The sequence below is a fragment of the Chiroxiphia lanceolata genome, chromosome 2 (genome assembly GCF_009829145.1).
Source record: "Chiroxiphia lanceolata isolate bChiLan1 chromosome 2, bChiLan1.pri, whole genome shotgun sequence".
In the NCBI taxonomy this organism is placed as follows: Eukaryota; Metazoa; Chordata; class Aves; order Passeriformes; family Pipridae; genus Chiroxiphia; species Chiroxiphia lanceolata.
This window is the reverse complement of record NC_045638.1, coordinates 109,158,274-109,229,543: the sequence shown is the minus strand read 5'-3', so window position 1 is coordinate 109,229,543 and position 71,270 is coordinate 109,158,274. Positions and strand designations below refer to the sequence as shown.

General features: G+C 39.2%; 3 protein-coding genes across 5 annotated transcripts; 1 reads left to right on the top strand and 2 right to left on the bottom strand.

Annotated features, from left to right (window-relative positions):
* Positions 1–1,763: 1,763 nt before the first annotated feature.
* On the bottom strand, positions 1,764–18,455 carry LIPI (lipase I). Its single transcript, XM_032679362.1, has 10 exons — positions 18,253–18,455; positions 14,781–15,157; positions 13,099–13,207; positions 12,325–12,426; positions 11,203–11,292; positions 9,457–9,624; positions 7,797–7,889; positions 6,353–6,464; positions 5,819–5,992; positions 1,764–2,511 (listed from the first exon to the last, which is right to left on the bottom strand). The coding sequence occupies exons 1-10, from the start codon at positions 18,299–18,301 to the stop codon at positions 2,424–2,426; spliced, it is 1,362 nt and encodes a 453-aa protein (XP_032535253.1). The 5' UTR covers positions 18,302–18,455; the 3' UTR covers positions 1,764–2,423.
* A 4,695-nt stretch (positions 18,456–23,150) lies between these two features.
* LOC116783137 (multidrug resistance-associated protein 1-like) lies at positions 23,151–55,600 on the top strand. Of its 3 annotated transcripts, XM_032680434.1 has the most exons (28): positions 23,151–23,278; positions 24,500–24,561; positions 27,089–27,230; positions 28,174–28,331; positions 29,360–29,537; positions 31,034–31,288; positions 32,714–32,779; positions 33,390–33,527; positions 35,345–35,491; positions 36,629–36,713; positions 36,829–36,895; positions 38,534–38,660; positions 39,231–39,407; positions 39,937–40,104; positions 41,199–41,385; positions 42,936–43,005; positions 43,918–43,978; positions 45,164–45,383; positions 45,868–46,022; positions 47,391–47,546; positions 48,464–48,663; positions 49,481–49,607; positions 50,331–50,432; positions 51,311–51,454; positions 52,082–52,240; positions 53,316–53,482; positions 54,489–54,683; positions 55,137–55,600. In XM_032680434.1, the coding sequence occupies exons 1-28, from the start codon at positions 23,216–23,218 to the stop codon at positions 55,246–55,248; spliced, it is 3,888 nt and encodes a 1,295-aa protein (XP_032536325.1). In that variant the 5' UTR covers positions 23,151–23,215; the 3' UTR covers positions 55,249–55,600. The 3 variants fall into 3 exon arrangements, with proteins under 3 accessions (XP_032536325.1, XP_032536328.1, XP_032536326.1); XM_032680435.1 differs by lacking the exon at positions 24,500–24,561 and having other exon boundaries at positions 23,193–23,278; XM_032680437.1 differs by lacking the exons at positions 28,174–28,331; positions 29,360–29,537 and having other exon boundaries at positions 23,153–23,278.
* A 2,181-nt stretch (positions 55,601–57,781) lies between these two features.
* On the bottom strand, positions 57,782–66,512 carry HSPA13 (heat shock protein family A (Hsp70) member 13). Its single transcript, XM_032680515.1, has 5 exons — positions 66,406–66,512; positions 64,665–65,005; positions 62,816–63,029; positions 62,098–62,265; positions 57,782–61,217 (listed from the first exon to the last, which is right to left on the bottom strand). The coding sequence occupies exons 1-5, from the start codon at positions 66,428–66,430 to the stop codon at positions 60,547–60,549; spliced, it is 1,419 nt and encodes a 472-aa protein (XP_032536406.1). The 5' UTR covers positions 66,431–66,512; the 3' UTR covers positions 57,782–60,546.
* Positions 66,513–71,270: the final 4,758 nt, after the last annotated feature.

Here is a 71,270-nt window from a genome sequence, read left to right as displayed (position 1 = left end):
AAACTTTAGAGAATTTGTAGAAAGCAACCTTAAAAGGAAACTTAAGAGCACATCTGATACATTTCTATGCCTGAACATCTATGCCACACATTGAAAGATTCTGCTTCCAGACACTTGAAATTTAGTCTGAGGTCTCTGTCTTTTTTTAAAGGGACATAAGAAATAGGTATTGGGAGGCAAGATGATAAAAGAAAGGAGGCTCAGAGACCTGTTAAGGGAAAACTAGAGTTGACAAGAGCAAGGCTCGACAAAAACTTGCAGAATGAAACAAGCAGAGTAACAGCAGTTTCAAAAAAAATGGAAGGCAGGAGAAATAAAACAAAAAACCACCCCTCCCCTTGTATACATGCATACAAGCAGACAGAAACATCTTTTCCTGTGTATCTCTTAATGACTCTCTCAGAGAAAAGGAACAAAGATGTATACAATACAATGATAAAGCTGAGTAAGACACCACCTGAGAAAACCTATTGTAATACAATTACCATCTCTATAGAATAAATATTCTTTTAAGAAAGTCAGTCCATGAGCATGTCTGTCCATGATTCTGTTCTTTTTTGTTCTGTCTAGACAAGTAAAAGCACATGCAGTGGCTGGTTCAGAGCTCTGCCTGTGCTGACCAGAATGCTGGAGCTTCCTCTTGAAGTGAAAACTTGCTTTCCCTTCCTTGGGACACTATCTTCCAGCTTCCTTATAACCCGCCTGGTGACTTCCAATAAAACTTACAATTCAGAGGTGATCAAGTTTGGAGCTGGTTTCCCACCAAGTCTCCAAAACCCAGTGAAAGCTTTTTCCCTCCTTTCCCCTTTAGGCAAAATAAAAAAAAACTACAGAAGCTGAAAGAAACTAAAACCAATTGAATTATACAAATATATATATATATGTGTATTTACATATATCACAGTTATATACAGTTAAAATATTATGCACATATAAACATGAGAACCCCAAACAGCTCCCCCCCCCCCCCAAAAAAAAAGGGAAGGGGAAGGGAAAAGGGACAAAAAGGGACAAAACCAAAATGGATATGTACAATCAAAACCCTGGAACCAGCAAAACAAAGAACTAGCAAAATGAAATCTCAATACTTCCCTCAAGAAGACAGACTCACGCCACACCACCAGATCACTTCCCAGAAAGAGAAACGACAGCCCTGACCAGGCCTCACTCCCGCACGACCAGAGCCGGCCACAGGGAACCTGCTGGCTCCAGACCTCCCCGGAAGAGAAAAGAACCTTAATCCCTCCTCTCCTCGTATTTATACCTCTGTTTACATAAAAGGATAGAATGGAATACTTCCTTGGTTTTGATCTCGGTTGTCGAGGAAGGCCTAAAAATCCAACTACTACAAGAGGTTTTGGACACCCCCTTCCATTGACGTTCAGATGAAATTGTTTAAAAGGTTCAACCAAGTGTTGCCATCAAGAGCAGGGACAGCAGGGTCACAGGAAAGAAAAGGATGTCATTCCTTTACATGAGAAACCAGTGTTAAATACAACAACCTTACAGAAGAAAAATACAGCTTTCTGTTTTTCAATCAGTTCCATCAGGAAAGGCAATCTGAGATTGGAAAACATTTTTCTGAACTGAAGGAGAAAATCTTTATGTAGCGTTTAGTCCTGTTCACATCCCAATAGGTGAAAAGCTGTCATCAGTCTCAACCTGAGCAGCACCTCTAATTCCAAGAGGCCTAACCAACAATAGAATTAAAATGCATTTATTTCACCTTTAAGTTATTCTATTCAAAACAGACTTTAGAATTACTTCATATCTCAAACAACTCTGCCCTGTCTGTAGCTTTCATAAAAAACATAAAGCTGAATGTTGCAATAACATTCATCTACAATGGGCATAAAGACAACTGATTTAAATAACAAATTTACATATGTGCTCACAAATATTATTGTTGCAGTTCTCAGACTGAGACATTATATAATGAGAAAATGTGAATTCATTTATCCAATGAACACAGCACAGCAAAACTGTTGTGTATTAGATCTATAGATCACATGTGCAGTATATTAAATTCACTTAGTAGACAGATAATTATGTCTCCATGTAAAAGCCATTACAAATAATAAATAATTAAACATACGTAAGACAAATAATGTGCCAGGATTATGCAGATAATTCATATTTAATTCAGTAGTTGCTTCACTGCTAACAAACAATGATGAACAGACCATTGTACATTCTCCACCATGATACATTTACTTTATTCGAATAATTTCCCAAACACATACATGTCCGAACTTCTCAATTAATTTCAGCCTAAGGTACTTAAAGCAAGTAATGCATATTACCAGGTAGACCTGAAAATAAATCTAGCTTATCTCATTTTCTTTCTCATTGCAGTCTTTATCCTGAGGAAGCATCAAAATGTCACTGCTGTAAGAGAAATTAAGTTAGCAGTAGCTCTCTCTTCATGTACCCTTCTCAGAGCAAGGGACAGGTTTGAAGGTCAGTTCAGTGTTCTCCATCAGTACAAAATCATATCTGCACAGCTGCAACCTGCAAAAGTAGAAAAAGAAAAAAAAATTGCATAACAGAAAAAGTTAACATTAACAGAAAAATGTTCCTGTATTTGAATTATTAAATCTCCAGTATTTACCAGCTCTCAGAGATGGTACTCAGAACAAGAAGTGTCTTCTTGTCTGAGTTTACGTCCTATTTTATGCATCCCTAGAGTAGTTTTGCCAGATTGTGAAAAACAACCATACCTCAGCTGGATAGTGCAAAATGGCAGGAGTAAGAAGTGTATCACACTAGTCTTAAATATGAATATGCAACATTTCATCCATTACAGCTATTAATCTGCATGCAGAATAACTCTTGAGCACCATGGCACAAAATCTGCACAATTCATGTTAACTCTGGGCCTGAATAATTTATTTTAAGTTCCCTAGGTAGGAAAGTGTCTCTGCTTCCTTTTCACAGAGGAAAGTAGAAAACTACATCATAGTATTTTCTCTTTCCCTTGCAATGACAGCATGTGTGAGAAAGTTCAATGCAAGAGAGTCATTTGTCTTCTAAACTCCTAGAAAACTCAGAACTGCATAATACTACACAAACATATAAAGTGGTCACAAAGGGAATCAAGGATACACAAAACCTTACTTTTTGAGGTCAAAATAGATGCAATGCCTTTTAGGGCAGAGGCAGGTCACATTTCTGCCCTTCATGCACTGCTATAGATGAATTGTGAGAGATGGTTTGAACAAGCAAGTGATTGCTATACACTCTGATGGCATCTCTAAGGGCATACAAGCTATGATACTTATTTTATTTAAAATTATCTTCTCTGTTGCTCTGAACTCACAGATGTGGTTATACCACACAATACCCAACCTCAGCCTGGGATGTAGCATACAATGAAATAGAATTTCATCCAGTCCTTCACCCACAGTTCATTTTGATTTGAATTTAATGGTTTACTATTGTATTATTTTTATAGTATTATTTTTATCTAGCCACAGGGGACAAAATACCTAGACAAACCATAATGATGAATTACAGAAATAAAAGCATATGATTTCCAACTTATTGTATGTCATTTGAAGTGCAATCTGTCTCAGCTTGTGGTTATTGAGTATCAAGAATGCCTTATAGGAGAGTAGCTCTGAGCAAGGAGCAAAACACTAATAATGTTTTTGTTAGGTGAGGCTTTCAGAATCCCTCACTCCATGTGACTTCTCTGCTGTTTACTAAAACACGTGGGCATTACACACTGTCTTCTTAAAAAGACGTACTAATAAGGCCTTTTTTATTATCACTGTTCTTGTTTTTGTTTAAAAACCCAAAGATCTCTGGGCTAAGCATCTTTGAGACATCACCTTCCCCATCAATTGAGTTGAATTGACTGACAGGATCATAAGCTCTTTGGTATAGCTGACATCTGGACATGCCCAAGTTAGCAAAGCTTTCTGGTTTCATGGGAGAGCAGAAATGATTTATCTCAGAGTCCAGAAGAGTCTGAAAATTATATGTATCTTTTAGCACTTCCAAATTCACACACCATCTGTGTGGATAGTGGATAGTCAGCCTAGCAGACAAACTGGCAATTGTCAGTGATATTCCCCAAACTCCCACAGTTTGCTATTAACCCAGATCTGGGGAGACAGAGAATCCTATTGTCTTTTATCCCTGCACTTGTCCCATGGTTTTTACCTATTACTTTCTTTAGAATAATTTAAATATTTTCAATGTAATTTCTAGTTGATCATCCTGTATTCAAGTAATTGTTGTAATTATATGAAACTAAGGTAAATACAGGTAATTATAATTACAATGAGCAATTATGTAATTATACCAATCAATAGTGTTGTAACATCTGCATTTAAATTCCCTTCACATTCTGATTCAATGCACTATTTTTCATTGCTATCTAAAAGTATCTAACATGTCGATATGAATGCAGTCTGACGAGACTCCATGTGTAGGACTTGAGTGGATCCTGTATTAAAGCATATCAAGTGCATTTTACTTTTAAACTAACAAGAAGAAGACTAACAGGAATGAAAACTCAAACCCAGTGAGGGCTGTTCACTGAAAACCTTTCTTATTTGCTAGATCATTATCTGAAAAGTCCCAAATGCTGACAGGCTTGCATTAAATATATCTTCTGATTTATCACCATCAGGCTGAGAAGTAAAATTGAAATGTGATTTAGAACTTGGACTATCTCTCATCACCAAATGCTTTGAAATAAAATCATGCCAGTTCACTGAGAGCTTTAGACTTATGACCTTCAACAAATTAATAAAGTCAAGTATATGTACATTCTGGAGTACTATTTTGATTACTGAGTGTTTTGTTTCTTCCTAAGGCTCTCCTATCCATCTCCTCTCCTTTCTCCATAAATATAAAATAGATTAATATAACAAGGTTTCATAATTTTTACAAAATATCAATACCCAATTCCTACTAGATTATTATCACACACACCACATCAAAAAGCCTTAAATGTTATATCTCAAGTTAACAAAATATACTGACTTAAGACTTACTTGTATTGTAAAATTATTCTCACTCATTGCTTATTTGATAACCATTTTTAGGTTTTTATTTTAAATTCTGACTTTCTTGAATCTTCCATTCATAAGAAACAAATTAACAACTCTCAAATAAAGTACACTGGATATTTCTTACCTATTCCATGTAATATGCTATTTTCACAAGATGCAAATATAAAATTTAATTGCTAGTGCTACTGTACAAGTGACTCTGGAGGTTTAAAAAATGAACATATGGTAATATTGATGAAGTATTCTAAACAAGAAATAATTAATTCAATTACAAAAAAAAAAGGCAGATTATTTAATTTTAAGTGTAAGCAGATATAGACTGTGTTCTGGTCTTAGAAGGTCTTTACCTTCAGCAACAAGACCAAAAAACCTGTTCCAGTCACTCAGTAACTGAAGTGTTCCATTTCATACCTGAGTGTGAAAAGCTGTGTACAGACACATGAGTAAAACCAGAAAAGTGCTTAATGGGATTTATCTTATGGAGAAGAAGTTAACCATGCAGGTGTGAGTCAGGCTGGTCCTTGAGAGCACGTTGTGAGCAGGCAGCAGCAGCAGCCTGCAGTGACGAGCAGCATGTGGGACATCTCAAGTACAGGGGTGCTGTGCACTAAATGTTAATGTACAGAGCAGCTCTTCCACAGGACAAATTTGATCATCAGTAGGATGACAAGAACATTCATGCACTTAAGAATATACAATTAGAAAAACAATCAATACAGGGAAATGCACATTCCTGAGGATATATCCCAAGCAGTTTAGTGGATACCCAACTTTAATACATGACAAACACTTACCTTTCCGGATTATTAAGAGATTTCAGGGTCATCTGGAGAATCCTAAGTTTGTGTTTTGGGCCCACTAAAGTCTTTGTAGAAAAGGTCAAGGAAATTTTTGATATTTTTTCAATGTCTTGGTAAAATCCAGTTAGTATTTTGACTCTCTTGTATTGCTGAAATGTTGAAGCTTCACTAAAGAAAAAATATTATTTCTAGTCAGATTTTTGTTAGCTGAGTAATATTCATTGTTGCTAAGCATTATTATTTAGATCAGAAATCTTGCAAGATGTATCAGCTTCGAGCATTCAGAACAAGGATAGCTAGAACTGGATTCAAAACAGTTCCATGCAAGGACCTGGGAAAGGACCATTTCAGTATTAGAGGCATTGCCTCTCACACTGAGCTGTATTCAGGAAAAGGTGCCATGGCCAGGTGTTAACAACTTCATGACACTTTTTCAACTGACAAGTTAACAAGTTAAAAGGTTTATGAAACTCAGAAAATTAGTCCTATAAAGTGAGAAAATAGTTTTAAAGACAAAGCACAACATACCTATTCATCTCTGATTCTACTGTGTTTCCAGCATAGTCAATTATTTTAACTTTAATGAAACCTCTCCTAATGCTTTTATTCCAGGTAGTAATGTCCAGTAAGTAGTTGTACACTGCAAAAAGAAATAGAAAACCATGAAAGTCAAAGAATGACCTCAACAAGATACAGTTGTTATTATCACCCTGTTAAAAGTATCCACTGGATGATAATACTTTTAAGCTACCAGTTCAAAGGAGAATAAGAAAGCTATCAACAGAAATTAGCCTCTACCAAATGGCTACTTGGATATCTGTATAATTAGTGTATTGTTTTTGCATGGACAGGATATGCATCAGGAAGCTGTCACCAAAATTATCATGAAGAGTTTGTCCTGCCTAAGGAAAAACTCTAAAATTAAGCCCTAACTAGCACCTTCAGGTTTTGGCAAAGAGGGGATATTTGAGCTGTCAGTGAGCAGCACTCTACCCACAAAAGTGACATATTCAGAAAACAGCTGAGGTACATTGTCAGGGAGAGGGGAAGAACAGCATTGGCAGAAGCTTTATGTATGGGTAAAGTGGGTAGTTAGTTGGGTGAGCTGATTAATCAGCAGGTAAAAGCTGAAGGCATTCCCATGCCTTGCTTGGCAGGACAGGTCCTCCAAGCAGCCTTCCCTCAGAGAAGTCAACCTGCCAAAACCTCTGTGTGGATTCCAGAAAAAATCATGGGGAAGCCTGAGGAAGAGAAGAGGGATCTCGGGTGCTTTCTTACACTCCATCCCTAGATCCCCCTGCTCTGGAAGGACCACAGCCTCAGGAAAACAGACTGGGTACCTGGGCAGAAGATGACCTGCTCTGCTGTGCCCTCAGAAACCTGGCCTGGCCTCCTACCATACTTCTGTAACCATCAAAAATACTGTAACTCTGCTCCCACAGTACACACAATTAAAACTTTTTTTTTTTTTTTTTTTTTTTTTTTTTTGGCCTGTTGCTTTTTAACAATGTCTCCTAAAAGACCAAGCCTCACCTTGTATGGAAAGCTTGTCCTGCTCAGGCTTACTGTTTCACTTCTTTTTAAGATCTCTTGTTTATTCTGTTTCCTCAGGTTACCAGATATCTAAGGTAATTCTTAGGATTTAATTAATTAATACTCTCTTTTTTCAGGCTGGTTTAGTAGCATAATTTACTTCTTGACTTTGCAGATTTTCCCTTATATTTATGCTGTCATTACAATATTTCTCATTCTGTTCCACGTGCCTCCTTCTATGTCTGATAATATTTCTCCCCCTCTTTCCTCTCTTCTATCACCCCCACCCCCAGAATATTTCTTTTCCTTCAGCAACATTTTTTTACGAAGAGGCTAACACTAACTTTCTACTTCTAACACACTTTCACTCCGTATCACCTAACAAACAACAGACATAACTTTTTGTAAAGAGTTTTTATGTGTGTATTCAGTCACTCACTGCAGAATGGGTCTTGGTCCGAGGTATCAAAATAAGCTTTTGTTGGCGAATTATTTGCTATCAACCATTTTTTCCATCTATCAGCATGATAACCTGAAATCCAAAGTTTAAATATTTCATTTCAGACATTTAGCAAAGTCATGATACACATGTAATTACACAAGAGAATATCACTCAAAGTGAAAAATTTGGCTTCAGTTTTCTTATATATTCTCTGAGAAAGAAAATTGACATGGAAAATATGGAAATTGCCAGAGTATAACAGAATGTATTATGCAATTATTTAATTCCTCTAATATATTAGTATCGCCAAAATTGTCATTTTGTAATAGTTTTCTATTTATTCCAGAGCACTAATTCCAAAAAATAGTGCTTACAGAGCACTATTATAAAAACAAATCCAAAAAAAGTAGTGCACATATTTGCAGAGAACAGCTACAGAACAACTCTCCCTTCTCTTTTGAATCATAAAGTAAATATTTTTAAATTATTTAATCTATAACTTTAGATATTATTTCATAAAATGTTACATAGTCTGTAAACCTCCTAAGCTTATGGATTTAATGTAGAAAGAATTTTATACAGTGCTAGGTCATTGTGTTTCTAGCTTGATAACAGTCCTTGTTTCTAGAATGGATGATCGTGTTCTCTCCCTCTTGATTTCTCTACCTCAACTGGACAAGGAGAGCTAGTCCCAGGCTGCAGAGCTGCCACTGCATGGCAGCAAGCAGGAAAGATTGCAATGGAAGGCTGCTGTTTCTCCTCTCAGTTCCCAGATTCAGCTGCCTGCCATTTCTCTGTAGTTTTTTTACAGTGGTTAAAAAAAAAGCCAACCAAACACAAATTTGGCAGCTGACTGGTGAAATATTTCTCCACCTCTAGCTTGGGTATTCCCTGTAAGTGCATCAGGCACAGCTGGTAACCATGCTGGGAAACTCCTGGAGTCTTTCTGCCCTACTATAAGGTCCTGTTATGGTTGGGTTTTATTATGAAATAATATATAGGTCTGTTTATGTTTCTTCTTTGAACCTGATCTAACTAAGGTAGGGTGCACATCCTAGTGTAAGCATGTTAAAAAAGACAAAGTACAAATTGAATTTTAACTTCTAATTAAGTATTTTTGAAATTTCATTCTTAAGAAAACCCTGCCAACTAGAAAATGCTCACACTATTGTAGACTAGATCTTTTCAAACTGTCCCCAGATCCTCTCTAAGAGCAATAAAACCCCAAACAACTAAAATCCCTTCCAAATCAAAACTTGATTCCAAAAGAAGAGTCACAGGATCTCTAAGGTTGCTATAAACATCATTATTCCTGAATAAAACCCACAAGTACTCTAGGGATGATAACACACTTTGGAAGCCTGACGTGATGGACTAAGTAGCAGCAGTCTCTCTGTAGAGAGGGGGAAACACTCTGAACCCATGTCAGTCTGGAAAGCATAATGATCAAAGATTTGGAACATTCAGCACTTGTGCCTAACAGACACAACTATAAAGTAGACAAAGCCATGAACTTTAAACTACTTTAACTGTTGGCAGCTCTGGATTTGATCAGGCTCTACATGATCCTACAGATCACCGGAATAACCCCAGGAAGAGCAAGTCTGGATTTCCAAAAAAATCTCATCCAGCCCAGAGCAGATATTGTAAGACTTACCCAGTACTGGACAGGACATCGGCTGGAAAGCATCACAGTCAACACATTTTCCTCTCTTGTAATCCAAGTAAGACTCACAAGGATATGTTATTATGTCACACTTTCTTTTCAAAGATGATAAGAAGAGGAAAACAGCTCTTTGATGGTCACACTTAAAATACTGAATTCCTTTAGGAAAGAAAAAAAAAAAAGAAAAGAATATGTAATCATTTTTATTAATGAAGAAAAAGTGTTGTAAAAGTAGAATGATAGAATGGCTTGTGTTGGAAGGGACCTTAAAAATCACCTTGTTCCAACGGCCCTGTCTTGGGCAGGGACACCTTCCATTAGTCTAGGTTGCTCCGAGCCCCATCCAACCTGTCCTTGGACACTTCCAGGGATGGGGCACCCGCAACTTCTCTGGCCAACCTGTGCCAGTGCTTTACCAGCCTCTGAGTGAAGAATTTCTTCCTAATATCTAATCTAAACCTTTCCTCTTTCAGTTTGAAACCATTGCCCCTTGTCCCGACACTAGCACAGCTTGTGAGAGCTGCTGGAACCTGGCCAGTTCCTGAAAGGTCTCTTAGCTGTTATTTGGGTTTTTCTGACTCCAGCAATCCCCTGCTCAGCCTGACTGGTGCTCAGCCCACCAGAACTTGCTGTATCCACTGCTGCTGTTGTCACTCACCTTTCCTACTTAAGCAGTCCCCTTTCCCAAAATCATTCTTAATTCAGCCCGCTTTTTATTCCCTGGTTAGTTGAACACCAAGTGTAAAGAGAGGATGCACACATGCAAGTAGAAGAAACTGGAGACTACTTTGAATTATAGACACGGACAAAAAGCTACAGGGTTTTATTTGTAAGAAATAGTCTGCTAAATCCTATCCAACTTACAAAGTTTTTTTGTTATAAAGCACGAGTCTGAGTTAAAATTTGCCTTGTTGCATTCAGTGCGGGCAGTTTTGGCACAAAAATTACCATGAGGAACACTTCAGGGATTCTTCTCTCTAGTTGTCTGGGGTAATAAATTCCTTCCTCTCCTAACAAAACAAACCATGAGAATTATACAGATGAAGATGATGCCGAGTCTTAAGGGATTCTCCCATGCTCACAGACACATAAGGGGAAGCCCTGTGCCTTTGCAGCCAGTCTAATTGGTAGCAGCACTGTGCAGATTAGCGATAAGAAACGTATACAGAAACAAACATATCCAAAAAGAGTAAACAAAAATGATGGGCAGCAACCTTGCCTAAGATTTATGGAGCTTGAAATGAGCAAAATTCTGCAGCAAAAGATCTTTTCTTAAAACGCTTTCCATCCTAGAGCCTAAAGGACCTGTCCAAAGCCTTGTTCATCACTAGGAACCTAAGACAGAGTGAAGACTTGGAAACCTTCCCTTCCATGTCATATGAAGTGATCCAGACCAAACCACTTGGATACAAATATGTTCACTCATGCCTAGCCATATATAACCACAGAAAAATAATGATCACTACATGCAGATTGTGTATATAATATAACAACATAATTCCACCATACCAATATTAATGATACGGTGGAATATGTGTGCCCATAGGAAGATTCGTATTTCAAAAACCAATGTAAAATGTCTTTGTTATTTCTCATTTGCTGAGTTGGGATGAAAGGAAAGAGTACAATTGTTTCAGCTCCCCTATTCCCAATATGTGCAGTGTACATTCAATTCAATTTAACCTTTTTTAATCTGACCTCAAGCACTTCTCATTAATTAAACACATTTTTACTTACCACTGAAAACTGTTTTTGGACAACCAGGCTGATCTGTTCCTCCATTTGCGTAGAAATCAATGGTTCCTAAAGGTTTCTTGAAACCTAGTGCTAAAGTAAGAACATCATGAATCAGAAAACCATAAACAGAATTATGAAGTCAATTAATTGTCATAACATTCACTACAAAATAACATGGAGGTCTTAAAGAAAACTTTTTTGATTATACCATTCTTTATTTCTGTAAATCAAAGTCATATTATGAGTTAAATCTGAGGAGTCTTTTCTTTTTAAGAAAAATTATACATAAGTAAAAATGCTATACACAAATGTATACAAATTTGTGTAAGATTCCTACTGCCACAAAAGAGAAAGAACAGAAGCAGCTATAGCTGAGACATTATTCACACAAAGAAATTTATGAAATTCATGTTCTCTCCAGCAACCAAAATTCTTTCACAATGAAATTTTCATTAGAGTAAGATTTTCCATTTTTGGCATATTGTATTCCAAAGTACACTAATATAAGCAGTATATCAGAGTAGAAAAATCTGTCTGTGTCCTATAAAAGTAAGTAAGATTCCATGAGTAAGATTTAATTCAATCTGACTTACCTTCCTTTTTACCACACATTATCCTTATTCACGAAATCGGAACATTACAAAAATTGGTATTTTGCAGTTTCATGTATAAATTTGTGTAGTAAAATGCTTAATTTTTAATATTATTAAAGAAACTGATGTGAAACTATGCAAATAATGCAACAAGTGTGGTAGGTTTGAAAGGTTTACTTACGGTTTTGAGGAAAAAATTAAACCAGATTAAAGCACAGCTAAAGCAGACTTTACAATGTTCTTCATTTTAACCTTACAGTAACATGATTTAGAATTTTAAGCAGTGGCTCTGTAGCGTACTGACATGATACAGCTGAGACTGGCTGTCTCAGAAGTGATTAATTCAGTGATAATCACGTGCTTACAGCCTCTGTGTTCACACACATTACAACAGCAAAAGAATGTTACTGATAACACAAAATACACTTCTGCAGCACTTTTTGGCTGTTATTGAAAAAGCTTATCCCTTCTCTTTGGCTTTCCTGCCTTTCCTCAAGCTGAAAAAGGAAAGTTAAGGCTGTGTCATTACCATCAGTATCTGAATGAATTACATCAACAAACTGTGCATCAGTACGATCCAGTCTCCCCTCTGGCGGCTCGTGAGTGAATGAAGGGCCTGCTGGATCAAGACCTAAATGAAAGCAACACTAACATTATAAATTCTGGCCTCTGTTCCTGTACAGATATATAAAATACTTACATTTGAGCATTATTTATCAATGACTTGATTTTCCTGGCATAAAAACGAAAATAAAACCCAGCACAATTCTTCTCTTCAGCTTGCTAAGCAAAGCAAAGGTTTCTATGACAAGACTGATCAACCCATATCTTAATTTCTCTCTCTTCCTAATTAGTTGTGCTCATCTCCCATTTTATCCAGATTAGTATAAGCCAACAGCATGAGGAACCAAATCAGGACAATTAATTTTGTCATTTTCCCCAGAAACAAACATACCTATTATGCACTTCATAAAAATGAAATGCACTCTATAACTGCTCTCACCACCAGAATACAACTATTCAGAAACTCACATAGCATAGCATTTAAGTTGTGTCATTTAGATGCAGCACTCAATTTTCATTTGAGAGACTAAACAGGTTGGAAAATTTAATCTGTAATTTATGTCCTGAAGGCAGACTTCCACAATTTCTTGAACTTCTACCAGGGATACTTTTTTCCACATGTATGTTAATAAATAGTCAGTTCTAATTTGTCAATATTTCAGTGCTAGCATCTATGTGATTGGCAGCTATGGCAATATAAGGTACAATAGAATACGTGTATGGGATTAAAAAAACTTACCTGTAATTCTCCCAAGTTTGCCATTATACTTCTGGCCAACAAAACCAGCCACATGAGCCCCAAGACTGACTCCAATCATATATATAGAGTCAAGAGAAGCTCCATGCACCTATCATGGGAAAAAAACACCAAAGCCACAATCACACACAGAGTTAACTGAACAGAAATCAGTAGACTGATTTAGTTTTCACTTTTTGTCGCTACTCTCAGTTATATTTCTAACTTTCTAACAGTAAAAAAAATGGAAATTACAAAGTTCTTTTCAGTATGCAATGCTGTATTAGTTAAAGTGTAGTAATTGTGAAATTCTTTAACTAGTAAAATGCAAAAAGGAAGCTTGAGTCACATTTCTCCTGAAATGTCACAGTAGTTAAAAGGGGAGCAGGGGAGGGAAGAGGAAGACGTTTATCAGATTTAAGAAAGATGAACCAAAACTATGAACTAGGTAAACAAACTTCCCCTACTTTATCCTTCCAATAATATAAGTTACAAACACAATACCATTAACAAATACTTATATTGCACAACTGCTGAATGATGGTGCCAAACACACACCTGCTGAGAAACCTTATAATGCCTGTTCTACAAACCAGGCAGTATTAAAAAAAAAAAAAAAAAACAAAAAAACAAAACCTATTGAAGAATTCTGGAACAGTATCATCATACCTGTTGGAATCCCTGTAAAATGATGGGATGACACACAGCATCTGACATATTAATATGTCTTAAAATGAATTAAGAAAGGCCTCCCAGTAGCTTGTAAGTGTGAAAGTCATGACAACTCATACATGCTGTCATTGTTTTGCCAGGCAAATCTACAGCCAGCAACTAACCAAATAGTTGTATCAAGAAGTTTGCAAAATACACCTTTTTAACCAACTCTGGATTGGAGTTCTTATAGTCCTTTTTTTTTTTTTAATTCCATATCAATAAATTTACTGGCATAATTACAAGTTGTTATCACTCTATCTAGCCCCAGAGGACAGATTCTGATAGGTTTTCTCTTCTTTCACTTCAGCCTTTCTCAAAATGTTAGGTTTTCTTACTCAAATTCTATGTGAATCTTTTCTTATTGCACAGCAATGAAAATTTCTGAGAATGGCTGAGAAAAGAAGTGGTGAGAATGGAAGAAAGCAAGTAATAAACAGCACAAACAAGATGATAATGTTTCACTCATTTGATCAAGCAAAAAATCAAAAGCCCAGTTAAGACCACTGGCATCAACTATTGTTTTCAGCAATTCCCTCTAGAGTCAAGAAGTTTATATAATTTTGGAATTAATATTTCTACCTCTCTTAATGTTTTCTTTTTCATTTAAATGAAATTTAACTATATTAGATTAACAGCAACAGGACTAGTGCAAAACCTTTGTAAAATTTGAATGCTCTCTCTCCCTTCACCTCCCCACTGGTGCATTAATTCTTCCAGAAGACCTAAAACTTCCAACTGGCTAAAGAAATCAGATGCACTCTCAGGCACACTTCAATGAAAGAGAAATAAGAACTCAGATGAAGTTAGAGATATGCAGTAATAACTGCATGTAAATTCAGTAAATATTTCTATAAAGAAATGCCATTTGATATTGTTTTCTGGGTTTCTTTTTAGACATACTTTAAATATACAGTCCCACCTAAACTGGTCTCTTGAAACTTATTCAGAATAGATGCAACGCTCTGCCTTACCAGCATCTGGTCAACATAGTTCTTCAGTATTTCTGCAACTTTTCTGCAGTTTTCAACTGCAGTCAGGTAATTCACAGTTGTAGCACCACGATTCCAGTCAACTATAATGAGATTAATATCCTCTGATGACAGTAAAAGCTCTTTCATGTCACCTAGCCATGCTGGAGGAGACCCAGTCGGTCTGAAGCCATGAATAACAAAGACAGTTTTCTTGGCTGTATTAAGGTACTCAGATGCAGTAACATTGTGCTCAATGAGTCTCTCAGAACAGTCTGGATTGTCCGTGGTGTATAGGAGTAGCTGCACTTGGAGTTTCGTTCCAGACAAAGCATTGCCTATATTAAGATCTGTAAATTCAGGACATTTTTTCTCCTCATCTGAAAAATATGGAAATGTTATAGTCATTTGGTGAGTGAGAACAGCTGAAATACCATCTCTTCACTTCTCTTTTCATATTTTTCTGCTGAAAGTGGAGAACTTCCATCTTCTGCACTCCGGACGTTTGGAATGAGGTGACAAAAAGTGCACTGGACAACAATGAGCCACAGTTTAACTAATGACTCTGCAGATACCACTATGCTCCTCTCAACCCTTCAAATACAAAATTATTTCAGTTATTCCTGAACAATATATTTTCTCCATATAGATACAAATTAGTAGTCAGTGTTGATAAGATCATTTACTTCACCATCAAATTTAGGTTCTCAGAATTTTTTCACAACGGGTGTGTTGTATAAACAGGAAGACTGGTGTGGTTATTTCTTCCTCTTTGGGTCAGACTGGCAGAGCTGCCAACCTTTAGACCTTAATTGTTTGACCTATCAATAAGAAACAGCTGTCTGACAACATGGGAATGAACCAGAACCCTTTCCTAGTTTTGGATCACTATAAGGGCACCATTACCAAGAAACAAGAAAACAAGAACCAAAGGATCTTGTTCCGAGTTTGAAAAAATAAGACTCTAAGGTCAGTGTACATAATGGCACAAGCCAAACTGCAGTATTTAGCATTTCTGTCTGTACTCAAATAATTAGATTGTATAAGCTTAAGCTGTAGATCAGTCTACAAGCAGAGGAAGATTTTCAAGAAAGTCTAAAAAGGCTTAATTTTTCCCCTGTCTGGTGATCAACAACAAAAGTTGACCCTTTAAAAATTATCCTTCGACTGCTGAGGTCACATTGTGTGGATAAACTACCTTCAGGTCTTGGCACAACATTGACTCCTGTCACAGTTCTTCTCTAAGGTCTCTTCATCTTCACTGTGGTGTCACCTGGTTTTTGGCCAAAGAAATTTGGGGCAATCTCTTGGCTTCGAGTGGGCTACGTTACTTTACACAAAGCTTTTGTCCATCCGATTCTTGATGGCACCTTTCCCAATTCTTCTGTCATTAAAATACTCCTGAAACAAGTCAACTTTTTAAAAGCAAAAGTCAGAAGAGAAATAGTGCCTACTCAGTTCCTTAAAAAATAATTTAAAAAATAACCTGAATTTCTCAGAATTTTTGAGTCACAAGTTCTAGCTCTTCTCCTTTTCCCAGCTCTTCTCCTTTTCCCAGCTCTTCTCCTTTTCCCAGCAAGCACATAGCAGGCAGAACAAAATCCACCACATCTGAGAAGGACAGTGAGCCTGCACCAGTCTATAAAGCCGTGAAGGGCAAGTGCAGGTGGCTTACAAGGTATCTGAAAAATGTGGTCAGTACTATAGTTCAGATCTCAGCAAAGCTAAACAATGTGAATTATGGCACTTAAAGTGCAGTAAAGACACTAAACGCACTAATACACTAATTTAGGGAACTAGACCAATCACCTCTAATGCCAGACCAGGTATCTACAATGACTAGATTGGTCACCTCTGGACTGGACATCACAAAAGCAGAGCAGACCTGAAGTTACAGAGTGTTAAAAATAGCCTCAAACTACCTACCTCAAATCAACCAAACAAAAGTTTCATGCCTATTATCACCTTATGACAATAAGTGCAGTTATTAGGTGTGAGAAAAGGTGCAATTACTTATATTTCAAAATAAATATCACTGTTCTCCTCATTTAGACACTGAAAAATTTAGGTAACTTTTACTGAAATTACTGGACAGGTTATTAACTAACTAGTGATACAGGAAGCCAATTAATTTCATTGCTGGAACTTATCTAAAAGATGTTTGGAAACTGAGAGCTGTTCAGCTACAGTGGCCTTGAATTTCATGGAAAAAATAATCAAGAACCTGGTAAAATGTCATACACGGGACATGATAGGTTAATACAATGTGTCACATTTTATCTCTGGTTTTCATATAATTATTTATGATAATAAAACTGAAATATAAATTCTGTCACTCTAATGTCATCTACAAAGCTAAAATAAAAACCAGTCACTTGACTAGAGTTTTGCTACTTGGATTCAAAGGTAAAACATGAAACTCTTTCAATTTTGCCTAGTGTTGTCCTTAAATAAATGTTTAATCACTGATCCTTATAATTTACCCCTTTGTATCTAATGTATAAAAGATTCATGCTAAAATATTGTTCTATATCCATTTAAATATTTTGATTTTTTTATCACTTGGTTGGTAGAAATAAAAATTACTTCTTCTAAAGCCAGTGAAATGACAGTGAGATAAACCAGACACAGTCTGGTCCACAGGAGTGAAAAATCTATCACAAGGAAATTATTTTAACTGACAAAACCTATTTATTAGCTGGAAAAAATCACAGGGAAGAAGGTTATTTACTTATGGTGGAGAAATGACAGAAGTTATTTGAAAAGTAAATAGGAAAAAAAAGAAAAGATCTTTACTGTGGAATTAGATAAGTACTAGATTTACATATTTAGTACTTTAAATTGTTTAGCAGGGAGTCATTGGGGAAGGCTTTTCAAACTCTTATTCCTGGAAGGAATACCCAGGTGCCCTTTGAGAACACTCGTTGGAGTAGTCACTGTATCTGTACAATCAGAACATCCACGCAGGCACTGGGCTGTCACACATGCAGTTTAAGTTAATAGATAATTTTGATACTCTTGCGTACTCTTTTAAGCAATTTAAGTATCTTCTGTGGTTGAAAAGGGGAAAATCTCAAGTGTCCACTCTCTTTTTTGTGACTAAATTTTTCCATTTGAAAGCATAACACATAACTTAAAAACCTGTTCACCTATCAAACCAACAACAAACAATTAACTCACATTAGTATATTAAGACTCTTTCTGCTTTGTACAGAGTGCACATACCTGACTGTGTCACTGGGCAAAGTACAGCCAGAGATAAAGTATCAGGCTTTGGCTTTGTTCCATTTACTTTAAAATGAAAACCTACTTCTCAGTTTCAAAGTGATTGAATTTTCTTTACTAATCTTCTGCTCCATTAGGCATAATTCGAAAGGTTTAGTCTTATTCTTTCGGCCAATTTAAATCAAGGAAGATTCATTTTTTTTTAATGTTTGATTAAAGCCAAGATTGCAAATAAGCTAATGGTTCTTACCTGATTTCACCCAGTATATCAAACAGATGAAGAAACACAGTTTCAGCATGTGGAAATGGAGAAAAGCAATATGTAATGTCCACAGACAAGTGGCAAATTGAGTGTTTCCTCACGCTAGATTTCTAACACAACTGCATGACACTAATGAAGTGAAGAAAGTAAAGCTGTTGTCAAGCTTCTGCAATTCATGACTCCTCCTATTGAATGACTTCAGTAGGTAGGGTGGTTTCCTTAAGGGTTGTGACTGATTTTTAATCTATTTCCCTCTCTGGCTATCAGCAGATTTACATGTAAGCAATCAACATTATATATTACTGACATGCATGGAATTTAGGAAATAGAGTAATCAGTGGTGCATCACATTAGAGACCCACTGTGTCTCTTTTTTTAAGTGTGTCGCTGAACTGCGATTAGGGGCACTGAGATGGGCAAAAGGAACTTAGAACAAAAAGTCATTCTGGTGACAGAAGCATTTTTTCATAAGAACTTGAAAATAATTCTGAGAACTGTATCTCCTTGGATTATTTTTGCGCAAAATTGTCTTCTGAGATTTTTCCACAGATTCATTCTGTAATCTAAGTTCAGAGAAGGTCTGTGAAAGCCTCTCTGGAAGAGAGATGGAGTCCCACAGATCTAACCCAGACATTGATTTGATGTGTGTTTTGGTTGTCATTTAACTTCAATCTCTCTGTATCCCAGCAATAAAACAGATGTATAAATATTTATTTTTGTGAAGCTCATTTATTTACAAATCAATTCCCTGGGTAAATACAAGGGGCCAGACTACAGTTTTTTGAAGTTTGTGGTGAGGCAAAGAGGCAGATGAAGTCTGCATTATTCGTATGCAAAATCTGGATGCTCTAATTATCTGGCCCTAATTATTTCCAGTGCAGGAGAAAGGAAAACATACCATAACCATTCAAATATGGGGTAAATACATCCTAGAAATGCAGGGAGTTTTTTGCAAAGTGTCTCCTTCACAGTACTTCTAAACACAGAGTCTAGATCCACTTCTTTTCCTTCTACAGCAGTTAAGGGTGTGGATGTGTATGTGTGTTTCATTACTTAATTTTGAGTGAACGGTCTATCCAGCTGGCTTTATGAATCTGAGCAGCTCAGCAGAGCTGTGCTGCACAAGCCTCTGCAGAGCACAGCCTTTAGGGGGTCTATTCAAGGGCTTTCCTGCTTTAAATGCAGCCAAAAGGAGAAAAAGATACAGTATATCTGCTGGTATGAAAATCCACTCAGCTCAACAAGTGATCTCTTATTAAAGTTTTGTTTTAATTTCTCAAATGAGTCACTTTATTTGGAGTAAAGTCCACCACTCCTGTAATTCATTTGTATTTCCTCTTTGTCTCAAATCTTTGGCACTTTGTCAAACTATTACTATAAAAGCACAGCCCTCCTGACACTATGTATCACTTAGAACAATATAGCTATTAAGCACTCAAACTGAAAAAAAAAATAAAAAAAAAATTAAAAATATAAAAAACCCTTCATTTTATTACAGTCCAAGATTGCTATGACTTACAGGTGAGAGAATGGCCCCCAAATGTTTTTTATAAAATAACAGCTAAAAACATTACAGTGTGGTTTTCAAGATTAAGATCGAATTCTTACACAAACCTTGATATGCTGATCTGTGGTCACATGAAAATAGTATTTCCCCTTCTAATCTTCTCACTACACCCAAGGATTTCATAGTCTTGGGAAATTCCACTCTCATTTCTCTTACGACTCAAGCCGCTTCTACAGAAAAATTCTTCACTAACCACTAGCTTAAGAGAGCTGCTCCCTTTCAGACAAGAGGAAATCATACCCATCTTTTGCAATGCAGTATGTTTAACTATGAAAATAAGCTGTCTAATGATTCCAAACAGAAAAACTCTGACGTGGTGGAAGAAATGTAAAACTCACCATTTGCTCTACACTGAGGCTTGCTATTCCTGTAAATTGATAATCCCTTTCTAAATAGGCTTGACAAGTTGATAGTTAATCATCCATTAGAAAATATGGGCACCAAGGCAAAAGACACCATCTACATACTGGAAAATAAATTATTTAATAATTATTTTTCACATTGTTGTCATCAGGAGGATTACTGAAAATGCACTCCTTTGTAAAATAACACTTAAAAAATATATAATAAATGTTGCATATGTGCATGTGCTTGAAACCTGTTTGTAGCAAGCATGCAGCCGTGGGTTATAAGGTAGGTGTAACTTCAGCTTTAAAGAGAGAAATCACATTCCAGTAACTTCTAATTATTGAGAAATGTACAACATCCAACACTGTACATGTGTATTTTATTAGTAACAGCCGTAATACTTTACCATGCTGATGACTGAAACACTTGAAGGCTCTAAAGGTTTCGGAAGCATCTGCCACCCATCCGTACTCCAGCAGCAGCAGCACCCGCCTGCTCCCTAGGGTGGCTCCCTAGGGAGCACAGTTTCCCAGCCCTGTTTTCACATGGTTTTGTGGTTTCCTGCTAGTTCTCCACTGCTTGCTTTCAGTTTCACTTGGAGGAGAAAGAAATACTCTGTGGCACACACACTTCTTCCCAGGGCTGTGTTTCTGTGTAATTCATGCTTCCGCTGCTAGGCCTGACAACAACAATATTTTCCTCCTGTCAGCAAGGGAAACCCTGCAATGTAAAATTGAATAGAGTGCCTTAAAATGTTGAAGTCCTCCCACAGGGCTCACACCCACTCACACATCGCTCTTTTCTGACCTATTTCTATATTTGGACTATGTATGGTGTATGCATTTGGTACCCTATGGACTGTAGGAATAAGCTGGCCACCTGCTGTGTTGTTCCAAGTTCAAACCTATAAACCCACTATACCTTGTTGGAATGCCTTGCTCCACATTGACTTTAAAATTGGTTAAACCAGGTTTAAAAACTTGCAGATATACATGCCTTTGCACTAACTATAGGCACTGAAGTTAAATATGTTTATACAATACATAGATGAAGAAATGAAAGGAATGCCGTGTTTGGTTACCTTCATCATGTCTGGGCTTCGCGAACGAAGATTTGGGAAAGGTCTCTACCCACGCTGGTGGCTAAAAAGGCCAGTACAAGACAGGCATGTCCAACTGCAAAAGGCACAGCAGAAAGACTCCTTAGGTGGTATATGCTGCAAGACACGGTTCTTTCTGCGTTGTCTTTTCTCCTCAAGAGTGATCCTGCGTGCGTTCTCAAAGGAGACAGCTGCGTTATAGATGGTGTGTCTCCAGATCTCCTGATTGGAGGCCAGAGTAGACCAGTTATGATGATCAATATGGCCAAGGCTGAGATGTTGTTTCAGGGAATCCTTGTATCTCCTCTTTGGGGTTCCTCTCATGTGGCAGCCAGTGGCAAGTTCACCAAAAAGCAAGATCTTAGGGAGGCGGTGATCATTCATCCTGGAGATGTGCCCTGCCCAGCACAGCTGCGTTCTCAGTAACATGACCTCAATACTTGTGACTGCTGCTTGTTCTAGAACAGACGTATTAGTCACATAATCTGACCAGTGGATGTCTAGGACTGTACAGAGACAGCGTTGATGGAAGTGTTCTAGGAGACGCAGGTGGTGGCGGTAAATGACCCATGATTCAGATCCATATAAGAGAGTAGACAGCACTATGGCTCTGTAAACACTGATCTTTGTACTTTTCTTCAAGTGTTTATTATGCCATACTCTTTTATGGAGTTTTCTGAAAGCATTATACGCCTTTGCTAACCTGTTGTCTATCTCCCCATCAATCTCACCATCAGAGGAGATGAGGCTACCTTTGGTTACCTTACACAAGGAATAACTAACTGGCAGTTTAATCTTAAATCAGATTATGTCTCTGTTCTAACTTTGCCATGAAAAAATTGTCTCCTTTTTCCAACTATGCCAGTTATAATAAAATAGATCAGTTTTATTTTCAAACATTCTGTGCTATTTTATAGTTTGTCAGTCTTTTAATTGTATTAGCCTTAATGCATGAAAAATTAAACTCTTCAGAACTTCCTCTTCACAGAGTTAACAACTCAAGTTTCTGTTTCTGTTTCTCTAGATACACCCTTTTTTAGCACAGCAGCACACAGAATAGAGTCCATTGAGTCAACAGTTTGTTTATTATCAGATGACTCAACCAATGCTTTCAAATTTATCCCCTTCTCTCTATCAGAATCAAGCTTCAAATGTTAAGACTGCACAGACTCCCCCTGAATTGGCCCTTCCATATTCAAGTGAATATGAAGTGCATCTGGTGAATGAAAGACCCCCTGAAAGAATGAGAAAATGGCTAAATTGTGACAATGACATTAGTACTGAAGATAACAAAAGGAGACAAAGAGAGGATGGCCAAACCCACAAGCAGTGCTAAGCCAAGAAAAAGACACATACTGGATAACTGGATTCATCTTTTTTGTTTTCTATTTTTATTTGAGGGAAATGTTCATCTTTGAAATTTTATTCAAAAAGGAATGTTAAAGGTTCATATTGTTTTCGAAATGTGTTATGCATAGAATCATAGAATATGCTGAGTTGGAAGGGAGCCATCAGGATTATTGAGTCCAGCTCCTGGCCCTGTACAGGACAGCAGAATCCCACCCTGTGCCTGAGAGTGTTGTCCAAACGCTCCTTTAACTCTGTCAGGCCTGGTGCTGTGACCACTTCCCTGGAGAGAGCCTAGTCCAGCGCTCAACCACCCTCTTGGCGCAGAACCTTTTCCTAGTATCCAGCCTAAACCTCCACTGACACAGCTTCATACCATTCCCTCGGGTGCTGTCACAGGTCACCAGGGCCCAGTAAGGAGGGGTTTTATGAGTTCAGTGACAAGACGCTTGGGCTGGAATCCCGGCCGCGGGACCGGATGATGCTGATGCTGATGCCGAGCCAGCGGCAGCCCCGCCCTCCCCGCTCTCTCCTTCATTTCTCCGGCGGGTGCGGCGGCTGCTGTCGGATCCAGGGCAGCTGTGGGAGCTATGGCAGCCTTCCGAGGGAAGCGGGGCGTCTCCTACGAGCGGATGAGCCCCACGGGCACGGAGGTGACGGGGCTGGCGCGGGGTCCAGGCGGGGAGGGGGTTCTCGGCGCTGCGGGGGGACCCCGAGCGGCCACCGCCTCCCTCGGCCGCCGCGAACCCGCTGGGATCTCGGGTGGGATTCCTGCCGGGGCTGTGCCCAGAAAACGCAGCTGATGCGTCCTGGGGGGTGTGTCCTTTGGATGGAGCTTTGCCACAGACAGGAATAGGCGCAGGATTTAAGCAGGGAATGCTTGTGACAAGGGTTTGAATCCGTGCTGCACCAGCAGATTCGTGTTCGTTGGAGGGGGACTCGTTGTCGCGTGCTTTTTTTCTCGGGTTATCGTGTAATCATTCGGCTTTTTACTGAAAGCACAAGAAAAAATTTTGTGGAAAGCGCCAGAGGAGCCCCGGGCAGCTCCCAGTTGTGTCGGTGGGCGTCCCACGGCACCTGCCCGAAAGGGCTGCACCTGCGTCCTTGGTCAGGAGTTATTTAAGGAGGTAATTGCCGAGGGGCAGAATTCACTCCCTGGGTGTGCTGGAGTCATTCCTGGGTGTGGATAAACATTCGTCATGAAATATGGGAGAGCTCGTATTTGTTTTCCTTTGTTACACTTATCTCCAGCTCACTATGAAATTGGCAACAGTGCACAAGGCTCATACTCTTCTCATTTATGGGTACATGTTAGCAGTGCGTCATCTCTTAGTGTCTGAAAGGAGCCTGCTGTCCTTTAGGTTTTAGCAGTTGATAGCTATTAATAGCTGTGTTTTCAAATGGGGGGGGAAAAAAACCCCACAGGACTTTAACCATCAAGATTTAGGGAAGGTTTGCTTGTTTCACACGCGGGATGGACCAACATGTCAGGTTGGAAGAGACCCATAAGGATCATCAAGTTGGAAGGGACCCATAAGGATCACCAAGTCCAGCTCCTGCGCTTTACTGTTAGTGTGATGTTACTCTAGGATATGTATGAGATCAAGCTAAAGTGGTGGCTAATATCCTCTTACAGCCAGTTAATTTGTGTTAATTCATGAGACTGTAGATGTCTTCATACCTTGTGTTAGAGTGTATTGGTGCAAGAAGGTGACAGGCAAAAAAAGTGTATGTACAGGCCTTATTATAGGTCGGAACTAAATATCTTCTGGAAACTACGTGTTTAGTAAAGGAATAAAAAAACAAAAAAACAACTTTTTCTTCATTCTTTCAAGCATCATTGATACTTTTTCCCATGTTCTTTTTTTAAACAGAAATACAACACTGAAGAGAATGCTTTTTTCTTCAGTAAATTAACATATTCCTGGTTTAGCAGGTGAGAATTTAATAAACTGCTTGTTACTGTTCATTGATGCTCAGACAATTGAAGACTGTGCCCTTACTTTCCACAATATCATTCTGTCTTGAGCCTGAGATTGCTGTTAAATTTTTGTACAAAAATCAAAGTTGACAACATGTAGAGGTCGTATTCAAATCTATATTGTTTATACGTAGTAACAGTCATTTTATACATTATCTAATGGCATTATTTAAAACATATTTTGAAAACTAAGCACATTGTTCTTGTCACATTGGTCTTGTCCCATACTTTTAGACAATGGGATATAAAAGGCCAGATTAAGCTATCCTTCTTTATTTGTTATCCTTTTTTATTTATTACCTGTCTGTGCAAAGTATGGCAGCATACAAATAAGATTTCCTTTATACTCCATGTGGTGATACAACTATCTAGATCTCCAGAAACAAATATTCAGTAGTGCATGTAAGGTGTTTTCCAAGTAGCCAGTTTCATGCTCATTTTCCTCCCTCTTTTATGGTAGGTCGCAAGTTATAACTGTAGCTCACCTGCTCACATAGAATAGGAAGTCTCTCTGCTTCTTGGGAAATTTTCCACCAAAAATAGGAACTGAAAGCTCAACTCCATCAAATCACGCAGCTTCCTGTCACTTAATATTTTGAGTGTTATTTCAAACAATTTCGTATGTTATGTTTTGTGACCGTTACTAATTTTTAACATTATTTTTTTCTTGGAAAATGGCTTGAGTCAGACATACACACTTCAAAAATCCAAAAGTGGGATAAAACATATTTCTTGCTTTATTCAATATTTGTAATTTAAAGGAAAAACTGGAAATTATATTTGCTGTTAATAAGATGAGACAAAACATCAGATTGTTTCAAGGATTCAGAGTATTCCCTTGAACTCTGGCCTTGTTGAAATTATAGGAGTTCACCTTTGTTTTTCACCAGCCCTTACATTCTACACCGTAAATACAATTTTTCAGTTTTTCTAAGAAGTTGTGCGGCTTACTGAGTGCTTCTGTATGACATTTATGTGTTCTTTGTATTACGGTGTTTGCCCAAATTTTCAAGCTAGGCTGTCCTTTGTATATTTTAACCAGTTTCACAATGTTTAACAAAAGAAGAGAAGAAAAAAAAAACTAAAAAAGGATTTTAGTTACTTAGCTATAAAGTATCTAGTTGCAGTTAAATTCATATTGTGAACATTAGATATGTTCCCTCTTAAACAGGATAAATTATGGCTCATATGTTCTCACCTTAAGTGCTTGCAATCAAAATGAGGAAGTCTCAAATTTATTTTTGCATAATAAACCTGTAATCCTATGTTATGTTTCCTTAGAAATCAGGCATTCTGAAGGTTATGGTTTAGTAGGTCTGTTTATCCTCTGGCAGCAGTGAGTTTTAGAATTGTGATGCATTATGCAGAATTCTTGAACAACAGTTCCCACTCGAGTACCAATCAGTCTGCTTCCCTCACCTGTCTCAAAAACTGGTTCTTTTAGTGGGAGACTGTGTTAATTTTTGCCTTAATTTATCATGCTTAAGACAAATTCACTTTGTATTAAGGTTACACCTTCAGTAGATGATTGCGTGGCCCCTGGGGTTAGTGAGGTCCACCCCCACCAGAATTTCTCAACCTCCAAAAAAGCATTTCTGAGTCTTGTTTTGTGTCCTGTGATAAGCACAGTAGCACACACAGTAGCCCCAAGGCCAGCACTGGCACTGAGGGGCACAGGAATGATGCACACTGGGAGGACACACATGAGGAGATGGACACTGCTTGTGTTGCAGCCTTCAGAGAGGGAGATCCTCACCAGCTGGAAAGCATGAGAGCTGCCACTGACATTCTTAAGACCAGTTTTAGTTTTTGTTGACACTTAAGTGATTAAGAGCACTTTGTTAAAACAAAATTTCAGCAGCTGAAGGTCTGCTGTAAGGAAACTTCCATTGTACTTGCGCTGAAACTCAGTAGTTTAATGTTGTTATCTTGCTTAAAGAGGAGTCACAGCAAGAGTCACCATCCCTGGAGGTATTCAAAAGATGTGTAGACGTGGCACTTAGAGACATCCTTTAATGGTAGACTTGGTGCTGTTAGGTTGACTGTGAAGATCATCTTAGGGTTTTTTCCAACCTAAAGGATCCTGGAATTCAGTGATGACGCACTCCTGTGATAGAAATGGCATTTCATTCCAGATCAGAATAGTAAGTGGAGAATGATACTACACATGTCTGCTTATGAAGTAGTGTATTTTTCTTTAAAGAAATACAGGATCAGAAATGTAGACAGATTCTGAGGTACAAAGGTTCAGATGTGACAATCTGCTTGGGTTCTCCTTAGTTCAGATGAATTTCAGTGTATTGAAGGTAACTGTAAATATGTTCCACTATTTAGCCTGTGGCTTTTATAGGATTACATATAGTATTTTAATTATAGAGTTTATTTATGTACACAAAAATATATAATTATCTTTTTGAATTATTAGTTCTGCTTGTTTTGTCTGTTGTATTTCAAGCTATCTAAATTAATTACTTTCTTTCAGAGTGACATCTACAGGCTACAAGAAGCCATTGGAAAGGGAGGACCTGTTTGAACTCAATGAAAGTGATTCCCCATACAGTGTGTGTCCTAAGTTTGAAAAGCAATGGAGAAAAGAAATCCAGAAGTCTACCACAGGATTAATGGTACCTATAATTCTGACAATAGGTAGTATCTTTTTCCAAAGTTAAGGAGTCTGGAAGCTGGAGAAGATTTCAAAAATCTTGTTTATTGAAGAGCCTACATCTTGTAGGGCACAGAGGCCCCTCGGTGTTGGGATCAGTGATCTCTAGTGTGGCTGTAGAATTTTCAAACCTACCTCTTAGAATGATATCCTGTTACATTTCAACATTTCAAGTGATGAGGAATCTACTGTGACTGGAATGTACAGTGACTTTTATTTGTTGATGAATTCCTGTATTACCAAACTGTCCAACTCATTTCTCTCTGAACTTCTCTGTTTCCCTATGTCTTATCTTTGCATCTGTATTTCAGATAGCAGAAGAGTCTATGAGCAGCTTGTTTATTTCTAGACACTGGCTTACAGAACATACAAACCAGGCTTCAGTTTTCTTTAATTTCAACAATATTGAGTTTTACAGATATTTACATTATTATGTAAATCCTTGACAGTTTCAGTCACAGTTGCTATTTTGTTGTTGTAGTTTCAATGCAGTTCCAGTGTAGTTCCAAGCTCTGTAATGTTAGGAAGTTTATCCATGATGAGGACCTCACCTGTAAGTCCAGTAAGAGTGTGGCTTTTGCTTTTTTACTGATGAGTCCTCCAGAGTCTCATCTTATTGCATCTCATCAGTGTTTTTCTTAGCTATTTGTGCATTTGCCCTTCTTTCCACTGATGATATAAATCCCCAAACCCTTTCTACTGGAGTAGAAAGTATTTGCCAATAAGGATAATTTTAAATTCAGAAACTGTTTTTATTATCTGACTAATCTGAAAAAAAAAAATCCTGTTGTCATTATTATGGTGTTAGATGGACACTTTAATATTACATATTTTATATTGTAATGTGAGTGAAGTTCAAAAATATTTTTTCTCTTAATTCTGTATATGTTTTTGTAATCTTTCAGGCTTCTTACATCCAAAGATTGCTATTGAAGAAAACAAGTTTCCATAAACCGTCTTTGATTTTGCCATTATGGCAAACATTTCAGTATTTATTCATTAAAGCTGCACTTCTGAAAGTTGTAGCTGACGTTCTGGCTTTTATGAGTCCACAAATAATGAAGTGAGTTTTTCATGTGTTTTACTTTATTTTCAAAGAGCAACAGTAATAATAAAGTTAAAGGGTTACCAGTATCAAAACCAAACTAAACAACAGCTTAGATGTGTAAAGATTTTATCTTCCCCCTCCATAATTACCTAAAAATGATTTAACGGGGGAAAGGTCAAAGGAATCAGAAATTTTATAGCTAAAGAAGAGACAAAACCAACAGAGGTTCCACAATATTGTATGTAAGTAGTTTGTATGCATAAGTAAAAAATCAAGGGACTACAAGTATACCAAACCTTCCTGCTTTTTTGTCATTGTTTTTCCACCTCTACTTTTAAAAAAACTCAAATATATAAATATATAGAGAGCTTCAGCATTTAATGAAAACTGCAATTATTCTACTATCATATTGTTTGTACCATGAAGTTCCAGTGAGATTGGTACCAAGTGGTTTTTAGAAATTGTGCTTACCACAGAGGTGTTAAGAATTGATCAAACACTTGGGTGTTTATAAAGAAAAGGCTTAATGAAGAGAATTATCATTAACCTTCAAACTATACCCTGAATCAGTGTAATCGTGAACAAAATAGTTGACTATAAAATCTGTTTGAAGATATCATGGCCGATGGTTATTTAAAATAATCTTTTAATAACACAAAAATCGGAATTTTCCTCTAGAGTATTTTTCTATCTCACTTTCATGTTTGGTAGTCGCAACCTTTCCGAGTACAAATATCTAATTATTTTTTTCTTTTTTTTCTTTTATGAAATTATTTTCTTTTATTCTTTGTTTATACTCCATTTTCGGAGAAGTTAGCAATAGCACATGTCTAGATTTATATGTGAGAATTGCTTCTAAGCTAACAAATTGAAAAACACAGCTAAAACCTGCCATTTTTATCGTATTTTGTTGTGACCTTCCACCATATCTGAACCCAAAATAGCATCAATTAAACAAGTTGCCAGTATCTCAGTTTACTCTTTTTATTGTTGGCTGTTGACTTAATGGGTAGAATTTAAAATTCATTTTCTTTCATTTTCAGAGCAATGATAATGGCCAGTGAAAGTCAGCCTAGCTCGTGTTGGAGGGGTTGTGGCTATGCTGTTGCCCTGTTTTTTGTAGTCCTCTCTCAAACTCTTCTCCGTCAGTTATACCAACGTAACAACATACTTACTGCAGTCAGAATCAAGACTGCAGTTGTCGGCCTGATATACAAAAAGGTAATCATGTGTTCTTCTACCTCTCTTTCAAAACAAAACCTAAAACATACCCATAGTGTTCAAAGACAGTGTGCTTACCAGCCTGATCAAAACACAGGATGAGATACACTTGGTGACAGGATAACAGACTGAGGTTATTTTTTGATGGTTGTTTATTTATAATAATTTGGAATTTCAGCAGCATTTCTGTTGTAAGACTCTGATCCTGAAATTACATACTTCTTGTCAGCCACATGTACAGACATGATATTGGAGATAGATGTAGAAACTGCATTCTATTTTGGTTATGAGTTAATTTCCCAAATTTACTGAATGGCATGAGCCAACTGTTTAGGTTGGATGTCTGGGAAAAAGTAAAGGTATAAATGATCACGGTTGTTGCTATATAGTAGCAGTGGATTTGAGAAGGTGAACTTTGCCACTCTGTCTCCTTTCGAGGTTACAATTTCCCCTGATTTTAGTGAAATTGCTTTTGAGTTGAATACCCAGTAGTTTCGTTGGTTTTCAGATGTTTCCACCACTGTGGAAATCTATCTGTAGCTTAATCCACTGAGCATTAGCTGATTTAATAAGATGCAGAGCGTTACCTACAAGAGATGCAAATGCAGAAGTAAAAGACGTTGTCTGATCTGCTAAAGTTAAAAACGTTTATTGTCCTGTTATTACGAAGGATTTGAGATAAGGCTGGTTTCTCAGGGCTGCACCTTTAGTTTATTTTGTTATAAACATGGTACGTGGGTATTTTTACTGCAGTATTTAACTATTAAGCATAAGTTAAGGAAGGAAATAACCAAAATCAGAACTAAATCACTGTCTTCGTTAATTTAAAATACAGTCTCTTTTTGAAGAATCAAACTGATTTTTTGATGTAGACTTCTCAGGTATTTTTTGAACCAGTACACAGAATTTTACTGGTAACTTGCAAATGAGTTCAATAAAGGAGTTAATTCTCTCAAGTCACATGTCAAGGTGTGTCAGTGCATCAGGTCATGGGCAGGAGAATAGAGACTTCAGTTGGAGTAGGCATATCTTCTGGGAAGTTTTCTCACAGAGTAGAGATACAGTATCTTTCTCTGAGTAGAGCTGATTAGTGAATGTCAGGTCAGGGCTGTATTTGACACGTGGGGTGGATGGTGGAATGAGCTGCTGCAGCACTGTCTTGTTGCATGCAGGAGTTGGAGGTGAGACAGTGGAAAAATGTGAGGCATTAACAGGGAGTGAGAGCATGTGTGTGTGAGTTTATCTGGGTGTCAGTCCCAAGACACAGGGGACTTGTGGTATCTGCCTGCCGTGCTGGAATGATACCTGTGCTTGCTGTGAAGCCTGTTGATGCTGGTGCCTGCACTGGGAGATTCTAAGCCAGGCCAAAGCTGAGGCTTTCTGAGCCCTCTTTTGGCCGTGGTGCTCTAAAGAGTTGCAAGTCTGTTTCACCAAGTTCAGCTTTGCTCCAGTTATTGTCCTCTTAGCAATGTGACCTCTGTATTTTCCGGTTGCAGGCCTTAACTTTAGCAAATTCCTCACGACAAAACTATACAACTGGGCAAATTGTTAACCTGATGTCAGCAGATGCTCAGCAGCTCCTGGAGATGGCTGTCACCATGAACCAGTTGTGGTCAGTACCTTTTCAGATCATCGTGGCTGTCGTCTTCCTCTGGAAGGAACTTGGCCCCTCAGTCCTGGCAGGTGTTGCACTGCTGCTTTTGGTTATACCTGTAAATGTGCACATTGCAGCCAAAGTAAGAAGGCTAAAGGTGAGATATTTGAATAAGCACCGTAATTAAGTTGTCATAAAACAGTATTAGAATAGTATTGGTACGTCTAAGCTAACCTGCAGACAAATAAACTGTGCCAAGCTGCAGCTCCTTTTCAGTGAGGGGGGCGAAGTGTAACTGCAGAAGCCAAGCCATATGTTTGATAGCTAAACTGGTGTGTAGGTTGGATACCTAAATTTTCATTATTCTGAAACAACACTTTTGTATTACTAAAAATCACTGTATGACTCAATGTAGGAGACAGCTATGGGTTTTTTTAAATATTACATGAGCTAATTCCATTCAGTAAGGGATTTTGTAGCATTATGGCCCTCTTCGACTTTTATTATTCAGACTAAGCTGCTCAGTAAAAATTTAGCATGTTCTCCTGAGGTTATGGGAATTCCCCTGGAGGTACTGTGTGTGTTCTGACTTCTTTTATGCTTGTCTGATGCTACAGATCTCTTGGCACTGTATTACCTGTTACTATTACAATTTCTGTGAGGTCCACTGGAATAAATACTACAACCTTAAGTTTTGCATTGCTTTCAAGGCAATTAGTTGTCTTATTCTGCCTCTGATGGTGTAACATGCAATGAAGACTGTCCCCATTAATTCTTTTTTAAGGCTGTGACAGTTTAGAGACATTCAAAAAAAAAAACAAAAACCCTCTCACCTCTTTTGCAGGTGAGGTGCAGCAGCTGCATATGTACTTAGATCCCTACTGTGACATGAGAGAGAGAGGAAATTCAAAGGACAATAAAATCATTCTGTCTCAAAGTTTTCAACTTGTTATTATGTATGAATAAGACTCCAAACAGTAAAGAGGCTGTTAATGAGTATTTTTGAAATGTCAGATGCAGAAAAGCCTGAGTGTAGCATAAGAATGAGAAGGATTTCTGGGGTTTTGTTTCCTTTAATAACAGTGTATTAATCAGTAACAGAGGAAATTTTCTTCCTAATTCATGTATATATACATATCTTTGTATGCAGTGTTTTATATTCATGTGCTGTTACATAGATATTCATGTGTATGTGTGTATTTAGTGTTACACTATATTACTATTGAGTCTGTATTTACCTGCTTAGCAATTTTGAAGATTAAAAAATATTACCATTCATGGACACCCTGGGAACTGCAAGCCTATTAAGATTTTAATTCAATGGAAAGAAAAATAAACTGGACAAGAATTGAAATGTGCATTTAAGCTATTTTAGGGTAAAATCATTATTTTAATGTATTTACCTCATCTGATTTTTTTTTTTTTTACTATATCTGTCTATCTGAAACTGATATAACTGCAGTGCTAACGTGTTTTTCAGCAAGGTAAAAATAGCATAAAAGTGTCTTCATGGCACTACATAATTTACTTTCCAAATGCATTTGTTTTTTCAAAAATCAAAACATTGCTGTCTTTTAACCAGAAAAGCCAAATGAAGTATTCGGATCAACAAGTCAAGATACTAACTGAAATATTACATGGAATAAAGGTAATGACACAACTAATAAAGGGTTTTGTTTTTTGTTTTTTTTTTTTTTAGTTAGGTTGTAAAGGTAGTAACTTGTTTTAAAACCTTAGGTTTTATGAGTAATATTTCACTTAACAATGGTAAAAGGTTAAAGAGAAAATGTTTTAACATAATGTGCTTAAAGGGTTTTTGGAAAATATTTACTGGTTTAATTTGATTTGAAAAACTCACTATCCATGATGCATTCATTTTACTACCACATTTTTAATGAAAAAATATGTTAATAGATGTCTTAAAATACTTAGTAGAGTGAGATTGTAGCACAGAAGAAAAAGCACTTTTAAAAGTTGTCCTATTTTTGTTATTTATCCTGTTTTGAAACCAGCTCATCCTTTATGATACATAAGGGACACTTTGAAATCTGAAGAATTAAGAGTGACTAAAGTATATTTCCCATAAGAACAACCTTATTTAAAGTTATGTCTGGTCCTGATTTTCATTGTAAAACATTCACATTTTTCTATTTTGTCATTGCTGAATATTTGAAAATGACACTTGGAGATTAGGTTAATTTTTGAAGCCTGGTCACTGCTTTTTTGTTTTATTAAAGTATGTCTGTTTGATTCTCTAGATCCTGAAACTTTATGCATGGGAACCTGCCTATCAAAGGAAGATCTTGAGCATTAGAGAACGTGAAATGGATGTTCTGAAGTCATCTGGATATCTGACAACTTACTCCATGCTGACTTTGACATGTATTCCTTTTATGGTCGGTTTTATAAAAATATTAATTCATGTAGGACTGTTTCTCAAGTTCCCTGTTGCTTTAGTAGCTGACTGACCCACAAATGTTGCCTCCCAATACCTCAGAACATTAAATTTTCAACACAATATAACTGATTCCCAGGTTATGATAGTATGTATATGACTAGAGAAGAAGGAGAGAGATTATGAATTGACCAAGGTTTCAAAGATCTTCATTAGTAAGTCAGAAACCAAATCCAAATCTTCTGAATCTCTTGTCGCTGTTTTAATTATACTGTTTCTGTTGCATAGAACTCAACTCTCTATGAGTTTTAAGGGAATGTATTTTCTGTATTTTTTAGCTATCCCCTCTCAAACACTAAAACTCTTAATACATGAAAAAGAAAAAAAAAACAAACACAAAAATACGAACCAAATTCATCCTAGCCTTGTTTCAGTGGAATTCTATCAGGAGTGCATTCAGATCTTTGGATCCCTCTGTTAAACTCTATTGGAAAGTAAATGGAGACTTCAGGGCCTTGGGATGACTGATTAAGGGATCAGGAGCACAGTGTTCTCCTCTGTCCTTCCAGTTGCAGGGAATGATAAGGGAAGAAGCAGGATGAGCAAGCTCCAAGCCTAGTGTCACCAGCAGAAATTTGGATTTTTGGATTGTGGTTTGATCTATACAACAACAGGCCTACTGGCAACAGATGGGGTGCATGTGTCTCAAAGTAGGGAAGGATCTTTGTACAGGAGTTAGAGGGGATCACTGAGAGGGCTTTAAACTAGATTTGAAAGGGAAAAGGGATAAAACCAGGCTCACTAGATAATCTCCACGGGAATGCTGTGGGTAACAGTGTCAAAGGCTTTGCTGAAGGAAGGAATTCCTAAAGGTGCAGGAACAGGACATCCTCAGGACTGAAAGATGAGCTGTAGAGAGGAGGCTGACCTGGCTGAACAGAGATCTTTGGAAGAAGGCTCAGGCAACTTAGGAGGACTGGAAGGATGTCATGAGGTTGTGCAGGGAGAAAATAAGAAGGCCCAAGACCCGGCTAGAACTTATCTGTCTACTACTGTAAAAGACAATAAAAAGTGTTTCTATAAATAGATCAACAACAAAAGGAGGGCTATAGAGAATCTCCACCCTTTGTTGGATGGGAAAGAAACTTAGTGACAAAGACTGAGGAAAGACTTAGGTACATTTACTGTCTTCTTTTCCTCAGTCTTCAATAGTGTAAGACCAGTTGTGCTTCAGGTACCCAGGCCCCTGAGCTGGGATACAGGGACAGGGAGCAGAATGAAGCCCCCATAATCCAAGGGGAAATGGTCAGTAACCTGCTACATCACTTAGACACTTCCAGGGCTATGGGGCTGGATGGGATCCACCCAAGGGTACTGAGGGCTCTTGGAAGTGCTCAAATATGACACCCATTTACAAGAAGGGTCAGAAGAAGGGTCTGGGGAGCTACAGGCCAGTCAACCTGACCTTGGTGCTGGGGTAGGTCATGGAGTTGATCATCTTGAGTGCAGGGCAACCAGGGGATTAGGCCAAACCAGGACGGCACCCTGAGATGAGAAAGTTGTTTCATGTAGTTTAATGTCTGTCTGATTAGGTCAAACACAGTAGCCATGTTTTTAGTTCACTAAAATTGTAGTATTTCTGCACTCAGAATTGCAGCTATGCATTAACTTCTGTGTGCAGCAGTTACAGAGTCCGTGTTTATACACGAGCAGAAATGGGATCTTCTAAATGAAAACAAAACCAGTATCTGTGTATACATTTTAGTTGTAATGTGATTTTGCTTCTTAATATATCATTTTCATATTTTTTTTTAAAAGGTCTTACTGGCTACATTTGGAGCCTACTTTCATCTGGACAAAGAGAATGTTTTAACAGCAGCTAAAGTGTTTACATCTATTTCTTTATTCAACATTTTGCGACACCCTTTGTTTGAATTACCCTCTGTGATCTCCGCTGTGGCCCAGGTAAGTGCTATAAGAGGCTAATTTTATATTCTCTCATGTTTCAACCATTTCTAGGAGCGATGAAGTAACTTAATTATTTTAAGTTACATTTTATTGAGGTGAAACTGCACAGTATTTTTATAGAATGCAAAGCGTGAAGGCTGTTTAAAGGATGTCTCTCATTCTTTTAAGTGCAATGAAAATTGGGTAGCACACCTAATCGTGACTGAGCTTTCTGTTTCTTGCTTTCCTTCCTTCAGTGGACTAGACTCAACTTCTGCTCCTACTCTCTCAACTTCTCTTCCTCATAGAAGATAAAATGTGAACAATTTGAGCTGCACTTGGTTAAATCACTGAGCCACTGTTGTGTATTGGAGCCCTTGGTACCAAGTAGGGGAGACCCATTGTGGACTCTACTATTCTGGTTTTGTCAAGTCACCACTGAAGAAAGTGGAGAAAAAAGGAGTAGAGCTGCTGAGGATCCCATATCAGCAACCTTCAGGCCTAATGGTACACCAGTAGTGTTGCCACCTGAGTTGGGAACTTCTAGCTTTTAATACTCTGTTATTTATTATGGGTGTATCTCATGAGCTGCTCATGAATGTACTAGGTCACAGCTTGTACACAACTCCGCCTTTTTAAGGGAGGGGACCACTGGGAGCAGTTACTCATCCTGATTTGATTTCATTTATGATTAGCCTTTTACTTTCCCAGTTGGTTAACTTCTAGTAGCTTAAAAATAAGCACAAGCCTAAGTTAATGTCACTTTGTCACAGCAGTAATGGACATCTCATGATGCACTCACAGTAAAATGTCTTTCTTCATTCTATGGAGAGACTTACTGTGCACTGTTTCTTAACAGAAAAAAAAAAAAAAAAGAAAAAGCTAAACCACAGGTTTATGCAAACAAACTAATTGAGTCAGAGGAACTGGACATTCAAGGATTAAATGTATCTTCAAACACTGCCTTATTGATCACTTTAGATTCTTTAGTACTTTAAGGAAAATGTTTTTGAAATACCTAAGAACCTTTTTTGTCTGTCATTAAATAAGATGAGGAGTCTGTCTTTCCATATTATCTAGAACTTTTAAAATATTATTTAAAAATATAGGGATCACAGACACATTATAAATATTGTATATATGTTCATTTTGTAGACCAGAGTTTCTCTGAGCCGTTTAGAGGATTTTCTGTTTGCTGAGGATCTTAACCCCGAGGATATCAGTACAAACTACAGTGGAAGTAAGCAGTAGTTATTAATTTTCAATTGGTCATGACTTTATATGGAAGATTATTAAGAAACTCAACTGAGGGGATGGATTAGCAAGTCTTTACTCTATTTTCTTTACTGCAACAGATCATGCTGTTGGTTTTATTGGTGCTTCTTTCCGCTGGGAGAAAAATGGCCTGCCAATCTTGAAAAAGTAAGGTATTTTTTACTTATTTTTACGATCTCCTTTGGCAGAATGTGATGTCTGTAGAGATTTTGGTCAGGTTAAATGTATTCTGATTCAGATTAATTTGTGATGTTCCGTACCAAAAAGAATATAAATTATTGTTTTCAGAGTTTCCCACATGATCAGTGTGCTCTGGAAAGTCAGATCTGACCTAGTCTCCCTGATGTTCCCAGAGGAACCTCATGAAAGTGCATGTTCCCCAACACTGAACTGTATAACTTTCATGGAAAGCCCTTCCTCCCCTCCCCTCCCCTCCCCTCCCCTCCCCTCCCCTCCCCTCCCCTCCCCTCCCCTCCCCTCCCCTCCCCTCCCCTCCCCTCCCCTCCCCTCCCCTCCCCTTCCCTCCCCTTTCTTCCTTCTCCTCAATTTCCACAAGGGAGATTTAATGGCAATCAGTTTTTTAACTGCAACAAATCTTTAGCTGTACCAATTTTCCCTGATTTGCATTTTGGGGAGCATTCATTAACTGGGAAGATGCCCTTTTGTTGGTGTAGCATTTTGTGTTGCCTACAAGTAAGCTAAGGTAGTTTATGCATCCTTGCATTGAATATTGATCTGAACATTGGACTGTGGCTTCCTTTGGAAAAAACAAACAAGCAAAAAGTTTGCTTTTCTCAGAGTGGTCCCTCTTGCCTGAAAACACCCCTCATTTTTTTTGTCATTTCTTAACAAGGTATTTCTTAGGTGTAAATTCAGCTACACCTAATGAACACATTGGAGGGTTAGTAAGGACATGGCATAACCAAACCCTGGGGTGGAATGGATAACCTATTTGAGAAATACAGCTGTTTAACATTACTAAAAGTTGATAAGTACAGCTGTTAAATGTTACTAAGGAGCTGAAGAGGTTAAAACCCACACAGTCTAACCGTCTCACCACACTGTCTGCCCTGTTCCTCTCAGGGTTGGGGCGTTGAGTGTCCACATCTCAGCCACCAAAGCCTTCAATATAGTGTCCAGTCATGAGCTGCCTTCAGCATCATATACAGACTTCATTAAAGTCTGGGTGTCTGGGTACAGTCTTTCTCTACCTCATTTGTGTTTCCAGCTGTAGTCTGAAGGGGCTATGCTTATTGTAGCATAGGGCCTTCAAATCAGAGCATACTTGGATCCAAATGGAGAGTATGGAGTACAGGTACTGCATCTTCTATGGTAAAGTTTATGGTTTTCTGACAGCAACATACACTGATTCTGAAGGGCAGCTTTTATTCACCCAAACAGCTATTTTTTTTCCCTGAGAGGGATCACATACTGGCTACAGTAGATTCTCCATGAGAGGTCCAGCAGTTGATGGTCAGCGTAAGGTGGAATGTGAACCACAGGCCTGAGAAGAATACAGTATGACCACTTACTGTTTAGTGATCCACTTACTCCCATTTGATTTAATTGTGACCAGATGAAAGCACAACCTCTAACTTGAGGCAAATAAATTTATCCTTAAAGTCATCAGTACGGTTCTCGAAACAGTACATAGTAAAAAGATGTGCAAACTGAAGTACTAATTTCTCATAGTTCTAAGTCTGTCTTTCTTACGATGGCTACAACCCATCCATGATGGAGTATTTACAGAGAGGATAACTAATTTTTCTTCCTCAATATTTCCAGCTTGAGTGTCAAGATTCCTGAAGGCTCTTTAGTTGCTGTTGTGGGACAGGTTGGATCTGGGAAGTCATCTTTTCTTTCTGCTGTTCTTGGAGAAATGGAGAAACTTGAAGGAACAGTTCAGAGAAGAGTAAGATTGTCTGTCTGTGTCCCCCTGCCCTGCACACTCCTCAATACCTAAATAAAGCAGAACTGATTAATAGATTTTCAGAGGGCATGTAGCTTAATGTAAAAAAATATTTCAGAGCATTTCCAGTTATGGTTCCTATCCCTTAATCTTAAATTTTAAAGCTGACGTGTTCCACAGCATGTTATATAAAAATACAAACAATCAAACTGTATTTCGATTTCTACTCAATACAGAAGTATTTTGCTGCATATAAATATTACAATGGATGCCTGTTTGTCACTCTGATCTTTCCCTGGAACACTTTACTCCACATATGTCCCAGCTCTGTCTGTTTTATTTGAAGTCATATGGGTTTTTATAATAATGATAGGCGAACTGTCATACAGTAATATTCAATAGATTGCTTTTATTACCTGACTTAATAAAAATTTTAACAGTTTAATAATGCTCAAGTTTTGGAAGGAATTTCTGGTTACTTTGAGGCAAAGCTAGAATTTCAAATTTATTTTTAAATGCTATTTTGTATGTTCACACAGCTCAAATAAAAAAATTGTTTCCAATTCTTTTTAGGGTTCAGTGGCTTATGTTTCTCAACAAGCTTGGATTCAAAATGACAGTTTACAGGAAAATATTCTCTTTGGTGCAGATCTAAACAGGCCATACTACAACCTTGTTTTAGAGTCTTGTGCTTTACTGCCAGATTTGGAACAGTTACCGCACGGAGACCAAACAGAGATTGGAGAAAGGGTGAGAATTTGAGGTGTCAGAAATAATGCAGTAAGAGAAGTTATGGCTTTATGGTTTTTATATATTATCTGTTGGATAATTAACAGTAATGACTAATCAGTACTCAACCAAGTATATCTAGCCCATCTCTTTACTTAGTTAACTTACTTTGAACTTCTGTTGAAGCTCTGAACTCTTATTAATTTTTAAAATGGCTCTTTTCTATACAGATGTTTGTGTCAGCCCTGTCCTGTTTTCTGGGGGTTTCCTCTATGCTGTAAAGTGTCTGTATGACTAAATAAAAGTTACTGTTTAATTTTCCAAAGTACCTTGCATTTGCCCATTTTGGAGTGGGAATAACCAACAGAGCCCAGACTTTGCTCTAATTATTTGAAAATCCAAATGTTACCTTTCTGTTTTCGTATGTAGTATAAAATCTACTTTGCTTACCTGAGAAAAATAGAAAGATGAGACTGAGTATGATACACTGGTCTTCTTTAGTATTTCATATTTAAATGTGGATTATTTTGACTTTGCTTTCTTTTCTTAGGGTGTCAATATAAGTGGAGGGCAGAAGCAGAGAGTGAGCCTTGCTAGAGCTGCGTACAGCAATGCTGACTTGTATCTCCTGGATGACCCCCTGTCTGCTGTAGATGTACACGTTGGAAAACATCTTTTTGAGAAGCTAATTGGCCCTTCAGGTCTCCTAAAAAGCAAGGTAAAATAGGATGGCTTCTTTTCTATCAATGGCTTTGTACAATACAGCAAACATGGTAAAAGTCCCAGTCCAATCTGCAAAAGTTATCTCTTACCTGATATGTTGATGAAAATTATTCGGAATAAAAAGGCTGAATAAAAAGCAGAGTTAGTTGTGCCAGTTTAAAGCCTATTGGGTAGACACAGCACAGACTGAAGAATGTGGGAATCTGAAAGACTCATACAATAGTTGCTCATCTCTTCTTTACTGGCAGTTTTTGAGGAGTGCCGTGGTGTGCACATGGAAGGCAGGGCAGAGCCCTTTGTGGTCACACATGACGCCTCACTGCAGCAAACAGATTATAGCCAGTATAGGTTATAGAAAGAAAGGCTTCTTGTTGGGCAAAGAAGTTCCTAGGGGAAGGTGGAATCTGAAGGAATAGATTCTCCCATTTGAAAACTGTTGATGTGGGAAGGTAAAATAGCTTGTAAAAATCTGTCCTCAGTGTTGTGTATTAGTACAGATTATTCCTGCTGGCTGCTGCCTGCAAAACACATATATTAACATGAAACACTTACTATTGTGTCTACATTTGTTGCTTTATAAATGTCCTTCACTTTACCTCTCTCCCTTGTGCCTTTTCTTAGTCTACCTACTCGATGTATAAGTATTTATACATTGGTTGTAAGTATTTGGCAGAGGCAAGAGCTCTAGTAATGGTAGGCTTCTAGGCAGATTTTAATATTGAGGCTATCATAACTACATGTAGTACATTAAAACCTGTAGTATCTAGGTGTTTTTTCTACAACCTAATCTAAACCATTCCTGAGCAGGGAACAGGTAAGAAACATTAAGGATTAGGAACCAGGTAAATACAAGTAACAGTAAATAGCAATAAGCTTGAAGTTTAACATTGCAATCGACAATTAAAAGAGTATTATAGTAAAGTAGTCAGTAAATAACAGCAATAATAATAATGATAATAATAAAGTAGACAAATAAATGGGCAAAATCACAGAAGAATGACATTATACCATTCCAGCAATCATAACTGAATGTCTGCTTTTAGTACATGTTTATATTTACATGGCAAAATGGAAAACATTGTGTTTCAGACTCGTATATTGGTGACCCATAACCTCACACTCCTGCCTCACGCTGATCTTATAATAGTAATGGAGGAGGGCAGAATAAGTCAAATGGGGACCTACCAAGAACTCATTTCAAAGAGAGCTAATTTTGTTGAGCTTGTTCAAAACTTCGGTGCAGAGCATACAAGTGAAGAGACAACCCCAATGGAAGGTGAGAGAATTTTTATACAGTGTTTACTTAGTATTTTTACTTTTCATTGCAGCTTCTCAAAATATTCCTCCTGAAGAATTGCTGGAAAATACAGAGCGTTCCTGTCTATGTTTTCCTATAGAATTACAGTTCATAAATTGAAAAAAATTCTGACTTTAATGTCTTGGACCAAATGTTATGATAAAGCCACCTTATGCAGCTAGTTTCAACTTTTCCATACTGTATTAGTCACCATGTAAAGTTCCATGATTCTGCTAAGGATTCATCACCTAATAAGTAACATATGGACATTTCAAATTAATCTTGCAGTGTCAATGATTTTGTCCTGTTCTGTATTGGACAATTCCCATTTCCATCACCTTAGACTGCTGTAATCACAGAGCACAGCAGGAGGGGCAGAAGAATATGGTCCACTTGTAGGAGAAAAAAATTCATTAAACTTTTACTACTCTTATTAAATACTTCCAGCCAACAAGTAGACAGAGTAAATAAATATTGCATAATCCCTTAAAAGTGCATGCAGTCATTCACGTGGATTGGGACTCAGCTTACCTCTGTACCTGAGTTGTTCAATGTGTGCTCTTCATGGAGCTGTGGGAAAGAAGTAGGTACATTGACCATTCAGTCTGACCTGTTTACATAATGTACTTCAGGAGGAGAGTAGTGATGGTTCTTTAATTTTGAGAGAAGAAATCTATCCAAATGAACGGAAGAGTCCTATGAGACCTAAGTGACTGCAGATGTTTATAATGCTGGTTTCCAGTTATCTTAGCAACTCTAAATTGAGCCTCTACTGACCCTGTACTGGAGCCAGTGCTCTGAAACATTTGCTGGGGTCTGATGGAGAGGAGTGGAAAGACAGAACAGCAAATTTGCAAAAGGCAGCAATGGGCAGTCTGGTGTTAGCTCTGTTGGGATGACAGTGTGAAGCAGCCCTGTAAGGAAATATCCACTACTCACAAAGGGTAATAAAGAGAGGGGAGGGGAAACAAAGTCATGAGGAAAAGAAACATCATGCACTGTGTTGTGATGCAAAACTGTACAGCAGAGGTACACTCAGCAGGAGGGCTGGATGTAGAGAACATCTTTGTCTTAACATCTGTTGAAGAAAATAATATCAAATATGAAAAAAAAAAAAAAAGAAGAAAAAAATCAGTTCCTGGAAGAAAAAAAGTGTTTGACTCCTTTCAATAACACAAAAAAACCAGTAAGCTCAGCTTTCCAGCTGTGATCAAAGAATTCTTTGAGATAAACACTAATGTTACTATTTGCAGGAATACTAATACTTTCACTAAGTAGGAATGGAATTCCAAGGACACTCTAGGCTCATGGGGGGGATTTACCTGCTGTCACAGTTCTAGCATTTGGTCACAAATGTGTCTGTCTTGTGTAGTAGCTGTCCCAATATTAGGTCAGTTTAGGGAGTTCCTAATTTAAAGTATTCCTATTCATCATTTTGCCCCCATTTTTTATTTCTCACTTCTTGTACTGTTCCTGTCTACTCATGGTATAATACTGAAAAGATTTGTCTTCTTTTTTTTCCATTGTAGTGAGTTCTTCAAAGGAAGAGGGCCAGTTGGGAAGGAAACTGCAACAAAAAGGGCTGCCGAGACATAAGGAGTAGGTATTAAAAAAAAAAAAATTAGCCATTGCTTAACTGATGCAATGCTAGAACAACCCTAAGTGCTGAAGGCTGTGACACCATGCTTCAACGTGTAAACATGGGTTAAGCCTGAATGCCCATTAGCAGTTCCTTGGAGAGCGTGTGTCTGGTTTCCCTTTATACAAGAGAAATCCAGTGAATGTGCCACATGAGTTCAAGAGATCCAGTCCATGGGCTGCTTCACTGTGTGAACCAAAGTATGTCAGGCAGGAGTGAAGGGGGCTTTCAGAAGACCAGCTGAAGCCTCTGATGGGGATGCACCCACAATTCCAGACAGCAATTTGACTTCTTAATATATATTATGTTGTTTATGCTCCTTTTCTTAATATATATTATGTTGTTTATGCTCCTTTTTTTAAATGTTTATGTGTCTTTTTCCACCTTTAAGAAAACTTGTGGGCTCCCAAAGAGTTGAATGACCTCTTGGATCACTGTGTAAAGCACAGTAGTGGTATATTTGCAGTGGTAGAGGATAGTGCAAAGACAAAATAGAAGAGACTCAACCTAGAAGGTTAAGACGGTGTAGGTCACTTAAACTTAACCAGCCTGGTCCAGAAGTAGTAGAATCAGATGTGTCAAACAGTAAGAGAGACCCAAGTTGCCTCAGGAAAGGGTGGTCACACATCTTTAGCAGGGTAAACTCAGTCTTACCTACACATAATTATACAGGAATTTAAAAGGCCATACCTAGTCTTGTCTTCTGACCATAACATTATTCTCACAACAAAAACAGAACAGCTCAGGAAAGTTGGTGTCTCCATAGGAAAAATTTATGTGATTTTATAGCATCCATTTTTGTTTGGGAATAAATGGATACGTTCTTTGTGTGAGGACTCACAGGAAGATTTGAAAGTGTTTCTTGTTTGCAGCTCTTCCTTTGGTCAGCGGAAAGTACACACTAACAATAAAGAGGAAGTTGCTGCTGGCGGCGTAAGTATCACTGATAGAAAAAGCTTTGACATTTGTCTTTATAAAAATGTCTTATTTTGCAACTGCAGTTTTTTGTTTCTTAGATCTCTTTACTGAATTTAAAATAAACCTTACATGTTTTCATCAAATTTTAAGCATATGGTCAGAGATTTTCTATTTTGATGATCTGCTGCTGGCTGTATTTTCATATTATGTCTAAGTTGACCTAGTTTTGCATATTTCAGAAAGAAGATGATTAAAAAAACCTTTTATTTCTGTTAGAAAAACGTTCTGTCTATCTTTAGGAAATTTAAACAGCTACGTGCTGGAGCAGAGACTAGAAATTTTTCATGGTAATGTTGCAGTATTGTTTTATGTTAGAAGAACACTTTCTGCAGTCTCCATTAAAAAAATCTGCCAGTTGCAAGAAAGAGGGAAAAGACCGAGTGAAACACTACGGAGAAGGCCAGAGCTTCTTGTGAAGCTGTAGTTCTGTTGAGATAAGAACAGTGGAGTGGCGGGCTGAAGAATTTCTAACAAGATGGCAGAAATAGGCACTTGAAAAAAAAAGAATTTACAGAAGAGACAGAAGAGTTTGTGCCAACTGGAGCTCATTTCACTTCAGATCCTGTAATGAATTCCAAGAATCTGCTCCTACCAGCTCTGCCTTTAAAGTGGCCTAGCTTACTTCGGCCCCGTTAGTCGTCATACACACCAAGAATGAGAACTTTCTCCTGCTGTCACTAATTTCCTTGGCTCCAGTAGCCCAGAGTGGTAGTTCTTAATTTTCTACTTCCACTGATGAACAGAGTAAAATTTGCTTCATACAGACTGTCAGGAATTGCACTTTTGGTTGGTTCATTTGTTGTTTTTTATTTTCTTTTTCTTTCTTTTTTTTTGTATAATCTACATACGTAAAAGTCTGACACTGGAAAGTATCTCAAGCAAGATTGCCTATGAGATGTATCATTGAAGAACAGAGTCTAATGGGAGACAAAAGCTTTTCACAGTACAATTTTATATAGCTAATTTATCAGATTTAATTCAGAAATTATTTAGATTTATTCCGAATTTAATGTATCCAATTCCCACGTGTATTTACCTTCAAGAATGATGATGATTTTATGAGTAATTTTTTTTCAAGGTGAAAGTTTTCTTTATGATTTTACGAGTACCTTCTCTTTTTCATGTATTCTTTTCTTTTAGATGAAAATGTCAGTTGTCTTGAAATACCTCCAAGCCTTCAGGTGGCGATGGATGTGGTTAACCATAGCTGCTTATGTAGGCCAGAATGCACTAGGCATTGGACAAAGTCTGTGGCTTAGCACCTGGATTGCAGAAACAGCACAAATTAGTGATTTCACAGAATGGAAAGAGTCACGAAACTATAACCTTTGTATCTACGGGCTTCTGGGATTCATTCAAGGCAAGGATGAGCATTTATGACTCTTTTCTCACTGTTTACCAAATTTGATCTGCCTGAATATGTGTCAGTAAAGAAATAGTGCTATTTGTTTCATGGTGTGCAACACAGTATAATAGTTAAACTTGGGGAGAGCAGGAGCCATAGTACAGACATGTAGAAGAAAATGCAGTTTAATTTGATGATATTGCTGTGAACTCTTGGAACATACATATGTAACCTAATGAAGCTCTGTTGGCATCTCGTTGAGGTGGGCATTCAGTATGGATGTGAAGTGGTGTGCTAGCAGAAGAGACTTAACTGCAGGAAAATCATACTTAGGAAGTAGTAAGATGTATCAACAAAATGAAATATGTACATTTGTAAAACTGAGAGGAAGCGTAACTGTGGGATTGGTCACTGTGGTAGAAAACAGTGACAGGAACAAGCTCCATCCCTTTTCCCAACCCAGCCATTCATACTGTCTTTCAATTTATCCATTCCCAAGGCCTGCTCGTTTGCTGTGGTGCTTATGTGCTCACCAGGGGATCCCTGTGTGCTTCCCGGGTGTTGCATCTTCAGCTGTTGGACAACGTGCTGCACCTTCCTCTGCAGCATTTTGAAACAAATCCAGTTGGTCGGATCATCAGCAGGTTCACAAAGGTAAAGGGAACACTCATGCAGAGTTTTCCGTTTTATGAAAATGAAGCTTGAGTTGGCTTGGTTTTAATTCCATTTTAGCATTGTTAAAAAAATAATTATATGAAAGAAAAGTACTGCAATATCTAGCAATGGGAAGCTGTTCCAGTGCATAAAACTTAAAGAACTGTCTCAAGCTATTTTCTTACAAAACCATCAAAACATATTATTGATAGAAGTTGTATAGACCCTATCCAAGATCATTAAGAGTTCATTCCTCAAAGACCATTCCTGCAGTGCAACTGGTTTATCAGACCTAAATCTGGTCTATTTTTAAAAGAAAACTGTATTTTTCTTCAATAATATCACAGAATCCTAGAGTCAGCTGGGTTGGAAAGGACCTCTGAGATCATCAAGCCCAATCCTTCATTTCTTTTTTTTTTTTTTTTTTTTTTTTTTTTTTGGAAATCCATTCAGTACTCCAGAAAAATCCAGTCCGGGTTTCCCCATTCCGTACTCCGGCAGAAATCCAGTCCGGGTTTTGCTCCATTCCGTACTCTGGGAGAAATCCAGTCCGGGCTTTCCCTCATTCCGTGCGCAGACGATGCGGAGCTGGCAAACAGGGAGGAGGGAGGGCGATTTGGGAAGCAGGAGCGGGCAAACAGGGAACAGTGTTTAAGCTAATGTCCATCTTGATAAGGATTTTTATTATTAAACTTTGTTGTTACTTACCTTTGGGGTTGCACAAAGGGAAGGATGTCTCAGCTGCAAAAGTGCACAAGGGTAGATGTGCCTTTGACTTGGCATCAATTTGTTTTTTTCAAATGGTATCTTGCCTTGTGGCAAATGCAAATTGGATTTGAAAAATGACGTAGTGACCAAGTTTTGTAAAAGCAAAAAGCTATACTCTCTTTTATGCTGAAGTTAAGGAGTATATACTGAGTTCTGATTGTTGTGTATTATCCAGAGTATTGGAAAATCCTTCATTTTCATCCGAATAGGTGTATGCATGTCAGAATAGGTATATTGTATGTCAGAATCTAATGTAATTGTCAAAACTAGTTAATACATTAAATTCATGTTCTCAGAGGCATATAGAAGTGAATGTTATTTTCACTTATAAGTGAACATTATTTTCTACTTTGTACGTCTTTGGCTATAAGTGGAACCTTTATTGCACAAACAAGTGTTATTTGCTACAATTTTAGTGCTTCCCACTCCCATCATCAGTAGATTGTTGCAATGCGTTACTAAGTGACTGCTGATGGTTATGTTCTCTAGAATAATACCAAGAGGTTGTGTAATACACTAAAAGATCAATTAATTTAGGTTTCTCAAAGTTTTTAGTGGAATTTACTCACGAAATCTTGATTTTTCTGTGCATTGTTACAGGACTTAATTATCGTGGATGTCCGTTTCCATTTCTACTTGGGAACTTGGCTGAACTTTACCCTGGAAGTTATTGGAACCATTCTAGTTATCACATCTGCCTCACCACTATTCATAGTGGTAATTATTCCCCTGGCATACTTTTATTTTATTATCCAAGTAAGTGCATTGTTCTTAATAGGGATTTCTAGATGTGCATGGATGAAATGTCTAAAACAATCCAGCATACAGGCTTAAATAATATTTTATTGTGGAAAAAAAAATACATATACAAATATATATGCAAAACACATCTGAAATTGTTTTCAGAAAAAATCTTCAGAGTTCTTGAAAGGAAATTTGGACACTTTCTGAATATATCCTGTAATTCTTGGGAATTTACATCTTTCTCTTCATATTTTGCTTTTTTATGGGAAGATACAATATTGATACAGATCTAAGCAAGAAATTTGCTGAAGTTACCTGAAGAGATGGAGTGTATATTATAGTAAAAGTTAACAACTGAAGGATAACCCTGAAACAGCAGCTGTACATAGAATGATGCCTAAACTACCTGTGCTGGTTTTTGTGCCTAGTTTCAGTTGTGGTACTGAGAAGCCAAAAATTAATGTTTCAGAAAGACTAATGGCTGCATTCCTGTTTCTTAATGGTCAGAGTATGGTCTGGGATTAAAGATGTTAAAGACTCTTAAAATAAGAACATAGAGGAAAGAAAAGAGTGCCTGAATTCGGTGTGTGCTAAAGAGCTGAAATACAGACATCATTACATGGAAGAAATAAAGCCTAACTTTCGTCTTAGAAAGAATTGGGACATTCTAATTTGGAAGGTACACTGAAGTTTTAGTTGGTTGTTACACACCCCTGGTGGTACAGCACATTTTGTATAGAATTTGGAAATAATGTTCTTTTATTTTAGCCTTACCAGTAATTTATATATGGCAGTTGGGTTTTATTTCTGTGTTGGCTTTGAACAGCTTTTTTTAATGTGTAGACGCTTTCAACTTTTTCCATGTTAAAAATTTACAAGAATTCCTTATGAGAATATTTAACTGGCTACTGTCTGTACTGTTTCATTAGCGATACTACATTGCGAGCTCACGACAAATTCGACGTCTGGTGGGAGCATCGCAGCCTCCAGTGATCTCCCACTTCAGTGAGACTCTTGTGGGGCGATCAACAATTCGAGCATTTGGCCACCAAGAGAGATTCATTAGACAAAACTATGATATTGTGTATGAGAACTTAGTTTGCGTCTACAACAACCTCATCTCAAACAGGTACTTTGCAGCAGTTCTTCATCTGTGACTGAACCTTCTTCTGTAGAATTCCACAACCCAGTGTTCACCTGTAGTCAGAGTAGAGCCACTGAGAAGCAAGGACAAGAGCAATTTATCCACCACTCTTTGTAATGAATGCATAGTGTTTAAGCACTAGGATGATTTCTTCTTTATGTACCATAAAATAGTGGGTTTATATAGAAAATGTGCATATGCTGTCTGGGATGAGAGTATTTTAAAAAAGAAAAGAAAAAAGAAAAAATTTACCAATCGGTCATGAGCATGGACTATGCTACACTTCAGCTAATAGTTCTTCTTGCAAGTTTATGAACAAATCAAATTTGTGTTTCAGTAGTTCATGTGGAAGTAGCCCAGTGTCTGTATCCACAGGCACCAGCTGGATGTTGAGAGTGGAATCTTGGGTTTAAGCAAACAAAGTCCATTTCCTCACCTTCCTTTGTGATTCAGTTCAGTTACAGGCAGAGTAGCAAGGAGAAGATTTTCATGTCTGGTTTTCAGTCGTATGCTTGAATCTTTTTCAGGCAGGGAGAGCAGGAAAGCAGTATGAGGAGTGAAGGGAGCGCTGGCCAGGAGTTGAGACACAGGACTTTCAGTTTTAGTGGTGCTACCAGTTCTAGATATGTCATATTCCCTCCCCAGTCCCTCTGTAAAATGGGAATGATGGTACCTATCTCTTTGGGGAAGTGGGTAAATTGCTAATATAATGATCTCAGAGTCATTACATTAGAAATATCTTCACTGTGCTATAAAAATTCTGTAGGTAATTCTTTTTTTTCTTTGCCTTCATTTACTACAGCTGGCTAACTGTCAGGCTTGAGTTTTTGGGAAATTTGATGGTGTTCTTTGCTGCACTGTTTGTAGCACTGTCTGGAAATACAGTGAGTTCTTCTACAGTGGGTTTATTGATATCCTATGGTCTAAATGTAAGTAATAGAATAAACTTTTTGCTGTTACCACATTGCATATAAAAAGAGCAGTATACATACAGTGAAGTCAAGTAGGTGAATATACACGGTGGCATCAACAACACTAAATCCCCTGGGCAAAACAGTTTTCCTTTGAATTGCATTAATTCTGGGAAGCTTCCCATTAATTATTTTCCACTTCTGCATTTAGATGGAATAATAATTATTAAAACATATTTAAAAATAAATTAATCAACTAGGTACAGTGTATTTTTAAGTATTTTGTTCAACCAAATAGGAAGCTTAGTCATGTACAACTATACTTCATATTTGATTTCTTGTTCTTGTTCACTTGCTGAATGTTATGTAGGAACATTTACTTAGAATTCTGTTCACTAAAGTCATTTGCTTTGGCATTGCCCTTGTAAAGGTAGTATGTGAGAACCACACTATAGGGTGTCTTGAAGTACGATAAATTTTATTGATAAGTTGCTAGTTAAATCTGAAGTATGATGTAGACAGAAAGTAAACATCCAATTTTCTTCAGTTTTGTGATGGTAAGGAGCCTAGCATTGTCTAAATTCTCACTGTTGGTAAGTGCTTCAGAAACACAGCTGACATTACTAATGAATAGAAATACAAAAAAAACTATGGAGTCTATTATCTGTCATGGCTTATCCACATCATAGCCAGCTCACAAGAGTCGAATTTCTACATTCTCCAATGTAACTATTTCCCCAGGTAATTCAAATTCTAAATCTTTGGGTGCGTAGAGCGTGTGAAATCGAGACCAATGCAGTTTCAATTGAAAGAATTTGTGAATATGCAACAATGGATAAAGAGGTGAGCATTCTTCTTGAAATGCTGAGCCTTCATCTTGAATATTTAATTTCTGTGCATAGAAAATGACTAATTAGATTGACTTTAATATTGGTGAGTGGTAATAGCAGGTAATTGTTGTTAAATGCTGTCTGGTTATTGTCTGTTTTTTTTCTTTTCATTGAGAATATGTAGTTCTTCAGCACATTTATAGTCATAGCAGTTTTATTCCTACTTTGACCAGTAAATTTTTTGTCATCATTCGTAGCAGTAGATTTTGTAGTAGGACTGTAGCTGTGGCTCATGTGAACTCCCTCTGTTATATGTGGCCAAGAGGAGCATTTGAGGAGGGGGAGAGAGGAAGAGAGGCCTGTCTGACCTTTAATTGGTACTCGCCTCATGTCTGGGGAGACATTTGTTTCAAATCAATTTGCCTTGGCTGCTGTGCTTTTCTGAAAGTAGTGTCCATGTCAAGCATGAAGGCAAACAAGACTGTCCCTTACTTCTTCATTCTCTTTTACCCTTCCCTCATGTTTATGTTTCTTTGTTCACATCTTTCTGTTTTCTCCTACTCCTGAAAACAAAATGTTTCTCATTGAATATGCATTTTAAAAATCTGGGAGATTAAGCATCACATTCAGTTCAGTTCCTGTCAGATGGTACCAGATACTAGACTATTAGCAGCTACCAAGTTAAACTGAATTTACTTTTTTAAATGAGTGCGTAAGATGTTGTTAAACAACCCCACATGCTTCTTCCCAGAGTTCATGAAAATAGGTTCTCCTTCCATTATATTGCATTAGAATTACCCTTAAACATGCTGGGATTTTCAAAGATATGTGTATTTTATCTTGTAACATTTTTACTCTTGTATACTGAAATACCGATGGTTTTAATTCCAGGAACCATGGATAATGTCTAAAAGACCACCGATGGGGTGGCCTGATAGAGGAATAATAGAGTTTGTTAACTACAAGGCTCATTACAGGAAGGATCTTGGTTTAGCCCTGAATGATGTCTCTTTTCAGACACAGAGTAAAGAGAAGGTACTGTATGTAATAAGAAATAAATCGGATGTATTAAATTCCGTTTCACAACTTTCTACTTCAAAAATATTTCAGATAAGGAGACTGCACTACTAGATGCAGCAAGATGATGTTGAACAGCGAAGATGTTAAATGGAGAAGAGAGTAAAGACAAGGCAAAAGCGAAAAGGAAAAGTATTTTGTAGGAATATGTAGAAATTATTATCCTTGTATGAAAGTGAGGTAAAGTTTTATGAATTTGGCAGTTTGAAGGAAGAAGATCCAAATTTGAATTTAAACTTCTTATACCCTGTGCTGAATGTTTATGCAGAGAAATACATTGCCAGATTAGTGCTAATCAACTTTGGGCTTGGGATCAAGGAGCACCAAACGAGACCTAGTTTAGAGTCTTTGGTTTGAGCTGAGGAGTGCAGGAAAAAAAAGGGAGAGGAAATTAAAAGTATTCTCACTGAACCAGGCATAGGCTGTTACAGTTCAGAGTCACAGAATCACAGAATCAACTCCTGAGGGAGAACTGGATTGAGAGCTGTGAAACTGAATTCACTGTATCAGATAACTCACTATATCATTTTTCATCTGAAATATGCAGCATAGAAAGTTACACTGTCATAAAACTTTCTGTTTCAGGTTGGAATTGTTGGAAGAACAGGAGCTGGTAAATCAACACTCACAAATTGCTTGTTTAGAGTTCTGGAGGGATGTGAAGGCAAAATAATTATTGATGGAATTGACATATCAACTATTGGACTCCATGACCTGCGTGGAAATCTTAACATTATTCCACAGGTGAGATGTGCTTTAGAGATAACTATTACTCTTTTTCAACTAACACAAAACATTCAGTTTTTGGGAGAAATTATATCCTCTAAGTCCACAGGCTGCCTGGAGACAGAGGCTTAAAACTCCAATAGAATTTTGAGACTTATGTGGAAGAAGCTTCAAAACAGGGAGACCACTGTATGTCATGACATTAGGTTTTGGTATACCATGCTTAGTTTAGCAGTCTAGCTAGCATAACTCATGTTCTCCAGAGTCTTTATATGTATAGTTACATAGAGGGTTTCCAAAGTTCCACTTGAGGGCAAAAATATTTTAAAATACCTCCAATTATGTCTGAAGAATGTCGGGAATATATATTGAAATTAATCTGCTATAGTCTGCTTTGTAAAGGTGTCCCTGCTTACTCCATAACAGGACAGAAAGCTCAAGATTAGTTCACATGTCATTAGGATTGTGTTCATACTTGCAAACTGATTTACACTGAAATGCTCTAGTATAAAGTAAAACCTAGAACACAAATTTAATGACCATCTGGAGACTTTTTACACTTTCCCTGAATGCCACTCATGCAAACATTTTTGTGCATGGGTGATGCTAACATCACTGACGTTAAATTTATCTGACATTTTTCAAAGGAAGGGTTTGGGTTTTTTTCTTAACTTTTTTTGAGCTTTAAGCCCAGTAATATTTCCTGTGTGTCTCAAACCAGATTTAACTTAGAATCTTAGCCTTCCAGTTTTACTTACCAGTGCCCATGGATGTAGACTCCAGTGCTTCAGAAACTTAGCAATAGTAATAACTGATGTCTTGTGGCTGTTGCCACGTGCTGGGCAGGTCTGTGGTCAGCCATAGAACCGGAGCACAGTGAATGCACATGGAATCTTTTGCCCTTTACATTTTACCCTAAAAAACAATTCATCTCACAGAGACACCACATTATTTTTGTGCTTCCATTCACCAGCTTCAGACTGTTAAAATTTCCAAGATTATTTGTCCCAGTTCCCTCTGTTATATAAGGATTTATGGCAGACTGTTTTAGGGTTGTGTTGGAATTGTGCACTCACATTCTGCTGTTATTTAGGACCCCATCTTGTTTTCTGGGACACTGCAGTCAAATCTGGATCCATTTGGAAAACACTCTGATCTTGAACTGTGGGAGGTGCTGGAACTGTGTGACTTAAAGGATTTTGTCTGGTCACTGCCAAAGAAGCTCCTTCATGAGATTTCAGAAGGTGGTGAAAATCTCAGGTACATAATCAAGAAAGTGCCATTGCAGTTATTTTCCAGTACTGTAAAACTATGTGTTCCTTCCAGAGGGTTTACTTCAGAAAGTATCGGGATAAAAGTGACACTTTTGTCATTCTAAGTGGAATTATTCTGATTGTGTGAGTTTCTTTGAGGTGCCCAACTGGTCACAACTGTATAGTCCTATGGTATATGGGAAGTCAAGGAAGTAGACTATTTTCAGCTCAAGTAAATAAGGAAGTGTAAAGAAGGGGGGTGTGGTGTTGGAATTCATGTAGCACCTAATTAGATTTGGGCAGAAAAGTACTCATTAATTTAAAAAAAAATTCAAACCAGGGGAAAAAAAAAAAACCAACAACAAAAAACCCCAAACCAACAAAACCAAAAGCCACCAAACTCCAAAGAGCTTATTCCTTTGCTTTATTTGCATAGGCAAAGAAACTCAGTTTTTCCTTGTAAAACATTATGCAAGGAGGGTGACACTTGAAATGAAAGAACTCTAAACTCAAGGAGACACAAACTGAAGCTTTCAGCAGCAAAGGGGCAGGTCTTCAATGCTGAGTGTACTGAATATCAACCTGAGTGTACTGAATATCAACCTGAATTTTTTTTGACAGATCACTTGCAGGAGGATGGTTCTAGGAGGCACATAGCACAGCTCACATAGAGGAGTATCCAAACTTTTACGTTGAACATTATTAAGAAGGGGTTTGGCATTCAATTTGGCTTACTCAGAGTGCCCATTATAATGTGAATATAGAAACTGAAGACAAGACTAGGTTTACAAAGTTCAGTCACAGGTGTGGAAAAGTCCCACCTTAACTACAATTGATATGCTGAGCAAGAGGAAATAAAACTTCCAAAACAAGGTGAACATATTTCACTGTTCTTTTCAGGAAGTGTTGTTAGGAAAGACAGTACAGATAAGCTTCATAGTAATTTCAGCTTTACCTTGTTCTCCCCTTCCTCTTTGTGCCTGACCTGCCCTTCTCAAATATATTTTTAACAGTGTTGGGCAGAGGCAGCTGCTCTGTCTGGCCCGTGCTTTGCTGCGAAAGACAAAGATCCTGGTCCTGGATGAGGCGACAGCTTCTGTTGACATGGAAACGGACAACTTTGTGCAGTCCACCATCAAAAGAGAGTTTCACAGCTGCACAGTATTGACTATAGCCCACAGGTTACATACAGTCATAGATTCAGACAGGTAAGTTTTCACTTACTGAGGTTTACCCTCCCAACACTTCTAACCTTGATGTCTTTGTACCTTTGTAATCCAAGATACCAAAAAAGACATGAGCATCAATTTTAATTAAATATTGATAACCTGTGTTCCGCTTCCCCCTTCTAATTACAGAATTAATTTACTAATTTTCCTGCTAAGGGACAGGTATAAGCTACTAGTAAGACCACTTAATTCTCTAGAGTGAATGGACTATACTGTAGCATTTTTACCAATTAAGCAAAAATGCCTTTTTCAAAAGGTTTTTTTTTAACACACTAGTTCCTAGCTTTAGAATGAATGAACTAATGAATTCACTAATGCAATTATATTTCTTCTAAGTAAGCCTTCCCATTATCCAGAGATATCTGTATTAGGACTGAAAAATACAGTTGAAGATCTGATTTTTCTTCTCCTGTTATCTTTCTGTTTTTGTAGAGTGCTTGTTCTGGATGCAGGAAGGATTCTAGAATATGATACACCACAGAATTTGTTGCAACGAAAAGGTGCCTTTTCTGAAATGGTTGCAGAGGCTGGGATAAGAAGATAAAGAAAACTAATGAATGAATTCTTAAGGAACACTCAAGGGATCTCTGGCATTCCCCATATATAGATGCAATATTTTATATTCCTTATAAAATACCTTACTTAAGAGCTTACTCAAGAGCTGCTGGCAGCATTGCTGTTTACTACAGGTACAACCTGCTTATATTGATCAGATTTCCTAAAATAACTTTCAGATTTTATACGAATCACTTCTTTTGATCACGTTGGCACTGGAACAACACGATGAAGCAGTAATTTTCATGGCATAGGTTAACTGTTGCACTAATGAAGACTGATTGAAAAATAAATCTTGCTGTTCACAGGTTGATCTTAATTAAAAAATAGTACTTAATTAAGCTGCTCTGTCATTATGCTCATTTAGTTAATACATTCTTATTATGATTACACATTCAAGAAAAACAAAGCTGCTTGTCGTGTGGACATACAGACAGATGTCACTTGGGGCTGATTTTTAAGATGTGCATATGTACATATATACTTAGGTAGTTCTTGAGACAATAAATGTGCCTTTTGACCTTGTGATTTCTGAATAACTGGAAACCATACATCTTATGTATCTAATTGTGCATTACAAAATCCCATTGTGAAAGAATCCCAGAAAAATACAGTCAGGTGCAGCTGCCTCTTTGCTAGTAAATTTTAAAGTAAACCTCAATACTAATTACAGCAGCAGGACAGGTTATATACATTTACTGAAAGTGCCAGTCAAATGTGCATGTGCTTTTTACTACAGTTCCTGAAGCTCTTCCAATTTAATACCAACTCAACGAGTGTAATCTAACTTCACTTATTTTTTTAAGATAAGATCCCCATCAACTGCTTTAAAAAAAACCCAAGGTACCTGAATACAGTTCCAGGCTACAGCCCTGTTACATTAGTTTAATATTGACACCTAGTTTATATCAAGTATGATCTTAACGTCTTACCCAATAGCAAGCAAAACATATTTGCTGTTTTAGAAGGGTGGTGGGGACTCTCTGAAGAGAGTTCCTCAAAGATGTGATTCTACTGCAGTGAAGGTGAATGGTTTCTCTCTCCTTTCCTGAAGGTAAAAACGCAAGCCTATCCTTGTACATTACAAAGTACTGTCTAGTTTAACTGGCTGCAAAACACAAGTCAACATACTTTCACTCCCAGAAAACTATTAGAAGCATATAATGGTTTTAGACTAGGAACAAGCCAGCCCAAGTAGCTATTATGTTCTGAAAGTCCTGGAGAGTCGGGTGTTAGAAAATATTTCTCAAGACACAGAAAAATGTTCTGCTTTTCTTCTCTTTTCCTCTTTTTTCTCCCAAATGAGGCCAGCAGTACCTTCCCGACTGAGCAGAAAGTTTTCATGCCCACATTTACCTTCCCTGCAACATTCACAGTGCCCCAGGGAGGCTCTTCTGTGGCTCTGCTTCCCCCAACCTTGTCCCCATTCCTTCCCTGCCTTTTCATGCTGCCCCTCCAAACCTATCCTTACCTGAAGTATTGCAGAGGCACTGGAAAGAACTGAAGTGAGTGCCATTCCATAAGTGATAAGTTTTAGGCATAAGGCTAGGAGAGGTAGACTTCTGTACCTCAGAGACCAATCCCTTTTGCAAGGTCCAGAGAAAATAATCTGAGTACTGGCATTGGTGTATGGTAATCTTTACTTTCTTTATTTAGTATTATTTGTGGGAAGGAGGGTTTTCTGTGCTTACTGACAGGCTGACAAAGCCTTTCAGCTTCAGACTCCCTTCAGACCACAGCTGGGAGAGCTGCAGACTGAACAATTTCAAAGTCTCAGTGAAAAGAAAATGCTGTCCTAGTGCCAGCAAAGCCAAGTAGACATTCCTTCTCTTTCAGCAAGCTGTACCCCTCACATTTAACTTTGTAAAAGGAGGTGCACCAGAGGCAGAAGCAGCATGATATGCTCCTGCTGTTCCCATGCAGCAATGGCTTACCAAAATAAATCACCTAACAGACTTAGGTAGGCAGGGAAAGGCAGTTTTGCATTAAGCACATCACCCAGGGTTTGCAGCCTCTCCTCGCCTCACACACCCGATGTCAAAGGCACTCTAAGAAACAAGGAAGGACCACTTGGCTGAGTTCAGTATTAACTCAGATTGTGTAGTACCCAACCCACCAAACCACCACAGCACCAGCCAACTCCCTTGCCAGCACAAAGCCATGTAGCCCTGCAGGTCAGCTCAGTGCACACCTCGCCCCTTCTGCCCTTTCTCCTCCAAACAAGAATTCCCCTAAGCCTCCCAGGTCCCAGTCTTGTCCTGAGGGACCACTCATAGGCACCCACCATGTGAGAAAGGCTCTGCCCCACAGAGCCACCACCTGCTCAGAGTCCTGAGAAGGTGCTTGGGACTGTTGGGCCTGGGCAGGTGACCTTCACTTGGCTGCAGATCCTGAGAGGGACCCAACTTGAGGAGCTACTCTTGGACTCCTTTTCCAGCCAGGTACCTTGGGATAGGGAAAGGAAGGGTGGGACAGCAAAAGGACCAGAGCAGGTCTGTGAGAAGTGAGAATGAGGCTCAGAAGGGATAGAAACTGCTTTTATTAAAAACATTCTAAAATGTTATTTATAAAATGCATTTCATCCTCTGCACTGGGAAACAATTCAGGAACATACAACTGTTGAGGCCTCTTAATGCTTTCAGAATTTCAACTCACAAAACAGGCTTAAGCTATAGAAACTTGTTACACATCTAACACCACAGGCAACTGTAGATTTCAAGGATTTTAGAAAGATTTCAGCCTTCAAATATCAATTTGTTTAAAGAGAGACTTTTGATAAGCAACCCATGTGCATACCTGGAAATATCCACTTAGTACAGCAGACTCATCTTTAAAATTCAATGGTTTGTGCCAAAATACAGTATTAAAAAATACAAAATAAATAATTTGCAGAATTCAAAAGTTATTTAATAAATAAGGATGCATTGTGACATACCCAATGTACAGTAATTTGTCCACTAAAAAACCCAACCTGTATAGAAATCTGAATAAATATCCTTTTGTGAATTTTTTTTTTTTACAAGTAAACAACTCACCCTTCCCTTCCAATTCCCAGATTAACGCTGAAGGAGATTTAACTCCTCCAGACTGAAGGAGTATGTGAAACAAACAAAAGTACTTCATTTATTTGCCTCGAGAGTTTATCAGTTTAAAGTCACTCCCACACTCCTTGGGACAATTTGTCCCAAAACTGCAAAAAGCTTTTAATCATTTAACTTACTGTGATGTGGTTCTGTTCTTACACAGGTCTGCTTGTTTTACACAGTGCATTAAAGACGTGAAGACTAAAGCCCTACTGTAACTCCAGTAGGTTTTGAGATGAATTCACAGCACAACAGAAGCAAAGGTCACAATGATTCCAAAGACATTGGAATGTATGTTGAACACATTTATATCTGCAAAGCAAAGGCCCCAAACAGCAGCTGAGGACTGTACCAACTGGCATTCATCCATAGTTTCCCTGGAAAGGCACTTCTTTCACTGCAGGAGTTTTAGCTACTGGAAGTTCCATATGGACTTAGATGGGGTCACTTTCAAAGAGGCACAAAGGGAAAAAGAATCCTCAGATAAAAAAAAAAAAAATCACTTTGGCCTTCAACTCAGGGAAATGAAACAGATGTTAGCAGTATTTCGGGAATCCTCTGTCAAGTTAAACAATGTTGATGGAATGCTGTGTGCAGCTATGATTCAATTTAAGAGGTTTTTAATTGGATTACTTCAAAGATACGTTTAGACAATAGCTACGCAAACAGCTGAGTCAGCACAACTGATTTATGGCAGTGCCATAAATCAGGTCTACTGCCAAGAGAGTAATAAGCCTATTTTAATATAGTCATAGGTTAAAACAATAAATCTAAGCCCCACATTAACTTTTGGCAAGGTTTAATACAAACAAAATTATTCTGGAGAAGACAAGAAAATGCTTAGAACCACCTGTTACTAGAACTTACCTGGTGAAGACTGGGCTGATGGGTGTTGAAGCCAGTCTTGGCTGAATGACATGTTTTTATCATAGAAATTTCTACACAGATAAAAGAATTCAACTTGCCTTTAAGTATTGCTTTATTCCTCCAAAGAGAGTAGAACTGTCACCAATTAGGGTTTTTTTTCAGATCAGTATTTTTTTCTCCTCATGCATTTTCAAGATAGCTGGATAGCAAACTATTTGTCTAAAACAGAGTCCTAAGAAGTGCCACCTCAAACCCCAAGGTACACACACTGTTTTCTTCCCAATAGGACAGCTACAACCTCTGTTCAGTTTAGAGTGAGGACATGACAAAACTTAATCCAGAGATATGAGCTAAAAAGTATGAAGGAGTTGGGTCAATTTTCATTTACTAGGATTACAGGAACTAGACTTCATCCAGGCCATGGATGAAGTCCCACACTTCTGTCCCACACTTTCTCCCTGAGGACAGGATGGCTTGGGGTCCATCAGGGGAAAGACACCACACACTTGCAGATGAACAACAGTGAAATCTGTATTGGTCGAATTCAAGGGTAGACAGACAAGTGTGGCTTTGAGATACATAAAATTACTGCAGTTTTAAAACAAGGCAGGGGAGGTATGAATATCTCTGTGGAGAACATCAGTGGTAGAACAGCAGCACCTGTGTGTTAACCATGACAGCCAGATCAGGAATTAAGGCCTTGGAGACACATCAAGTAACTATGTTGGCAAGAGCTACGTTTTCAATAAGGTTTCCCGAAACATGAGACAATTCTCCATAGAGCCTCAGCAATACCATTATGCTGTTATGAACAGCAGAAGAATCAAGTGAATGCCTAAGTCTCATTCAAGCTGCAACATGCCTTTTAGAAAGGTGCTTAAATGCTCAAATGGCTCAATCTAATAAATAAATGTAAGCTGAGCACTGCCAGTGCTCTGTGCGTTAACACTGCTTCACAGTCAAAGTAAATATATTGGACCTGGGAATACCTACAGTACCACATTATCTCAAACCTTTGGTCACAGTCCCTTTATATTTTAAACACACACCTCTCCAGGATTTGCTAACAAAATTTAGCAAGAAAATGTGGGTGTGTCATCACTAGCATTTTCATCCAATAGACAATCTCCAAGTAAATACAGCACACTTCAGAACTCGTTTGTACCATTAAAGTAACATCAAGCTTTAACACAGGTAGGTGTCCAGTAACACCTCACTGGAACAGATAAAAATGAAATAGAATACAGCTAAGATTAGGCTCCACTGCCAGTCAGATGAGTGTGCACCTTCAGAGCACACTTCTGGAGAGCTGGAATGCAATTGGGAAGAGTTTCTTTTCAGTTAAAATTAGTCTTCCGTAAATTCTTATTAGGGATTTCTATGGCACTGACTTGAAGAGGCCAGGACCCTGCAACAATTCCTGCTTGGATGGCTACACCCGTCACAACTGCCAGGTCAGGATCTACAGAGGTGTTGGGCTCCTTCCCAAAGAAGTCCCGAATAACTTTACGTATTTGGGGAATCCGTGTGGAGCCACCGACTAACACAATTTCATCCACTTCTCCTTTGTCTACATGGCCATCCTGCAACACTTGTTCAATGGGCACAAGAATCTTCTCAAAAAGGTCTCCATTTAACCTCTCAAACAGCTTCCGAGAGATTTCCATTTCAAACACAACTTCAACAAAGCCGTTCTCTACTTCGGAAGTGTCTCCAAGACTGTTCAGGTCTCTTGTTTTTTGTGGAGTCTCACCTTTTAGCGCACTGTTTGGTTTTACCTGACTTTTTGGAAGTTCTTTGGTAAGCCTGTTTTCTGGCAGAGTCAACACCACACTTAGTGTAGCTGCCTCATGAACAGTCAGATTTAATTTAACTGCTTCCACAGCCTGTCTGAGGCGGTGAATCTCTTCCTTTCGGGTTGGCAGAGAACCGTATGTTTGACGGAGGTGATCATACAAATACAGCATCAACCTCTGATTGAAATCCTGTCCTCCAAGTTTGTTGTTACCTGAAAGATCAGAACAGAAGGCATCAGACTCATCACTTTCAAAGCAGCATGCACCTTCTTTAATGGGAGGTGGTGCTCAAGGACCAGAACAATCATGCAAGCAAAAGAGCTCACAGAGCTGTGAAAACAGACAAAATTGTTGTCCCCTGAAGAACAAATGATGGATAAAAATTTCCATTGGTTTGACTGAGAACAGGAATTTACTCAGTGGACCTCTGTCTAAATAAATCAGAATGAAGCTGCTGAATCTTCCTTGCTGTTCCACTCTTACAGCAGCTGCTCACATCAAAACTTGCTCATCAAGGTTGGCACTGCACCTCAGACCTGTCTGCACCCAAGTCATCTGAAAGGCAGTCGTGCACTCACTACAGTCTGACTAAATATTGCTGCCACTTGCCTCTGTGCCGAGTGATGACACAGGAATCACAGAACTTACTTCTGGGCATGGGCATTCCCAAAACCCGCTCCACTGAGCTGGCACCAAAACACAAAGCCGGGATGCTTTTCAGCCCTGGTCAATGATTTGCCAAGTATTCCTACTCTGGACAGAGGTAACAGGAAGATTTGTAACAACCCTAGCCCTGCAAAAGCCCAGTCAAAGTAACTGTAACATGCACCAGAACGTTATTAGTGGGCACAGAAGTTGACAGCTGTGGATAAAATGAAACCATGACTTACCCCTTGAGTCAGCCAAAACCTGTGACTCTGTGATCTTACTCACTGAAACCAGTCACAAACCTAATTCTGCATGAAAAGCAGCAGAGAATGCATTGGGAGAACATTTTATGACACAACTGGTAGGTTTTAGAAAGCTCCTCCAACGGCAACTTCATATGCACCTTTCCTCCCACTCCTTCAGAAACAAAAGGATTTTTCTCACCTGCCATGGCTCGTGTGTAGAACATCCCTCCCATCTTGTTCAACAGAGACACATCCAAAGTTCCTCCACCCAAATCCACCACCAGAACATTAAACACATCAACTTTGTGGAGTCCATAAGCCATAGCTGCAGCTGTGGGCTCACTGATTACTCGCAAAACCCTCAGCCCTGCAAAGAGTAGAAACAAGAAGCAACAGTCAGGTACACTTCAGAAAACTGCAGTTCTCACATCAGAATGACATTTGCCATTATTTTATTTTTTTTAAACCAGATTCATTTTAAGTTAAATATCAGATCCAAGGGAAGTAGTTTTCTGGGGGTAATACCCAATTAACTCCTTTCCTTATTTAATCCTGAAGTAGTACTGCTTCAGCATCAGGGCAAAGTCATGAACCACCATTTGCCCAAATACATTTCTTCTGGACAAACCTTGCTAAGGAGCCTTAACTTCATACATTCTGTTTCTGTTATTGCCGAAGGGTGCTCTATATAGTCTCCCTATTTGGAGATTACCAAAAACTCTATTTTCCCCAAAGCAAAACTTCCTTCTTCCAGACACCTATGTCTGCATTACCCAGTTGCACCTCCTGGGACTTGGAAACTGAATACATTCTAAGCTTCTCTATCACTGATTCACTGTTTCTATATCCTCCCCAAAGACCTTGCTGTTAGGGAAACAGACCTGAAGGTTTCCTAGAAAAACACTGGAATACATCACCTGCAAGGTTAGCTGCCTTAACGGTAGCATTCCGTTGCCTTTCATCAAACTCTGCTGGCACAGACATGACTGCCTTGGAAATGGGCATGCCAAGGTTGGCTTCTGCCATTCTCTTCAGCTTCAGCAGCAGCTGGGAGCCAATCTGCTCTGGAGTGACGTGAAAGGTTCCATTAGTTGTCACGGAAAATTCAGCTGATCCGTTGTTGTTGAAAATCTAGAAAGATAAAGCAACACAAGCCACAGGTGAGAAGTCATTTTCCCCACCCTGCTCCCACCACGTTTTATCTGCACACAGTGTCTTTAATCTGCAAAAATACAAATGTGCTTTTGCCACTTCCTAGATCACACTAATTTCTTGACTTGCAGAATTATAGAAAACATGCCACTTAAGGGGTCCAAGTATATCCACACAAGTGACACCCACTGAACCACAGTAAGACACATCAAAAGAAGTTAAGACCTAGCAACTGTGTAATCCATTTCAACACCACAAAGACAGAAGTTATGCTTTTTAATCATTAGGTTACCCTACTGATAAAGCTTCCCACCACTTCTTCTTTCTGAAAGGAAGCAAACAGCCTGGTACTGGAACAGCTTCTCTTAAGAAGTAAAAATTCAGAAACTATTTGCAGGACCTGAAAATTGGTCTGTTTTCAGCAAATTCTGCACCATGTTCAATTAATGCAATACTTTTTTTTAGTAAAAAGCAGCTTTCAAGACCTGCTGCTGGTCAAGTAAGCACTAGAAAAGTGGTAGACGAAAAAAAAGCGCTGGGGCAGAGATGCGACTTTTAAACTTTTATTTAATCTTTTTTTTTAGAATTTCAAGGGAGAAGTGAAGTTTCAGCAAAGTACAGTTAGCATTTCAAGTTGAAATTTATCCTTCCAGAGAAGGGGCTGGAAGGCTACCCAGACACACATTTCCTTGTAGGAAAAACCAGGGTTTTATGGAAAATCACTGTCAGCTCTTGTGCAGGGGTACATGACTTCCACAACCATTTCCTTCCCCTCTCTGGATATCTCTCATGGTTTTCAGGTAGATTTAGCCAAATGACTCAAGGTCTGACAAGTTGATCACCCACACAAATTTCAAGTGTCACAGAATCACAGAATGGCCTGGGGTGGAAGGGACCTTAAAGCTCATCTCGTTCCAATCCCCTGCCGTGGGCAGGGACACCTTCCACTAGACCAGGTTGCTCAGAGCTCCATCCAACCTGGCCTTGAACACTCCCAGGGATGGGACAGCCACACCTTCTCTGGGCAACCTGTTCCAGTGCCTCACCACCCTCACAGCAAAGAATTTCTTCCTAATATCTCATCTAAACCTGCTCTTTTCCATTTTGAAGCCATTCTCCCCTGTCCTGTCACTACATGCCCTTGTAAATAGTCTCTCTCTACCTTCCTTGAAGGCTCCCTTCAGCTACTGGAAGACTATAATTCGGTCACCTCAAAGCCTTCTCTTTTCCAGGCTGAACAATCCCAATTCTCTCAGCCTTTCCTCACAGGAGAGGTGCTCCACCCCTCTAATCAACTTGGTGCCTCCTCTGGACTCGCTCCAACAGCTCCATGTCTTCCTGTGCTGGGGACCCCAGAGCTGGAGGCAGCACTGCAGGTGGGGTCTCAGCAGAGCAGAGCAGAGGGGCAGAATCCCCTCCCTCCCCTGCTGCCCACACTGCTCTGGATGCAGCCTGGGACATGACCGGTTTCTGGACTCCCAGTGCACATGGCTGGGTCATGTCCAGCCTCTCACCCACCAGAACCCCAAGTCCTTCTCAGCAGGGCTGCTCATCCCCCAGCCTGGACTGTGTCCTACAGCTTCCTGCCTGGAGGGAACTGAAGATGCTGCTTACCTTAAAGGGATACCTGCTGCTTTCATTTTTCAGTTCTTCCAAAGTGAAGATTTTCCCAATGAATCTCTTGGCATCATATATGGTGTTCTGAGGGTTGGCATCAGCCAGCTCCAGTGCATCATATCCCACATACACCCCTCTGTCTGTGAAGGAGACCACACTTGGGATGCTTTTGTGCCCATTCTCATCTGCAATGACCTTCACCTCTCCTATTCCAGGCAGGAAGACTCCGACGGAGCAGTAAGTGGTGCCAAGGTCGATCCCAAGGACTCTGGGGGTAGGCATGGGCAAGTACTGCTGTGCCAGGTAGCTGGCCAACAGGAGAGCCAGAACAGCAGAGCCTGAAACACAGAGTGGTGAAAAACAGGGTTAGAGGATCTCCTGCTGCAAAGCTGTCAGTCAGTGCAAATGGCACGGTGTCACACTCTGCACCTCCTGCGGTTTTATTTCACACACTGGAGCCTGTTCAGCTCCCTAATTAGTTTTTAATTTCTTCAAAGGTCACCAGCAAATTCAGGTCTCTTAATTGAACAGAGAGTGGCTGTCAAAAATCTCAGCCATTAAATACTAAACTGATGAAAAAAAGAAAGCCCAAGAGAGAAGGCAAACTCAAAAATATCACCACACTGTAATAATTCCTTTTCTCTCTGCAAGTTACTTCAATAACACAGGCTAATTCATACTTCGGGGGGAGTGCCTTTGAATGACCCCAAAAGGACACAGAATTAATGGGGCTGCACAAAATCCCAGTGAAACAACAAACTCCCAATTCAAACACCTCCTCCAGCTTCACTGAAGTCTGAAAATAAGGAGATACAAACCCCTGCTGACTCATTCTGTTTCAGTCAGAGCTCCCAAAAAGCATATTTTCTGTGCCTTTAAATCAAGGGTTAGACTTAAGTGCAGAGTAGTTTGCTGTTTGATTAGTTTTGCCTTTAATTTTATTTATAATCATCAGGCACAAGAGGAAACCCAAAAGTCAAGCATAAAGTAATGCCTCAGGGGAAGGGGAAAATAAAAAGCACCAACAAACAAAGTCTGGAGAAGAAATTTAAACAGGTTAAATTTCAAAACATGGCTGAGCACTTTTTTCCCAGCAGGGAAGAGCTGTCACAGCTGTGCTTCAAACAGACCCGTCAGAAAGCCCTGGTTAGGTCTGGGCTGTTACTTTCTGAACCATGCACCACTGAGCGCTCTGGCTGAAACAGAATCCCAGAACGCGTCAGGCTGGAAGGGACCACAGTGGGTCACCTGGTCCAACCTCCCTGCTCAGCAGGGTCATCCCAGAGCACACGGTGATCTGTTCCCGCGCTCGGGTGGACCTTCCCGTGCATCAGTTTCTCCCGTTGCCTCTTGTCCTATCGCTCGGCATCACCGAGCAGAGCCTGGTCCCTCCCCTGACACCTCCCTGCAGACACTGACAGACCTTGGTGAGGTCCCCTCTCAGTCGTCTCTTCTCCAGGCTGAACAGAGACAGCTCCCTCAGTCTTTCCTCCCAGGAGAGATGCTCCAGTCCCTTAATCATCTTTGTCCCCTCCGCTGGACCCGCTCCAGGAGCTCCGTGTCCCTCCCGTACTGAGGAGCCCAGAACTGGACGAAACGGAACGCACCGAGCACAGGAAGCTCAAGCCACCCTGGAGAGACAGCCCGGGGCGATACCGCCGGCAGAGAGACGCGAGAGCCCCAGCGAATCCCCCCACGAAAGCCCCCTAAACGCGTCCCAGCCGCGCCGCCGCCTCACCCAGTACCGCCATCTGCCCCGCCATGACTGCCGGCAGCTGCTGACGGCTCCTTCCGGCCCGCGCGGGGCACGCCGGGACCGGTAGTACGCGCGCCCCGCCCCCCCTTTTCACGCCGTTCCACTACGGGGCGAGTGAACCACAACTCCCAGCACGCATCGCGGCGCCGCCGATTCCGGCGGGTATCGGCCAATAGGCGTCACCCGTTAGCAGGGGAGGGGCGGGCCGCCGGAGGGGCAGCGCATGCGCATCTCCGGGCGGGGCGGTCGCTGTGGCTGCTGGGAGTGGTAGTTCCTCCCCCGGCGCCATGTTGCGCTCGCGCCCTCCCGCCGGCGAGCGGCGGCAGAGACCGCGGATGTGGCGCTGCGGAGTGAAGGCAGCAGCCCGTTCATAAACACAGCCAAAAAAGTTGTTATATTCCTGACTGAAAAGGGGAGATTTGCTCAGACACTTTGTGTCTGATCAGTCTGTGAGTGCGCCAGGGAAGGCGAGGCCCTTTGCCCGACGAGTCCGTCCCACGCTGTCACGGGCACTCTGCACTGGATCAGCGGCGCTTCCCCTGAATTACCAAGGGTCACACACCAAACAGAGAGACCCCGCCCGGGCCTCCACACCTTTACCCACTGCCAGCACCATTATAGGACTCACGTTAACAGTGTACACAATAACTCTGATAATGTGATAATGACAGGTAAAGGTTCCAGCACTGCCGGTGACAGTATCTGACTGCAAAAACGTATTCAAGACAATATACTAATTCAAGGCAATATACAGACAAGCCACCCTAATAAAATCCCTAATAAAAATTAGCATGAGATGATCATTCAGTACACACAGCACAGCTCTTACCCAATAGGTGTCCCTATGAGGGAGAAGAGAGGTTCAGCTCACCGACTGATCCCAGAGGTTGTGATGCAGTCTTCTCTAACTTCTCCCCATTCTTAACTTACTTTTATACTATTTCTTTACGTTTAGGTGGAGGTTGAGTGACTTTAGCCATGCATACTTAGTCAGAAGTGGTTGTAAATTGGGGATGGATATCTCAGTACTTAGATACCCTTGCGATGGGGACGTGTCTGTCCAAGGACAGGGATTTTGCCACAGTTGCTGGCTCAACAGCAGGACATCTTCCTTTATTTCCCTTGGTTTTCAGCTGCTGAGCAGCTGATCAGCTAGAAAGTTCCCTCCTTTGCAAGGGTTTTGACAGAGTCTGGCTGCAGTGTCTCCACTCCGCTCTACCCTCCAATTAGTCCCCCTTGGTTTGTATTTTGTGGGGGAGGTCGGGTGTGCTGACTGCGCTCCAACCAGGGAGTAGCAAACGTATTTTCCCTTATGGTTTCCAAATCATTATCTTTTTAGCCCCAGTCATGTTCCCACACTGACATTCCTATTTCGGAGCCAAGGCCAGGTGGGCATCTGCCATGTCAGTTCAGAGGCAGTCACTGGGTCTGGCTGCTGCACACTGGGGGTGATGTGGAAAAGCACCGGGTGCTGTGTCTGTGGACAAGGAAACCCCTGCTCGGGGACCTGACCTTTGCTCTCAGTGCCTGTCCCGGGACCTGGGAAGGGCTTTTAATCCAACATGTTAAGCAGTGGCAGAGCACTTGTGTTTCATCTGCTCCTGTTTCCAATGTAGGGACTCTCTAAATGAGGGCAAGAGTCAGGTGTAGAAAGGAGACATTGTTTACTCTGTGTAGTGGTCAAGGTTTTCCACATATCAAGCACACTGATTCTCAAAACTTTATATATATACATTTTAGCAAACAAAGAAATCACAGGTCATTGGCTACAAGTTACCTAGTTCTCTTATTAATTAGTATTCTACCTCCTATTGGTTAAATTATTCTCTCGTTTCCTATGCTAATTAGTCCACATGCAATGGTTCAACAGGGAGACAGCCATGGCAGTTTCTACCTCTCTGTGTCAATGGCGAGGGGAGATTTCCTTCTTGCTCATCTGACATTTAGACACGTAAGGAGAATGCAGGTGAAACCTGCTCCTCAAATGCATCCTGGAGGAGCAGAAGTGGTAATCACTCCAAGAAATACAATGTCAAGTACAATGTATGTTCTCTTCTTGTCAGCTCTCTCTCTCCTATGCTCTGCTCTCATAAGCAGTAAAGGATTGGCAGGCTCTTCCAGATAAGGTTTCTGTTTCAGGCAGAAATTAATTTAATGTAGCTTAATATAGATGCTTTTTATTAGAAAATATTTGTAAATGAATAGCTGTTAGCAAATAGTATAGTGGGAGAAAAGTTAGACTATGTTCCATTGCAGTTACCATCTTTAGCACCTCTGTTTCTCCTGAGTGATGGAAAGACACATAACCCAAAAGTAATTCCCAGGAGCTTACTTCTCAAAAACTTCTTCTATGTACAAAAAAGTGGCACCACTTTAACTTAACAGGGTAAAAGGTATGCATCCTCCACTTATGGTTAACACAGTTACAGTGTTGTGCTTTGTTCTTGACGTGAGAAGGTGGAAACTCCATGGTAAGGGAAGAGGAGGTTAAGCCATTCAGCCTCCTTAATGACTCATGATCTGACTGTTTTCTAATTACATAGGTAACTAATTTCTATTCCATATGTAAGAGTTGGATATTTTAATCATGTTTCTTGAAGTTGGGACCATTGTAATTGTGCTCATTCTCAAGTGGGGGGAAACTTGTAATCATTGTTTACAGTATTTCTTCACTCATATAACTCATGAGTGGGCACTTTGTTTTTTGTGCAACTCTCTGTGGTGATCAGAAAAAAGTTTAGTATAAACAGGACATACAATCAAACTGGATTTTGCTCATAATTTTGATATTTAATGGCAAGCTTTTTTAACACATAGGAGCCATCTGAAATATCACGTGGCAGAGTGCAGATAAGTAGGGATGTTTTTAAAAAAATACTAAAGCAAAGCCTCATTTCAGAGATTTCTTCCTTTTCTAAAGCTTAGGCTAGGCTTTGGGTTTTGTCCTTGAGGTTAAACCTCTGAAAGACGTCGGGATAACCTGATTCCAACTGAAGGACAGAACTCAAATGCCCTTTCCTATATAGTTTCCATTCTGTTTCTCCAGAGCAAAGCTGCTTAATGAATTCAGCGTATCAGTCAAGGCCTCCTCACCTGACTGACTCCCTGGAGGCCTGGCTGTTCCCTGCAGGATTACACAGCACGGGCCACCTGCCTGGGAGTCAAATCAAGGAGAGCATCTCAACAGGCTTTCTGCCCTGCAGCAGAAACTTCTTCAGAAGCCACTGACTCCCCTGCATCTGTTTTGGGCTTTTGTGTAGTTTGAAGGCTCAATCCACTGTACATACTCTGTAGTCCCTTGAAGGCAACATTTGGTCTTCAGTACCTATGCTTAGATGAATTCCAGAAGTGTCTAATTTTTTTTTTCCCCACATCTTCTCCGTGACCTGTTAGGACCTGCTCATGGATGCTCCTGGACTCTGCACGGAGATGCCAGACTTCTCTTGCATCCACACAGTAGGCAGAACTAATCCTAGTGAGTTTGTCGTTGTGTTCTTGGGCATTACCACAGAGTCTTCTGCATCAGCTTCTTTTACCCACCCTCACAGAACTCTCATTCATAAGAGTGAGACCTGTTTCTATTTTCCTCTGTTATCTGAGGGAGTGCTACACCCACCCTGGGTTGTTCAGGAGCAGAAGGGAACATTCAGCGTTTCTGGAGAAAATGGCTTGATTTTGTACAGAATAATTGAATATTCATTTGTCAATAGAAGGAGAGGCATATTTGACTGGGAGGGGAAAGCTTTGGATAGCCCCCGCCCTGCAGACTGCCTCATGGGGAAAGCATAAACGTGGTTGAGGACAGACACTGAAAGGCTGGTCTATTTTCCTGAAGCAATGTGCTTTATCCACTTCCCTGTAACAGCAGGCAAGGCACATGCGGCCATGTTGAGCATCCTGGCCTGAGGGTGGGCAGTGCAAGTTCAGACCCGTAAAAATGCTTTGAAAAAGCCAATCTCTGTGATAAAGCTGAGTGATGGTGAGAGAGGTGCTGCAGTGACGCTGGCTGATAGTCTGAGCAGCCTCTGCTGCCTGCTGGTTTGGATACCTGGGCTGTGCCAGCTGTGCCACATCCACTAGCCCTTGGCCACCACCCACCGGGCCCCCAACATTCGCCTTCCACTGGCTTGAGTGTAATGGGGGCGTGCAGCTGACGCCCTCAGAGGGTCTCAGCCAAATGCTTGTTTATCCTTCTTAGTGCATCTGTTCACTCTGGTAGTAAGCTGTTTATAACATTTCAAACGGTTTTCAGGGATTAATTTCCTTCAAGGGGCTGTTCTTTTCCCCTGGTGCTTTGATAGGTGGAGGTAAACATGTTTTTGTCTGCAAGTAGCTTGAGGGAGAGAGTTGTTCTTACAATGTAAGAGCAGAGGCTGGTTTTAAAACGGTCTCCCATCAGATGTGAACTGGTGTCTGCAGGAAAAATCCTGCTACACTGGGGAGTACTGCTCAAACCACAGACCTGTGGTGTGCTAAACACAGTTCAAGCATTCGGTGTGCGTGGAATCAAATACAGCTTGTTTTCGTTTTGTAGGATGCTTTGCATCAGCGGTATCCTCACACTTGGAGGAAAGGGAATTGAGTTTGCAAAACATCCTCTTTCCTGCTGTTATACAAAACTGGACTTCCTCTTTCTAGGGTTTACTCAGTGAGTGCTTTCTGCACTGTCTCAGTCATCTTAAAGCCACTGTCTAAAACTGAAACACGGAGCGCTGGGATATGGTCAAAGCACAGTGTGATCCCAGCAACCCAGTATGATCAAACTATGCTTTTCCACTGCAAAGAAGGAAGGGAGAGAAGGATTTGGATCCACTTTGGAGATGGAGAGTGGAGTCAAGGTCTCTCTG

Excerpts from the sequence above, each read along its gene's own strand:
- LIPI (XM_032679362.1), bottom strand. The coding sequence starts at position 18,301 with ATGCTGAAACTGTGTTTCTTCATCTGTTTGATATACTGGGTGAAATCA. Across the intron at positions 15,158-18,252 it reads GATATACTGGGTGAAATCAG|ATGAGGAGAAAAAATGTCCT; the intron begins GTAAGAACCATT and ends CATATTTTTCAG. Across the intron at positions 2,512-5,818 it reads TCTCTTAATAATCCGGAAAG|GTTGCAGCTGTGCAGATATG; the intron begins GTAAGTGTTTGT and ends CTACTTTTGCAG.
- LOC116783137 (XM_032680434.1), top strand. The coding sequence starts at position 23,216 with ATGGCAGCCTTCCGAGGGAAGCGGGGCGTCTCCTACGAGCGGATGAGC. Across the intron at positions 36,896-38,533 it reads GGCCTGCCAATCTTGAAAAA|CTTGAGTGTCAAGATTCCTG; the intron begins GTAAGGTATTTT and ends CAATATTTCCAG. Across the intron at positions 49,608-50,330 it reads TGATATCCTATGGTCTAAAT|GTAATTCAAATTCTAAATCT; the intron begins GTAAGTAATAGA and ends CTATTTCCCCAG.
- HSPA13 (XM_032680515.1), bottom strand. The coding sequence starts at position 66,430 with ATGGCGGGGCAGATGGCGGTACTGG. Across the intron at positions 65,006-66,405 it reads GGGGCAGATGGCGGTACTGG|GCTCTGCTGTTCTGGCTCTC; the intron begins GTGAGGCGGCGG and ends TCTGTGTTTCAG. Across the intron at positions 62,266-62,815 it reads TAAGGCAGCTAACCTTGCAG|GGCTGAGGGTTTTGCGAGTA; the intron begins GTGATGTATTCC and ends TACTCTTTGCAG.